Genomic DNA, 72,089 nt, shown 5'->3' on the forward strand with positions numbered 1-72,089 from the left:
TCTACATGTAGGTGAGATTGTGTGGTATTTGTATTTCCGTTCCTGACTTGTTTTACTGAACATAATGTCCTCCACATTCATCTGTGTTGTCTCAAGTGACAGAATGCTTTTTTTTTTTTTTTTTGGTAATAGCCATCCTGACAATTGTGAGGTATGATATCTTTATAATCAACAATAATGTATTGTATGCCTACAATTTTTTAAGAGGATAGGTCTCACGTTAAGTGCCCTTACGGCAATAAAAAAAAATTTCAAAGAAAAGTGTCATGTAAGTCAGCCCTTGCATGAGATTCTAAGCATCTTTAGGTGGTTTTCTCTGTGTTCTTTGCAGTGCTGAGCAGAATGCCTTTCACATACAAAGGCTCAGGAGGCATTGCCTTCCACCCGTTCCTTTAGAAGTCCTCCATGTGAATTACTCATGCCTCTTGGAGGCTGCAGTTAAGCAAAGTCTCCATCTAAAGAAACATTCAGGGAGAAAAAGTGGGTATATTGGAAAGAGCAAGGGTTGAAGTCACATGGATCTGGACCGAAATCCTGACTTCGTCATAGACAAGCTAGGTGACCTTGGCAGATAATAACCTCTCGGAGCCTCACCATTTTTAGAATAAAATTCAGGAAAATTGAGGGTTGTTGTAAGGATTAAAGGAGGGTAACATATGTAAAGCCTCTCGTATTAAATCAATGTTTGTGTCCTGTCTGCTTCCTTCTTTTTGGTCTGGGTATGATAAACTGATTTAGGTCTTCATGAGTGCCACTTCCCGTGCTTCCAGATTGGACACAATATCATTCAGTGTTCTGTGGATATCATTCAGATTGTGCATGCCTTTGCACGAGGTTGGCAGGGAGCTGATAACTTATTCCAAGGACAAACAAAAAGTGACCAAGGAATATATGGTGGTATCTTCTATGCCATTAATTCCTGCCCTTGTGATTTCAGCAGGTCGGGTGGTGGCTTTATACTTGTGAAAATCCCACCACTATAATCTACCTTCTCATTTGTCATCAAATTTAATCCTTGCATCCAGTACCTAAATGCCCATGAAATATGTAAGCCAAAACAGCCCAGACAGCTGCAGCCAGGGAGGATATTAGTGCAGTATAAACAATAAGCAAAGCATGAGTGATGGCAGGTAATACGCTACCTACAAATTGCCCTCTTCTTCTCATGTTCCAGTTTGGTAGGAAAAAAAGTACTTAGCCTATGCAATAAATGTCATTGGTTAACTGAAGAGTCTCCATTCACTGAGGTATAATCATGATTTTTTTTTCCCCCTATGAAATCTTCCAAACTATACTTTTGAAATCCCTCTTTCCCCAATGAGTTTCAGAAATGCTTAACACCACCTTAGCCCAGATTGCATAACCTTTCACTCACTTGCAGTTTTTAGTCTTCTTTAGCTTCTTAAGACATTCGTAAAATATCCCTCTTATGTGCTCTCCAAGTCCCCCTTTTTCCCTGCCCCAAGCTTGGGCAGAGGCTGGGGCTGTCTCTGGGACAGCATAAAGAAGGACGTCTGGTTAGTTTGCAGCCAGCCCTCAGCTTCCAGCTTCCCCAGACCATGTGAACTAGGGATGGGATGGGGCAGAGAGAAGGCACAACTGTGGAGCCTTGTCCTTTTCTCGTGGTTCCTACTGCTTCCCTAAGTATGCTGACCTTTTATTTCTTTTCTGAAGCAGGCCTTCGTGTATTATCCTGATTTTACATCTAGTACTGGTCTGCTCAGCCTGCCACAACAAAACTTCACAGACTTGGTGGCTTAAACAAGGTAAATTTACTTTCTCACAGTTCCAGATCCTGGAAGTTCCAGATGACAGAGTGGGCAGGGCTTTCCCTGAGACCTGCCTCCTTGACTTTTAGATAATCACCTTTTCTCTGTTTCTCTGCGTGCATTTTTCCCTGCGTGCACACCCCTGGTATCTCTCTTGTGTCCTGATCCCCTCCTCTTATAAGGATACCAGTCAGATTAATTAGGGTCCATCCTAATGGACTGATTTTAACTTAATCACCTATTTAAAGACCCAATCTGCAAATACTGTTACATTCCAAGGCACGAGGGGTTAGAACATCAACATATGAATTGTGAGGGGACACAGTTCAATCCATAACATATATATATTCATACGTATATAATCATATATATGATATTGGCAACACACATAACTAGTTTTTTGCATATTTTACAGCTTATTAGAAACTTACATTTTTTTGCTTCTTGATACAACTGTAGGGAGTACTTACATTTTTCATGATCAACAGCTGAGAGAAATATCTAATATGATTAACAACAAAGTAATATTCAAAATAATATTGACAAGTGAACAGTGAGCAGAGAAATCAACAGTTAGAAATAAAATTTAACCAGATCAAAGTAAAACCCTGCACTTAGGAGGGGAAATATTGCAAAATTCTACACACAGGATCCATTTTTCCAACCCATGATTCAGCACCTTTTATGTGTCAGGCACGCTTCTAGGGTTTGGAAGTACAGTGGCTAATGAGATTTTTTAAAAGGAAGGAGAGATAATAAATAAATAAATGTAAACTATAATTGCAGGTAGTACATATATGTTATTGCATATATATGCAATCGTAATGTAATTATAATTGCAGATAGTAACTTATATATGTAATGCAATTATAGTATAATGGTATTATAATTGCAAATAGTTACATGTATAATTGCAAGTCATAACATATATATGTAATGCAATTAGTATATGTATGTGTGTATTAACACAAATGGAATGAAATCATGGAGTGAGGTGGGACTGAGTTTAGATGAAGGGGACAGAAAGTGGTAGTTGAGTGGAGGTCTGAGAGTGTAGCGGGCAAGCCAGGCAAAAGCATCCCAGGAAGATGGATGGAAGGGCCAGGGCAGGCGGCAGAGACCAGCCTCTTATGTGGAACCAAAGGAAGGCTTCTACTGGAGAATGCAGTGAAGAAGGGAGGCTTCGTAAGGTAAGTGGGGCCAAATTACACAGGGCCTGGTAGATTACTTTAAGGAGTTTGTATTTTGAGTATAAAGGGAATATCTTGGAGGGCTTTGAGCAGATCAGTGACTTAATGTGACTCATATTTTTAAAGGACAATTATGGTAAGCCTGTGGGGACGTAATTGTGGATAGGCAAGAATAGAAATATTTAGGCAGGTTATTGTACGTTTTATTTCTTTATTCCTTTTAGAGACAGGGTCTTGCTCTGTCACCCAGGCTGGAGTGCAGTGGTGCCATCATAGCTCACTGGAGCCTCAAACTCCTGGGGTCAAGTTATCTTCTCACCTCAGTCTTTCAAGTAGCTGGGAATGCAGGTGCACGCCATTCTGCCCAGCAAACTTTTTAATTTTTTTGAGACACAGAGTCTTGCTATGTTGCCTAGGCTCGTCTCAAACCCCTGGCCTCAAGCAATCCTCTCACGGCCTTCCAAAGTGCTGGGATCACAGGCATGAGCCACCATGCCCTGCTAGACATGTAACTCTTGACTTGACAAAACTGTTGTGTACTGAAATGTGTCTCCCCCAAATTTATATCTTGCAGACCTAGCCCCCAATGTGGTGTTTGGAGACAGGGCCTTTAAGGAGATAATTAAGGTTAAATGAGGTCATAAGGGTGGGGCCTAAATCCGATACGACTGGTGTCCTTAGAAGAAGAAGAGAGACCAAAGCTCTTGCTCTCTGCAGGCACACAGAGGAAAGGCCATGTGAGGGCATAGTGAGAAGGCAGCTGTCTGTAAGCCAGGAAGAGAGCCCTCACCTGCAACCAAATCAGCCAGCATTTTGATCAGGGACTTCCAGCCTCCAGAATGTGAGGAAATAAATGTCCATTGTTTAAGTCACCCACTCTGTGGTATTTTTTCATGGCATCCCAAGCAGATGAATACAAAAACCTGACATAAAAAGCCCCTGGGAAAATTTGTTTTTATTAATATTTTTGTTTTCTTGGCCCACGTTGAATGCATGTGTCAGTGTGTGACGTGACAACCTGCATTGTTGGTGTTCATCCCATTCAGGAAGAGGGTAGTGACTCTGCATTCTGTACACATTAAACCATATGTGTACACATCTGGTACCACATTTCAAGAAAATGCATACAGATATGGCATGTGATAACTGTATCAGTAAGGAAGAGAGTTCTGGACATCGCATTGTGTGTAGAAAAGTTCAAGGAGCTGATAAAATAGGTAAAAAAGAGCTGGGGACAGATAGAAACGATGACCTCCAGAATTGAAAGGCCAATATCTTATCTAATTTCAAGATGAGGAATTTTTAGGTAGTCAGATTTTACCTGAATGTAAAAGACCACACTAGCAGTATTATTTAAACTGAAAAACATTAGAAAGCAGTAATCTCCCTTTTTCTGGAAGTAATAATCTCAGCCTAGAAAAATATTTGCATGGTACACAGTATAGTAGATTTCCTCTTCCTTGAGGGGACAGTCACCCCTCAACACATGTGTATGGAAAGACATTGACCAAAAAAGGGAAAAATAGATTGTTTCATGAGGCTGGGCACTAAGGTCAGATTATAGACATAACTGTAAATGTTTCAATATTATGTATGAAATCAAAGTACATCACCAGGCTCTGAATCTGCTGCATACTTCATTCATTTGTGCAGTTCTTGATTTGGTAAGTTGGCCCCAGGCAAACAAATATTCACATTATGGATTTTGATATTGCTTTTTATATTTGTGAAGTAATGAGTCAATTCCTTTTCCAATACTGAAATCATTTTAGAAACAGAATATAAATAAATGAACTTCAATAAACAAAATAACATTATTTTTATGGTTACAAATGTAATGCCTGTTCATGGTAGAAAATATAGAAAATTCTGTGTGGAATAACAGTATTCACCCAGATTCCTAGCTGTAAGAGATAATCAAGGTTAACATTTTAGCATATTTAATGCCAATCTTTTTACTATGTATAATCATGTGTACATATTTTTTATTTTTTATTGTTTTTATTTAAAAAATAGACATGAGGTCTTGCTATATTGCTCAGGCTAGTCTCAAACCCCTGAGGCTCAAGCAAGCCACCTGTCTTGGCCTCCCAAAGTGCTGGAATTACAGGTATGAGCCATCACGCCTGGCCAACCATGTATATGTAAAACTGCAACTATATACACACACACACACACACACACCCCTTTAAAATTGAAAGTGGGTCATTTTCTTTTCTATAATACATTGTCAGCAATGCTGTATGCCATTAATGAATTTGAAAATGTGATGTTTTAATATCTGTGCCATATTCCGTGCATAAATTTGCCATAATTTACAATATAGTTTCACATTTGACCACTGAATATTTACAGTGTTGCCAGTTGGTATGGTTTGGATGTGTGTCCCTGCCCAAATCTCATATTGAAATATAATCCCTGGTGGGAGGTGATCGGATCAGGGGGGTGGATTTCTCACAAATGCTTTAGCACCATCCTCTTGGTGGTGTTCTCATGATAGTTGAGTGAATTCTCACTCGATCTGGTCTTTTGAAAGTGTGTGGCATCTCCCCCCTCGCTCTCTCTCTTGCTCCTGCTCCAGCCATGTGACCTGCGTGCTCCCTGCCTTCACCTTCCGCCATGATTGGAAGCTTTCTGAGGCTGCCTTAGAAGCCAAGTAGATGCCAACATCAAGCCTCTAATACAGCCTGCAGAACCGTGAGCCAATGAGAGCCTTTTTCTTTATAAATTACCCCGTGTCAGGTTTTTCTTTATGGGAATGGGAGAACAGAATAATATACCAATGTTTCACTGTTAGCATTAATACTATGATGAACACCCTTATACAGATATCTTCGCATACATGTTTGATTATTTTCTTAAGATAATTACTAGAAATGGGACGGGCACGGTGGCTCACGCTTGTAATCCCAGCACTTTGAGAGGCCGAGGCAGGCAGATCACCTGATGTCAGGAGTTTGAGACCAGCCTGGCCAACATGGTGAAACCCCGTCTCTACTAAAAATACAAAAATTAGCCTGGCGTGGTGGCAGGGGGCTGTAATCCCAGGTACTGGGGAGGCTGAAGCAGGAGAATCGCTTGAACCTGGGAGGCAGAGGTTGCAGCGAGCTGAGATTGCGCCATTGTACTCTAGCCTGGGGGACAAGAGCGAGACTTTGTCTTAAAATAATAATAATAATAATAATAATTACTAGAAATGGAATTAATGGGTTAATGCCTGAATATTTGTAAAACTCTCAGTAGAAATTGTCTGTCAAACCGACCTCCAGAAAGATGATAGCACTTTCTACTCCCATGATTGGTATATAAGGCTGCCAGTTTCCAGTAGTTCATCAACTCTAAGCATGCTCTTTAAAAAGAAATGTTGTCTATTTGATAAGCAACAATGGACTTTCAGCTTCATTGTAATTTATTTGATTAGTAAGATTGATTTTGTCTTCTATATTTAAATAGCGATTAAATTTAAAGTGATTTAAGTAGTTCCTTTTAAGGATTGTTCATGTTCTTTGCTATTTTGTTAAATTCCCATTTGTATTTTCTTGTTAATTTGTAAGCGTGCTTCATAATGTAAAGGAATAAATTCTTTGTTATATATATATATATATATATATATATATATACACATTTTTAGTCTGCCACTTTTCTCTCGATCTATTTTTCATTACCACTAGCATGCAGAAGGTTTTACAAAAGTCATTTGGTTAAAACTGTACATCTTTTATTTTGCAATTATTTTTCTATTAAATTTATGCTTAGAAAATTCTTTCCAACTATAAAATTGGTTATCTAATTATCTACTTAGTTATCTAATATTCAGCTGTATTTTATTTTAATCTTTAACAGCATTTAAAGACTTTTTGCCTATTATGCCTTTTATATATAGTATGAGGTATGGATCTAACTTAATATTTTACCATATAGTTAACTAATTGTCTCACACTGTTCACTGGATGTCTTCCTCCTCAATTACCTGATATCAAAAGTATATTAATTCATATATTGTTACTGTTAAATCTAAAATGCTTAGATAAGTTTAACAGAGTTTGAACAAAGACCAATTTAAGAATTGGGCAGCTCTGAGAACCAGAACAGGTACTAAGAGCTCCAGTCTGTCATGTTGTCAGGAAGCGTTTATGGGCAGAAAACAGAATTGAAGTTCCGAGACAAAGCTCGGTATCTTGTCCTATTTGGATCAGCTGATCATCTATTTTTTTTCTTTTTTTGAGGCTGGTCTTGAACTCCTAGACTCAAGCAATCGTCCTGCCTTGGCCTCCCAAAGTACTGTGATTACCGGCATGAATAACCATGCCCAGTCAGCCACCTGTGATTGACTGAAGCTCAGCTGATGTGCTTGGCTGAGACTCAGTTATGTGGTATAAGAGTATATTCCTAGTTAGGCTTTCAGCTAGTTCACTTAGGTGGCAGTTTGTTACGTAAGAACTCGGTTATGGAGGTATCTTCAGGCCAAATTTAGTTTAGTGTGACGTTGCTGTACTTTTATAATGACTGGAGTTTTATAAATTAATTTTGAATGATATGTATACAAAATGGACAAGATGTTGATCCTTATGGAAGCTGGGCGATGGGTACATGGGAGTTTATCATACTACTCTCTTACCTTCCTTCTTCCTTGAAAATTTCTCGAATAAAATGATTTTACTATTCTAATTAAAAGAAGTCTTTACACTTGAACTCTTATTTCTTCCTCAAGTTCAGCGTGTAGTCAGTTATCACCAAATCCTGACTGCTGTTGCACATCATCGCTGTCACTGATTTAGCTCAGGCAGCTCTGTCTTCCCTGGACCTCTTGTCTGCGGGGTCCCTGTTCCAGCTATCCTCACACTGCCTACCTCAGCATGCCTTTCTGTTTGCACTGGGCTCCTTTCTAGGCAAGCTGCATCATGCACCATAAATTCTGGGCTTTACACACTAATTGCCCTTCCCTGAACGTGCTCTGCTGCATCTCACCTGAGTTCATTTGCATCTGGCTTTCTGCCTGGAAAGCACTCACCTTCCTTGTCCGTCTGGCAAACTCGTGTGGTCCCTTTGGTACTCAAATGGAGCACCAGCCTAAGAAAGCCTTCTTTGGACCTCCCTGGCAACTCCAGCCATGAGCACAGTTCTCTCCTTGGGGCTTCCATCATTGAACACACCCTAGCGTATTTGTTTATGTATCTCATATAAAAGGGAACCAATTCTTGTTTATTTGTATAACCTCAGTGCCTAGCAAAGGGTCAATGAATGGTTGATGCATAAATTAAAAGGAAAGGAAAATCTACCTTCTAAACCCACCTGAAAGAAACAATGATTCTAAATTAGAATTTAATTATGGCACTCTTTCTGTCTCTCATTTCTGAAGTATGGTTGTACCTCTAGGTTCTGTCCTAATGAGTCACAGATTTACCATGAAATGAATGGAGCCGGAGTCTCAGGGCTCCTCATCGCATACCCTCCTTCCCAGGCTGTGGGAGGAGGCCTGGTGATATGTTCACATGGTTACCTGATACTGCAATATTTGCAAGATACTTATCTCTTCCCTTCCACTTCTTTTCTTGTCAGAGAGTGGTGAAGTGAGCAAAAACACCTTTGGGATCCAGCTAAAGAAGGTTGAGCTGAGAATGTAGTCATATGAATTTAGTCAGTTCCATTTATATGGTTTACAGCCATTTCTGTGAATGGAGTTATTGTCAGCTGACCTGGTGTGGAGGAATCAGCACCACAGAGTGGAAGGTTACCTTTTCCCTTCTCTCTACTGGGTCAACTGACATCATGACACAAAGATGCAGGGCCAAAAGTCCTATGGTGATTTGAATGTGTCCCATGGCACCTGGTTCTGTAAGTATGTGACTACCAGAGAAGAAGCATGGCTTGTAATTTACAATGCTAAATTGCCTGTCCCTGGAAAACCCTCCCAGTCATCAGATGTGTACAATTCGACTACTCAAGACAGATAATCTTGCCTATCAGGGATACTTAAAGTACAATGTATACAATTATATTTTAAAAATTTTGATGGGAACTGAGACAAAGATTGTTTCTCAGAATACCTGTATTTGCAGAAATATATACACAACCACCCGTGAGTGTCTCTGTGGGTGAAGTTGCAGATTTTGCCTGAGCTAGGCATTACTAAGAACAATCATGAAGTTGAAGGAAATGTTTGTAAATTATCAATAGCTAAACAAATTTCGATCAACCATGCTATAAAACTGAATTCTCTTTCTATCAATAGAAAATACTATTATGAAATTCTTGTCCCGTGAAGAGGTTCCAGGAGTGTGTAGCCAAAAATATAGGAAAAAACGATTGTAAGTGATGTCAGGAAGTTTATCCTAAAAATATCATGCAATCTTTAAAAATCTTATGGTATAGATTGTACTTATCAACTGTTTGAAGATGTATAACTTGTTTCAATTTTAAGTAATTACTCACATGTGTACTTCATGTTGTATTTGCATGCATTCTTTTCTCCATTTATTTTAATTTTTTTTATTATTTATTATTTTTTGAGACAGAGTCTCCCTCTGTCGCCCAGGCTGGAGTGCAGTGGCATGATCTCAGCTCACTGCAACCTCCACCTCCTTGGTTCAAGCGATTCTCCTGCCTCAGCCTCTCGAGTAGCTGGGATTATAGGCATGTGCCACAATGCCTGGCAAATTTTTGTATTTTTAGTGGAGGCAGGATATCGCCATGTTGGTCAGGCTGGCCTCAAACTCCTGACCTCAGGTGGTCCACCTGCCTCAGCCTCCCAAAGTGCTGGGATTACAGGCTTGAGCCACCATGCCTGGCCTGCAGGCATTCTTTTCTTAAAGATGCCTTCCCAAATTTTAAAAGCTCCAGGCCCCATGAGCTCTGGATCCTCCTCTAGTCCTTCCCCTCTGAGTCCTCAACAATTTGTGCCTTTCCCATTGTAACACCTTCTTGATGATTCTGAGGCCTGTTTTCCTTTTCCAGACCTTTGGTTTTGAGCTTGTGTATGCTAGTTGGATGTTGTCTCCTGGTCATCCTCTCAGTTCCCTGCCCCATTAGAGCTTCTGGCTTCCCAGTTTGCCTCTTTGATATCATCACTCCCCTCTCTCTCCTCAACTTCTTTGACTGCATGGCTCACATCTAATCCATCATATCCTCTCAGATATTCTCCTCAGGGTTTCTTCCATTTCACACACCTTTACATTCTTGCTGTCACCGCTGAAGCAGAAATCTCTATTGAGCCATGTGTAGGCTACCGTAGCAGCCTGCTGAACTGGATCTCTGCCCCACCCTCCTTTAAATAGTTCATTTGATTGGATTTTCCTTTATTCTGATGCACTAAACTATTAGGATTGAATAAAATCCATTTCCCCCATCCATTCAAATCTGCTCTATGATGCTAATTCTTCCACAGCCCTTGGTTTAAATCTTAAGCAGACCCCACAGCCTGTCCTTGTATTCTTAGATGATTAAAAAAAAAATCTTCTGATCACAAAAGTGTTAGTTTTGTGGTTAATACACAGGCCACTATAATAATTGTAATAATCAGGGTTCTCTAGAGAAACAGAAAAAACAGGAAGACACACACACACACACACACACACACAGAGATTTATTAGGTTGGTGCAAAAATAATTGTGTTTCTTGCCATTACTTTCAATGGCAAAAACTGCAATTTTACTTTTGCACCAACCTAATATTTTAAGGAATCAACTCGCATAATTGTGGAGGCTGGCAAGCCTGAAATTCACAGGGCAGGCCAGCAGGCCTGAGACCCAGAGCCCACAGGCAGTCTGGAGGCAGAATTCCCTGTTTTTGGGAGACCTCAGCCTTTTTCTCCTAAGGCCTTCAATGGAGTGAATGAGGCCACCCCATATTATGGAGGGTAATCTGGTTTACTTAAAGTTTACTGATTTAAATGTTAATCTCGTCCAAAATATACCTTCATAGCCACATTTAGACTGGTGTCTGACCGAGGTGCCTAGCCAAGTTGACAGATAAAATTCACCACCACGATCACTAAAACTTTGATCCTCATGCAAAGCTAATTCCCCCTGTCTCCCACTGCATGGTGTCTACTTGCATTAGGAGGGGGCTGAGTTACTGCACCTTCTCCCCTGCTCACCAGGCTGCCTGTGATTCAGTGGGAGGGATGGGGGATTAGGGACAGAAATGCTTACTCAATTAGCACTTTCAGACTTGGCAGGTGGTTAAAACTGGCATGACAGCATGGTTCCCTCCTCAGCTCCTGGGCACCCAAGGCTTCGATAGCTCCCCCTCCACTGGGGGCAGCTCTCCTGGGTGGGAGGAAGAAGACCCAGGCAGATGTCTCTCCATGTGGCCCACGTCTAGCCACAGGCAAGACACATATACATTTTTGCCCTGACAACCTCACATCTCAACCCCATTATAAAGGCTGACAGCTTTCTCCTAAAAATAATCTTCTCTATGTCTGACCTGTTAGCACCTCAGCAGGGGTGAGGCATGAGGAGTCACAGCCAAATTTTTGGTGAATTTCTTTGTAAGTCATACAAGATGCTCTCACCCCGCACTTTGGTTTATGGCATCTGTTATCAGACCTCAGCTGAAACAGAGACTGTCATTCCTTGTTATGTTTTTAGAGGGTTCTAAGTAATATTTGGCTCGCTTCGCTCTCCTGCTCAAAGTCCTTCAAAAGCTCCCCACTGCCAGCAGAGTTCCATCTGAGTTCCCGTCCCTGATCTGAAATGTCCAGACATCCTCTTCCTTGACTCCCCTCAAACACCACTCACTCTGCTATTGTTCTTCCACTCCACCAATGAAAAGCCTTCTCTTTAAGATCCCTCTTCCTCTGTGTCCCAGAACACCCTCAATGGAAGCAATTTTTTTCCTATCTTCCTTCAGAGCATATATTCTCATTACCAGTCATTTGGCAGAGTGCCAGGGTGACAGGGAGGGCCTGGGGTTCAGGGGACCTGGTGCTGCCCCGCCTGGGTATGTGACTTTGAGCAATAACTTGCTGTCTCTGAACTTCCACTTCTCTCATCTTTATAATGACGGAAATGAGGCTATCAGAATAATGTCACGTAGTCATTGTGAAGATTAAACAAGCAGACATGTAAACTTTGCTGCACACTGCCTGGCCTTGTGTGGATATGTGTATGGCTGCTTTCTTGGGTCTCTCTCTCTCTGATGAAGAGTCTGCGTGTGGGAAGGTGAGGGGGAGACCCGCCCTGTGGCTGAGAGTTCCGCCTACTCCGTCCCTCCTATAGCACGATGGCAACGCTTGTACACACTCAAATGAGGAACAAACACACACAGCTGAGCAACTGCGGTAACCTGGCCTATTTCATCAACACCTTGGGTAACCTGCTAACCCTTCTGGGAATTATCTTTCTTTGTGAGTGGGCCTCTTTCTGAGAAATGTTCTGTGATATGTGGTCAGAGGTCCCTGAGGCAGGGGGCAGCTGTGCACAGGGCCCCACTGCACCTTGACAAGGGGAAGGCTAAGTGGTACCTACTTGTAGGTTTTCAAAAATAACTCAGTTTCTTTCTATTCTTCCTTTCACTCATAGCGTTTGGTGAAGAAAATGTTGAAATCTAACTATATCGTAATCTCCTTAAGGATTCAGTATATGGCATACCCCAGGCAGCCAACCATAGACTGGATGGTCACGCAGCCTCCAGTGACGTCCCCCAGTGTCATGTTTGCCCTGCTTACATGGTCACTGGACATTGCTGTTTGACCCAAGAATAAAGCCACATGGCTCATGGTGCCTTACGTAATCCCTCTCCCCAGGCAACTAATATCCAATACATCTCCATGTTCTGTTACTTTTACCTCGTGAATATTTCTCAAGTTTGTCTGCTTCTCTCTCTGTTGATTGACTTTTCAAGCCACCACCATCATCTCTCACCTGGGCTCCTGCAATCGCCTTTTAAGTGTCTCCTTGTAGACATTCCTGACCCATCCGTCTGTTTGCCAAACTATAGCTGGGATAGTCTTCTAAAAATAAATCTGGTCACCACGGAAAATGCTATGGAGGTTCCTCAAAAAATTAAATGTGGAGTTTCCCTATGATTCAGCCATTCCAATTCTGGGTAGATACCCCAAATAAATGAAGAAAGGACTCAAACAGGTATTTGTACACTCATGGTCATAGCAGCATGATTTACAATTGATAAAAAGTGGAAGCAACCCAAGTGTTCATTGATGGATGATAGACAAAATGTGATACACACAGACACACACACACAAATATTATTCAGTCATAAAATGGAAATTCTGACAACATGGATGAACCTTGAAGACATTACACTAAGTTAAATAAGCCAATCACAAAAGAAAAATAGGATTCTACTTCTATGAGGTACTTACTAGTCAAATTCTTAGAGACAGAAAGTAGAATGATGGTTGCCGGGGGTTGAGGGGGGAGAAAATTGAGAGCAATTGTTTAATAAGTAAGGACTTTCAGTGTGAGAGGAAGATAAAAAGCTCGAGAGATGGATGGTAGTGGTGGTTGCAGAAAAATGTGAATGTACTGAATGTCACTGAACCGAATGCTTAAAAATGGTAAATTTAATGCTCTGTATATTTTACCAAAAAAAAAACCCCCACAAAGATCTGATCATGTTACTGAAAATACTGTCAAAAAATTGCCTACTCTTCTTAGGATGAAATATGGACCGTTAGCTGAGTCAGCTAGCCCTTGTGCGATTGGACCTCTGCCCAGTCCTCCCACATCCTCTGGTATCATCTTGCCCCTCCATCTCGGGGCTCCAGCCCATTGCCTTTTTTGGTTTCCGAGGAATCTTGCCTACAGTCTTCCCTCTGCTTGGGATGTTCTTTACCTAGACACAGTGACTTGATAAACATGGTAATGTACTGCTGTACACAACTATGATCATGAAACTGTTCATCACCTAACTTCCTTTCCTTGAAAAGTTTGATCTGTCAAGCTTTTGTGTGGAGGACATTATTGTGTCTCTCTTCTACAGAAGAATAAATCTCAGAGTTTGACTTCTATCACATGAAATCACTGGCACTTTAATTTTATGTTTCTGCTGCTTCAGTAAGTACATTTTCAAGAAATAAATTTTATGTTTATCTAAATATCTAACACTAAAAGATAACACTGAATATTTCAGCAAAAAAGGTGAAAATAGCTGATTATTGATCAGGAAAATGTGAGTTAATCAGTGTTTTATGTTATGGATAGTTAATGACATAAAAGAACTGCTCCAAATTTTGGTTTTTGGACATTTATGTAGGTATATAGATGTGATCTATAAGTCTGTAAGTGTGATTTTTATAGATCTATAAATATAACCTATACAAATTTTTAAAATTGCTTTACAGTAAAATTGACTTTTTTAATGGATATAGAGTTCTATGAGTTTTAATATATCTATAGATGGGTGTAGTCACTACCACAATAGAATAGAGAACAGTTTTATCACTCCCCAAAATCTCACACTTCCCTTTTGTAGCTACATCCTCCCCCAACCCCTAACACCTGGCAACCACTGATCTGTTTCCTATCACCATACTTTTGACTATTCTAAGATGTTATATCAGTGGAATCAAAATCAAACAGTACGTAATCTTTTAAGACTGCCTTTGTTTACTCAGCGTAATGAAATACTTAACTAGGTTGTTCCATTTATCAATAGCCCTTTTCTCTGAAGGACATTTGAGTTCTTTCCAAGTTTGCAATTATGAATAGGGCCACAATAAACATCCATGTACAGGAGTGTGTGGAAATATAAGTTTCGTTTCTCTAGGGTAAGTCCCCATGGGTGAAATGGCTGGGTCATGTAGTCAGTGCATGTGTGGCTTTATAAGAAACTGCTATTTTTCTTCAGAGTGGTTGTACCATCTTGCATTCCCACCAGCAATATATGAGAGTTCATGTTCTGCACCCTCAGTAGCACTTGATATTGTCAGATTAAAAAAAAAATTTAGACATTTTAATAGGCATGATGTGATAGCCGATCATGGTTTTAATCTACATTATCCTACTGGTAAATGATGCTGAGCATTTTCTCATGTGCTTATTTATCATCCTTATCTCCCCTTGGATAAAGTGTCTGCTTAATTCTTTCATCTATGTTTTAAACTGTGTTGTTTTCTTGATATGGTTTAGCTGTGTTCCCACCCAGATCTCATCTTGAATTGTAATCCCCGTAATCCCCATGTGTCAAGGAAGAGACCCTGTGGGAGGTGATTAGGTCATGGGGGTGGTTTCCCCCATGTTGTTCTCATGATCCTGAGTGAATTCTCATGAGATCTGCTTGTTTTATAAATGGTAATTTTTCCTGTGTTCTCCCAGGCTTGCCCTCTCTCACCTGCTGCCATGTAAAATGTGCCTGCTTCACCTTCTGCCATGATTGTCTGTTTCCTGAGGCCTCCCCAGGCATGTGGAACTGTGAGTTCTAAATTACCCTTTATAAATTACCCAGTCTCGGGTAGTATCTTTATAGCAGTGTGAGAACAGACTAATACACTTAGTATTGAGTTTTTAGAGTTTTTCTTTTTTAATATATTCTGAATATGAGCACTTTGTTGGATGTGTGGTTTGGAAATATTTTCTTCCATTGTATAGGTAATCTTTTCATTCTTTTTTTTTTTTTTTTTTTTTTGACGGAGTCTCACTCTGTCACCCAGGCTGAAGTGCACTGGCGCGATCTTGGCTCACTGCAAGCTTCACCTCCTGGGTTCACGCCATTCTCCTGCCTCAGCCTCTGGAGTAGCTGGGACTACAGGCAGCCACCACCACGCCTGGCTAATTTTTTTGTATTTTAAGTAGAGACGGGGTTTCACCGTGTTAGCCAGGATGGTCTCGATCTCCTGACCTCGTGGTCCCCCCGCCTCGGCCTCCCAAAGTGCTGGATTACAGGCGTGAGCCACCACTCCCTGCTGGTAATCTTTTCATCCTTTTAATGGCATCTTAGAGAAAAAAATGTTTACCTTTGATAAAATCCAATCTGTTAATTATTTCTCTTCTATAGACTGTGCTTTTGGTATCATGTCTAAGAACTCTTTGCCTAACATCAGATCATGAAGCTTTCTCCTATGTTTTCTTCTAAATGTTTTGTTTTATATTTAGATTATAAACCACTTTCAATTCATTTTCGTTTAAGGTTTAAGGTTTTGGCAGAGGTTCAGTTTTTTGCCTAGGAATGTTTGATGATTTCAACATCGTTTGTTGGAAACACTATCCTTGATCCATTGAATTGCGTTTGCACATTCCTTAAAAATCTATTGGACATGTTTATATGGATCTGTTTCTGTACTGTTTATTATTTTCCATTGATGTATCAGTCTGTACTGTAGACACAAACATGTCACTATAGATTTATAGTTACTGTAGATTTATAGTAATTCTTGAAATAACATAGTGTGAGTTCTCCAATTCTGCTCTTTATTTTCAACATTGTTTTGGCTACTCTCCTTCCTTCTTTTGCCTTTCTGTGTAAATTATAGAATCAGCATATCTGTGTCTACAAAAATTTCTATTGGAACTCTGAGTGCAATTGCAATAAAACTGGAGGTTAATTTTTTAAATGACATTTCTACTATACTAAATCTTCCTATCTAGCAACACAGCATGTCTCTTCCTTTATTTATATCTTTGATTTCTTTCAGTTGGGTTTTATAGTTTTCCTGTAAGGATTCTGCACATCTTGTTATATTTACACAAAATATCAACATATTTTTATATTTTGTGCTGTTGTAAATGTTTTATTTTAAATTTCAGTTTCTAATTGTTCAGTGATAGTATATAGAAATACAATGAATTTTGTATGTTGATCTTACATCTTGCAAACTTCCTGAAATTTCTTATTAATTTAAGAAATTTTGGGTTCATTTCTCTTTCTTGCTTAATTGCACTAAGATTTCCAGTATGAGGTTAAATAGAAGTAGTAACAGTTGACATCCTTGCCTTGTTCCTCATCTTAGGGAGAAGCATTAAGACTTTCACTATTAAGTATGTTGTTAGCTGACATGCTCTTTACCAGGTTAAGGAAGTGCTGTTCTATTCCTAGTTTTTTGAGTAAAAAAAATTTGCGAACAGATGTTGAAGTTTGTAATTTTCCTTTTCTTTCTCTGCATCAATTGATATGATCATGTGTTTTATCTCCTATAGTCTCTTAATATGGTGAATAACATTAACTGATGTTTGAATATTGAACTATTAATACAATTGTAGTCACAGGACAAAGTCTATTTAGTTATGGTGTATTAGTATTTGTTATATATTTAATCATGTGTATTATATATTTAATTTGATATTTTATTGAAGATGTTTGCATTTATATTCATCAGGAATATTTGTCTGAAATTTTCTTATATTGCCTTTATTTGGTTTGGGTATCCAGGTATTGCTGACATTATAAAATGGATGGGGAGGAATGTTCTCATTTCTTCTCTTTTCTGGAGGTGATTATGTAGAATTGATGTCAATTCTTCAAATATTTGATAGAATTTAGCTGCAAAAGCACACAGGCCTGGAGATTTCTTCTTTGGAAAGCTTTTTATCTAAGAATTCACTTCATTTAATAGATTTGGGATAATTCAGTTTATTTGTTGCCTGTTGGGTGAGTTTTGGTAGTTTGTGGCTTTCAAAGAATCCATGCGTTTTATCTGAGTTATTGAATTTATGTGCATAGAGTTGTTTGTACTATACTCTTGTTATCCTTTTTAACGTATATGGAGTCTGCAGTGATAATCTCTTGTGTTTTCTCTCATTTTCTGTTTGTCAGTCTGGTTTGAGGTTTATCAGTCTTATTAATCTTTTCGAGAATTAGCTTTTGGTTTCATTAAATTTTTTAATTGATTTTGCATTTTTTATTACATTGATTACTGTTTTTATTTTTCTTATTTCCATTTGCTTTTAGCTTATTTTGTTATTTTTTTAGTTTATCAACTTAGAACATTTCTTTTTTAAAAACAATTAGCAGTTAATTCTATAAATTTTTCTCCAAGCATTGTTTTCTTTGAATCTCACAAATTTTAATATTTTGTATTTTTATTTCATTCAGTTCAAAATATTTTCTAATTTCCCTGGAGTCTTCTTTTTGGCCCATAGATTATTTAAGCATATTATTTAATTTCCAAGTGTTTGAACATTTTTCAGTTATATTTCTTTTAGTAATTTCTAGTTTAATTCTATCGTGTTCAATAGTCAAACGGTCAAATTCTTTTGTTAACATTTGTCTTATGACACAATAATAGTCCACCTTGGGAAATGTTTCATGTGTACTTGAAAACACTGTGTATTATGCTGTTGTTGGGTGGGATGTTCTATAAATTTTAGTTAGATGCAGTTAGTTTATGACAATGTTCAGTTCTCTGTATTCATGATGATTTTCACTACTTGTTTGACTTATGTCTGAAGAAGGAGTGTTGAAGTCTTCCATTTTAACTGTGGATTCATTCTTTTCCTTCAGGTCTATTGGTTTTTGCTTCACTTAGCTTGAGGCTTTGTTGTTAAGTGCATATACATTTAGGATTATTAGGAGTTCTTGATGAATTGACTCTTTTACCATTATGTTATGTTCTGTTTACCCCTGGTAATTTTCCTTGTTCTGAAATCTGCTTCATCTGATATTAATGTAGACACTCCAGTTTTCTTTTGATTAATGTACACATTGTATACTTAGTCCTTCCTTTCACTTTTAACCCACCTATATAAAAAGGGTTTCTTAAAGGGAGTACCTGTATATATTTGGGTTTATTTTTAATCATTCTGACATTTTAAATCTATTATTTGTTATGTTTAGACCATCTAATTTGGGGAACATGGTTGTAATAGCTGCTTTGAAGTCTGTTAACTCTAACTTTTATGTAACCTTAGAGTTGGTGTCTGTTAATTATATTTTTTATTGTGACGAGATATTCCTGATTATTTGTATGCCAATTAATTTTGGATTATATTCTGGACATGATGAGACCCTGGGTCTTATTTAAATGCTAAAGAGAATGTTAACTTTGTAATTCTTGTTGTTGCTGTTGTTTTGGCATGCAGTCACCCTGATTACATTTGGTCTGCAAATTCTGACCTGCCTTCTCTGAGTCTGGCATAATTCCATTTTCAAAGTATTTTCACTGGTGCTGAGAACAGTCCCAGTGGCTAGTCTGTGGCCCCGTAGCTCAATTCTCAAAGCCTGTGATATGCTGATAAGGTTCAGGTTGACAAATGCACAGGTAGGAGGGGCACTCAGGAGTTCATACACAACTTTATGGCGTCACACTCTTGATCCCTCTCCTCTCTGTGATTTCACCAATGTACACTTATTCCCTGCGTCCTCTCTTCTCAGTTCTCTGGCTAGAAATCTAGAGTTCTATTTTCCCCAATATCATGCAAACTTACTGCAACTGTGCCTACGTCCAGGACCAAGTGACAGGAGGAGACAGAGGCAAAACACATATAGCAATGTGTATCCACTGAAAATTCAAACGACCACAGTTCTTTTTGATAAGGGAGAAGAGTTCCCTTTCCTCAGAGTTTTAGGTGCACGACTGCTGTCATTGCTGTCAATGCTGCTGCCAGTGCCACTGGAGTGTTGCTTGGGCATCGCTGTGGGAGACAAGAGCAAGAGAAGTCTTCTCCCTGTGGCCTTTCTGTCCACACCTGGTGTGGATTGCTGGGCTTCAGGGTGCCTTTGATTTCAGGATGGATGATACTGAAGGGAAAAAATGGTAAACTCACCACTGGTTCAGGCAGACTTCAAAGTCTGTTCTCTTTCTCCATCCACCTGTTATCATCCATGTGTTACAGTCATCAGATAGTTCTTTCTTGCATTCTATTCAAGCATTATAGGTGCATTCAGTGAGAGAGACAGGGTGGTGTGTCTTGAATCCATCTTCTCTACAACCACAACCATAGCTTGCATTTTAAAGTTTTTTTGTAATAAGTACAAAATGAATGCCTTTTCATTGTAGATAATACAGAATATGCAGATAAGAAGAAAGTAAAAATCACCCATAATACTAACATTTCTGCATCACTTCTGTTGATTTGTGTTTTAAGCAAAATTAGATCATGTAGTGCATGTGGCTTTGTATTTTTTTTTTCTTTTCACTTAGTGGACTTATTTTCATGGTAATATAGATTCTTCTCCAAGATCACTTTTCAAAATTGCACAAAAAGGCAAACATCCCTTTATATGGATGTACCCTAATTTTTTATTTTATTTTTATTTTTTGAGACGGAGTCTCGCTTTGTTGCCCAGGTTGGAGTGCAGTGGCGCGATCTCGGCTCACTGCAGTCTCCGCCTCCTGGGTTCACGCCATTCTCCTGCCTCAGCCTCTGGAGTAGCTGGGACTACAGGCGCCCGCCACCACGCCCGGCTAATTTGTTTTGTATTTTTAGTAGAGACGGGGTTTCACTGTGTTAGCCAGGATGGTCTCGATCTCCTGACCACGTGATCCACCCACCTTGGCCTCCCAAAGTACTGGGATTACAGGCGTGAGCCACCGCGCCCGGCTGGGATGTACCCTAATTTTTTAACACCAAGTTCTTGTCATTGAACATCCAAGTTGCACAGCTTTTATACTGGTTGCAACCAAGGGGTAAGTAGCTGAAGAAGTCGCAACAGGTGTTAAACTCTCTTAAATACTCTTTAGGCCCCATTCGAATTTTTAAAACAAAAATATGCTATTTTACAACCCCACCCTAACCGCAGTTAGAAAAATGTATCCCCTGGAAACAGTACTATAAAGCGCAATGGCCATGATTCTCAGAAAACTGGTTAGATAGGACCCATGCTTCAACACAGCAACTGACATCTAAGCACAGAAGTTAGATGCCTGAAAGAAAAGCAGACAGTGTTGTGTCCTTAAAAATAAATGCATTGCCATTATTTTTATGTGTCTCTGTGCCTCAGCCCCTGCCGCACACGATAAAGATGCAACTGTGTCTGTGCTATAGCGATAAGACGCCATGGGGAAGTGCTTGCAGAGGCTGTGTTTTTTTTTTTTTTAAAAAAAAGCCACAAAGAACTCCTTAATTAAGTCTTCCTTTCACCCTTATTAAAATTCGGTGAAGATTACCATGGAATTTGTCCTCTATCTCACAAACAAATCATAACAATTTCATAAGACTTCCTCAGGCTGCCTGGAGTATAGCTTATTGTTTCACTAGTGTTTTATAAATAGAAAAATGTATATGAAATCCTCCAGCACACCCTTAGAAAGGACTTAGCTCAGCCTGTCTGTCATGATGACACTGTCAGAGAACTGGCTGGAAGCTGGTGACTTAAAATAATAATGTAAACTAAGGCTTAAAGAATACACACACACACACATATGTATCTAAGTGTTTGTGTGTGTGTGTGTGGATGTATGTGCTCATATGACAATAACCTCATATATGGTATTCCACTAGATGGCAACTTGAAATCATCTCCGTTGTTTTAAGGCTTATAGAAAACTCCAAGAATACATTGTAGAATAAGCTGTGATATCTAAGTATAAAACAATGGGGAAAAATAAGAAACTTTATAATAAGAATTGAAGGTCTCACAAAAAATATGAAACACTCTATAACATTAATGCATGCAAAACCTGATGTTCTGGAAATAAACAGGCCTAGAGTTGAGGTTTGACTATAATACACACGATCATCATAATAACTAACATTCAAGGAGCACTTAGTTTGGACTGAACTCTTTGCTAACCACTTTCTCTTTCATGCCTTTAAGAGTTTAAGATTAGTCTATTATTTTTACAGCAAAGACACAGAGGCTTTTAGCACTATTGCATGACAAGTCCCAAATCCCACCCATGTTAAGTTCTGGGTTCTGGATTTGAACCTGGGCCTCCCTGACCTCCGGGCCTTATTTTCAACCACCTTTTGTTTTCTTAGCTTCCTTGTTCTTGGCTCAGAATTCCCCCTGCCTCTATGTTTATTTGGTCTCACATCAGTTTTGGTGTTTGGATTTCATTACAGTTATGCCTTATTTGGAGAGCATCTTTTAAGGAGTGACAATATTTTTTTAAAAAGGTAATTTAAAAAAAAATTTTCTTCCAATAGATATTGGGACAGTTTCAGCAAGTAAAACAGCTCTGCATAGGTGATAGGGCTAAAGGAAAATGTTTTCTATGACAAGTGTTTGTTATCTTTACCTCTTCTCTGCACAATGAAGAGAATCCTGCTTGGACCTCAAGCCAGGGGCCCTCTGCAGCTGCCACCTTAGATGCTGGGCCTCACAGTCTGGTGTCTGGACTCTGGCTGCAGTAACTGGAGCAATGGGGAAGTAAAGACAAAACTGGAAATGTGAGGGTGAGCGTTGCTTTGGAAAGAACAGAAATTATCTGTGGGGAAAAACAATAAAGATGGGAAGAAAGCTGCAAGAGGCCAAAAACAAGGCACTGGTGGGCTGGGGGGGGATTTGGGGGGATCATGGGAAAAGGGGTGGGGAAACCTTGGGGTCACTGAGCCAGGAGACAAAGATGGGGAGGAAGAGGCAAGGGGAAGAGAGTAGTGAGAGGCACTGCCGTGGTTATTCATTGCATCCCCTTTCAGATTCACCTGAAGATGGGAGACAAGTCTGGCCATGTGTTGATTATTTTTCATGGCTGGTCTGTGAGAGTGACTCCAGTCCAAGCCTGGGCTGCACGGGCCCCTGTTCTAAATGGTCATTCAAGCTACTTTTTAAATGTGTGTTTTCATTTGTACAGTTTTTTAGTTTCATTTGAGATTGTTATCTCTTTTATTGGATTCTAAAATCTTAGTTGTCAGCATAAATTCTCCCACAGGGAGCCCTGTAGTCTTAATGAACGGAAATTTCTGTGTAAGCAGGAGATAGAAGGCATGGGTGAGATTAATACTATAGGGATCATGCTTTATGTTTTACATGCTTTTCTTGAAAGTAGAGTGGTTGCCTAAAATGATTTCTAGAACATTGCTGGTATACAGTATATTTAAAATTAATAAAAGTAAACAGCTGTACTGAAATGGAATAATTATCACATGCAACAGAATTGGCAAACTCCCTAATATATTTTATGCTAATTGTTGATCAGCTACTATGTACCAGGCATCAGGCTTCATGCCTACAATTCAATGATCAATTTATGAAACAGTTTCTGCTCTTAGGCTCACAGTCTGGTGGTGTAACAACCAGCATGCAGCTCGGCTTACTTTCTCCTAAAATAACTGTGCACAGCACAGTTTATCCTGCTCTATGATGAGGGTTCCACTCCTAATAAACTCCACAACTGTGACATTTATAACAAAAGTTTTGGTAAAGAACAAGGGTTGGGATGCAGTTGCAGACTTGCAAATACAAATGACTTTTCCCAAAGGAATTTCAGTATGAAAAGAGGTCTTGCAGCCATAACTCCAGCATTACAAACCTAAGCACCATCAAGCAAATCCAACCTTTGCAAATTTGCCATCAAGAAAATAAACCCTAAGGGCCTGAAAGAAGGCCCATCGCAATCTGGTCCTTTCTTACCATTGAAACAATGCCTTGTTTCTTACCATTCCTGTCAGACACCTCACCCTCCAGATGACTGAAGCATCTCATTCCTTGCGTAACTGATTGCATTATGACTTCACCTCCCCTAGAAGTGAACTGCATAAGGACAAAGTGTTTAATGTATATGTTTACTGCTATAATCTTACCACTCAGAACAGCACCAAGTGCATAGTAAACATTCAATGAATATGTAATAAATAGTCAATAAATCAATGAATTCAAGTCTCAGTTTAAATATTACCTCCTTGATGAAGCTACTTGTGGCCACCCCTGAGCAAGAAAGTTGTTCCTTACTTTGTTTTCCCATTGCCTCTACATATACCTGAGGTATAGCTATGTCCACCCAGTTGCAGTAATACACTACATTTTATGTAACTGCATGTTAAGTCTGCTCAGGCCGTGTAACAAAACACAGACTGGGTGGCTTAAGCATCAGACAAGTTATTTTCTCACAGTTATAGAGGCTGGAAGTCCAAGACCAAGGTGCTCATGTAGTTGGGTTCTTGGTGAGGGCCTTCCTTCTGGCTTGCAGAGCACCATCTCCTTGGCATGTGCTCACACGATATGGGAGAGAGAGAGCGTTGGTCTCTTCTTCCTCTCATAAGGACACTAACCTCATCACGCGGGCCCTACTCTCACGACATCATCTCAACCTAATCACCTCCCAAAGACCCCACATTCAAATATCATCACTTTGGGGGTTAGGGCTACAACAAATGAATTTTGGGAGGAGTCACATTCAGTTCATAACAACCTGTTTCCACCACCATCTGGCTAATTCCTCATTTGTGGTGAATGTTTCTCATTCATCTTTGAATCCTGAGCAGCTCCACCGAGATGCTGCCCAAATAATATTTGAATACTTACATAAGTATAACCTCATTGTTCCTTACAAATGTTCAAATAAATATGATCTCATTTTCATAACTGTTCAAATAGATGTGGTTTCATCTATCCCATAGATCAAATGCTGTGAGAAAATTTAAAAGGAAGAAATATTTAATTTTTTAGGTTTTTTATTTCAATAACTTTAGGGGTACAAGTGATTTTTGGTTATGTGGGTGAATTGTTTAGTGGTGAAATCTGGGGTTTTAGTGTACCCATCATGTGAGTAGTGTACATTGTACTCAATAGGTAGTTTTTCATTCCTCGCCTCCCTCCCATCCTCCCCACTTCTGAGTCTCCAATGTCCATTATACTACTCTGTGTGCCTTTGTGTACCCATGGCTTAGCACCCACTTATAAGTGAGAACATATGGTATTTGGTTTTCCATTCCTGGGTTAATTCACTTAGAATAATGGCCTCCATCATGTAACAAACCTATATGTCCTGCACTTGTATTCCAGACTTAAAGTAAAATAAATTTTAAAAATGCCACATAGAAACAACACCAGACTTAGATAAGGAGAGACTTTATTTGGAAAGATGACTGCAATAAGGAGAATGCTTTGACTTCAGGATGGACAAGTGTCTTAAAATCAAACAGAAAAAAGGTGTTTTTTTTTTTTTTTGTATATAGGGAAGAGTAAGCAGAGATGACAGGGACTATGTGGTGGAGGAGGGCAAGCAGGCAGGTGAACAGGTGGCGAAATCAGGTACTTCAACAAGAAATGTTTCTTTTGTGGTTAGCCAGGTCTCAGAAGGAGCTTTTAAGGGAGGATGTTTCACAACTTAGTGCTTTAGGGCTTGCTGAAACTTAGGGGCAAGCCAAAGTTTAGGGGCCCATGGGGAGGAGAGAAGCCTGATTAAAATTTGGTCAATGAAAGTTCTGTGGATAAGTAATAGGTAATTGTGAGCACTTGGTCAAAAACCATAGTTATTTTTCATGAAGACAATTGTGTGTTTATATGCAATGAGTTTGTTATTTTGTGGATTAAATATTTTTTAAATGTCAAAAAAATGAATAAATGCCTCCAGTTCTATCCTAGTTGTTGCAAAAGATATTATTTCATTCTTTTTATGGCTGAGTAGTATTTCACAGTCTATGTATCTACCTTTATACCAGTACCATACTCTTTTGATTACTATAGCCTTACAATATAATTTGAAGTCAGCTAATATAATGCCTCCAGATTTCTTCTTTTTGCTTAGGATTGCTTTGGCTATTTGGGCTCTTTTTGGTTTCACATGAATTTTATGATTACTTTTTCTAATTCTGTGAAAATCGACATTGGTATTTTGATAGGAATTGCACAGAATCTGTAAATCGTTTTGGGAAGTATGGTCATTTTCATGATATTAATCCTTTCAGTCCATGAGCATGGGACATATTTCCATTTGCTTGTGTCATCTGTTATTTCTCTCAGCAGTATTTTATAGTTCTTTCACCTACTTGATTAAGTATATTCTTAGGAATTTTATTTTCTTGTAGGTATTGTAAAAGGGATTGAGTTCTTGATTTGATTCTCAGCTGGGTCATTGTTGGTGTATAGCAGTGCTACTGATTTGTGTACATTGATTTTGTAACTTGAGACTTTGCTAAATTCATTTATCAAATCTAGGAGTCATGTGGAGGAGTCACTAGGGTTTTTAGGTATAAGATCATATCATTGGCAGAGATAGTTTGACTCCCTCTTTTCCAATTTGGATGCCCTTTATTTCTTTGGCCTGATTGCTCTGGCTAGGACTTCCAGGAAGAAATGTTCAGATTTTGATTTGAGGCTGAAAACATGTAATGTTTTGCTGTACACATAAAATGCTCAAGAAGTGAGTTTCAATTTGGCATGCTACAAATTCCACTGGCCAGATTTCTGCAGTCCTCCTAAGGCCCTTGTCATCTTACATGCTCTACATTTTATAAGTTCAACTTTACAAAGTCCTGAGAATGTTCACTGGTGACATTATCTCTAATCAGTTTTGAGACCTGAAGCCCAGAGAAGCTGAGTCAGTGGCCCAAGAGGCACAGAGGGATTTAATGGACAGGTGGAGATTAGAAGGGATAATTCTAAGTGTTTAATCCTCTCTTCTGTTCTCTGAGGCTCCAGAGAGCTAAGGACAGCTTGGAGAAGGGCAGAGAAGCAGGGAGAGGCAGTGGAAGCCTCACTGTCATGCCATCTTCTAGGTGGCAATCCCCCAGTGAACAGGCAATGCAGGGGACGCTGCTGGAGTCCTGGGCTGCAAGGTGGAGTGAAAGTAAATGTGTTCTTAGCCAAGAGACTCAAATGAGCGAGGAGACGGCAACCAATTCAGGAACAAGCATCACGGAAACAATTTGAACATTGACCTTTCACATAAGAGTACCAGTCTCCCAGGGAAGCGGCTACGCTGTCTGGGGTATATACCCTGGGGTTCACTGTCGCACACTGAGAAAGAATTCAGGACACAGACACATGTGGGTGGATTAAGGAGTGGAGAGTTTAATAGAAGAAAGGAGAGAGGAGAGCATCTCCTTGAGAGAGAGACAGAGAGACATCTGAAAAAGGGGGGAGGCAGTGAACCACAGCAGATTTTGTAGGCAGGCTGGAGAAGGTGTGTCTGATTTACATAGGGCTCACAGATTGGTTCGGTCAGGTATGACGTCTAGTCAGGAAGGCTTGTTGCCTCACCCTAATCTTATGCAAATGGGCTTTCCAGTTGATGGGGACATCTTGTCTGCTCCTTTACAGTACACGTGGCTGGGAGAGAAGGGACGGTGGAGCCGCCATTTTGAAAATGTCTGGTCCTCAGTTCCTGCCGGCATTCACCCGTGCAAGCTCCCAGCTTGCAGGCTGCTCTTTGTTAGAAAATGATTTGGGGCTGCTTTTCATTAAAAAGAAAAGCCTTACTGAGGACTCCCATTCCCTTGCTATCTGCCTGAGTAATTTCTTCTTAACTCCTATATCATCACCAGGAGGCCAAATCACAAGAGGATCTTTAATGGATGTGAACAATACGGGGCTTGGGACCTCTGACCATGACCAGTCAAGACACGATAGACAGCATGCTCTTTGATCTTGAGGAGTAATGATCAATTCTTACATATATACAGCACCTCAGTACTCACCAAGACATTCTTCCACATCGTTCATTTATCCTCACCATTGCCCAGCCACAGAGGCATCACCACTCTCAATAAATGAGGAAGCAGAGTGAGAAAGGTTGAGTGATTTGAGGAAGAGAACACAAGTAGAGAGGTAGGTGTTGAACCCAGACTTTCTGGCTCATGGTTCCGTGGACTGGACTTAGCACGGGGATGTGCTAAGCTTCAACGTGCTGGGCCGTGCAAGATGCTATTATATTCGTCTGACTTGAAACAGGAGAGGGCTGGGGCCTGTGGCTCACAAAATCATTCACTGAAATTATAATGTGGTATGTGCTGATCACCAGGGAAGCTCCTGAAAGCACTACTCCCCTAGATGGGTGCTTTAGTGACCTCAGTTTACCCAGGATGTCAGAGGCTCCCCATGGCTTTTTGCCATGAAAAACAGAGGCCACCTGCTGTGATGTCACTTTGTCTTTACAGCAGAGTGATGATGAGCAATGAGAGGTGAGCCCACAGTTCATATGCAGCCCTTCTGGCTTTGAGATGGGTTGTGCTCTAATTTCAGAATTTCAGTATGAAATCAGAAAGCTGCTTCCGTGTTGCTGCTTCTCAAACAACACCAGATAGTAACGTTGTAGTGGCCAGAAAGCAGTGCCAATTTTTTTATTGACATTTTTCTAAGTTGTAAGAAAAAAAATAGTTTAAAATGTGTACATACATTTTCAGAGAAATTCAGAGAATTTTCCAGCCTGGGAGTCACTTGTCTGGGAGAGAAATTCAGGATGGACCTTGGGGTTCAAGTTGGGATACTGAATCTATTCTTCAGATGATGAGGTTGACAGAGAGGGGAGTTCTAGGCACAGCCTGTGTTTTTTTTTTGTTGTTGTTGTTGTTGTTTTTTTTTTGTGTGTGTGTGTGTGTGTTTTTAAGACAAAACTGGCCAGGCAAGGTGGCTTACACCTGTAATCCCAACACTCTGGGAAGCTGAGGCAGGCGAACCACCTGAGCCCAGGAGTTCGAGAGCAGACTGACCAACAGGGTAAAACCTCATCTCTACAAAAAATACAAAAAAGCTAGCTGGGTGTGGTGGCACACACTTGTAGTCCCAGCTACTTGGGAGGCTGAGGTCGGAGGATCACCTGAGCCCAGGAGGTGGAGGCTATAGTGAGCTGTGATTACACCACTGCACTCCAGCGTGGGTGACAGATTGAGACCTTGTCTCAAATAAAACAACAAACCCTCTGGATCCCTTGATCTTAATGGCATTTTTTGGGGGAAGTTACTCCGTGTGTGTGTGTGTGTGTGTGTGTGTGTGTGTGTGTGTGTGTAACAAAAGAACCATATGGCAAGAGCAAGCCTACCATGATGTGCAGCTACCATAGTTAAACTTGATTTTGAAGGAGAGACCAGTTTTCTCTTTTATTTCCATAGCCAGAGAGTGCAGTGGCAGACCAGCAGTGCGGGGGAAGCCCTGGCCCCTGAAGGCGTTTGTTTCAGGCCTGACCTTTGGGTCCTTAATGTTTTGTATGTGCCTGTGTCCAGGTCACCAGAGTTCAGTGGTTCTTCGACTGTAGCATGGTGTGCATCAGAATTACCTGGGGGCCTTGATGAAACAGGTGACTGGGCTCTACCAGGTAGTTTCTGACTCAGTAGGTCTTGGAATGGGGCTCAGGAAATTGTATTTGGAAGAAGCTTGCAGGTGGTGATGCTGCTGGCCAGGGGGCTGCTTGTGGAGAACCACTGACTTAGACTGTTAACCAGGGAACAAGAATGGCACCAGAGTGGTTGTATTACCTGTTTCAAGAAGGGCACTAGTTGACAGTGACAGCAACCAGAGCTGAAAATCAGTCAACTCCTGGGCAGGTGGCACAGGTGTCTAGTTTCCTCTTTTAAAGGTCCTAGGACCTAGGATGGACAAAGGCTGCAGGACTGAGAGGTATTAGGTTGGTGCAAAAGTAATTGTACTTTTGGACTGTGAATTTTAAATCATTATAACTAGGCTCAAACACATCTTTATTAATCAAAATAGGAACCATTACAGTCAACACATTTTTGCCAAAGAGAAGTATGTTTGTTTATTCCTGTAGCATAAAAATCTATGCTTTGGGATTTGACCAACTCTTGGAAAGCATTTTCTGCATCCTGCTGGTTGTGGAAGCATTTTCCCTGCAAAAAGTTGTTGAGATGCTTGAAGAAGTGGTGGTTGGTTGGCGAGAGGTCAGGTGATATGGTGGATGAGGCAAAACTTTGTAGCCCAATTCATTCAAGTTTTGAAGCATTGGTTGTGTGATGTATGGTCAGGTGTTGTCATGGAAAAGAACTGGGCCCTCTCTGTTGACCAATGCCTACTGTAGGCGTTGCAATTTTTGGTGCATCTCATTGATTTGCTGAGCATACTTCTCAGATGTAATGGTTTTACCAGGATTCAGAAAGTTGTAGTGGATCAGACAGGCAGCAGACCACCAAACAGGGAGCATGACCTATTTTTCCTGCAAGTTTGGCTTTGGGAAGTGCTTTGGAGCCTCTTCTCAGTCCAACTACTGAGGTGGTCTTCGCCAGTTGTGTTAAAGCCACATTTTTTCACATGTCACAATCCAATCAAGAAATGGTTCGTGTCGCTGTGTAGCATAAGAGAAGATGACACTTCAAAATGCCAATTTTTAAATTTTTGCTCAGCTCATGAGGCATCCACTTGTCAAGCTTTTTCACCTTTCCAATTTGCTTCAAATGCCAAATGACCATAGAATGGTTGACGTTGATTGCTTCAGCAACTTCTCGTGTAATTGTAAGAGGATCAGCTTCAATGATTACTCTCAATTGGTCCTTTTCAACTTCCAATGGCTGGCCACTAGCTCTTCATCTTCAAGGCTCTTGTCTCCTTTGCAAAACCTCTTAAACCACCACTCCACTGTACGTTTGTTAGCAGTTGCTAGACCAAATGCGTCGTTGATCCTATGAGTTGTCTCCACTGCTTTATGACCCATTTCAAACTCGAATAAGAAAATTGCTCGAGTTTGCTTTTTGCCTAACATCATTTCCATAGTCTAAAATAAATATAAAATAAACAGCAATTAATAAGTCATTGGCAAAAAAAAAATAGAGAAATGCCCATTAAAATGACTTATAACATAACCACACTTATTTAAGAATGTATCCTAATATCAAATGGCAAATTTCAACAATGCAAAACCCGCAAATATGTTTTCACCAACCTAATATCACACCCAGAAGGATCCCAGAGAGGCAAGAAAAACCTTCTTTCAACAAGAAATGGGGCCAACAGGCTGCAAAGAATGAGTCATTTCATTTGAATTTTAAAATAGCTTTAACCTCATTGTTTCCTAGCCTGGTTGAATGGGACACATTGATTACAGAAATAATGTAACATATTTGTCAACATACGCAAGTTACAACACATCCCAAATTTTTATTTTCAGAGCACTTGATTATTTTATTCCCTTAATCTACAAGAAAAAAATCAGACTATTTTAAGTTCTCTAGATTTGTACACTTTTGAAGTAAACTGATATAAGAATTAGTGAAGAGTATTACTCTTTTCATACGAAACAATTTTCTGGTTCTAGAATAAATATCCATGTTCCTATGTTTACTTTTATTTCATTTTTCAAAAGATAGATACTTTATTCCTTATTTCTTCCTGTTATTTAAATAGATCATGAATCACGATGAGTTCTTAAAAACTGGCAATTAATGCTTTAATGCTCTGTAAATTTTAAGGTATAAGTTAGTTAAGCTAGCTATCTTTTGAGTTTCTCATTCTACAATTCAGTCTGTTATGTGAAAAAAAAATTCTTCTATTTTATTTCTCATCAGTTACAGAGCTAAGACTTACTGTTTGCTTTCAAACTTGTTTTAAAAAATCAATTTTAGATTTACCAAAGAATCGCAAAGGTAGTTCAGAGAGTTCTGTATACCCATGACCCAGCTTCTGCTAATGTTAATAGTTTAATCTTCCTGAAAATTTCCTTGTGTGGCCATTTGTAGTCAATCCTCCCTCCCCCATCCACTGATCTGTTTTTTTTTAAATTTTTTTTTCATATCTATAGCTCTGTCTTTTCCAGAATATCATATAAATGTAATCACACAATAGGTAGCCTTTTGGATCTGGCTTCTTTGACTTAGCAAAATGCATTCAAGGTTTTTTCACTTCATATACTTGCTAGACAATTGTGTATCAATTGTTCCTTTATTACTGAGTAGATGTACTAGAGTTTGTTTATCCATTAATCCATTGAATGACATCTGGGTTGTTTTCAGTTTTTGGTGATTATGAATAAACCTACTATAAACATTTGAGTGCAAGTGGTAGTACGGATATACATTTTTGATTCACTTTAGTAAATGAAGTAAATACCTAAGGGTGGCATTGCTGGGTTGTATGGCAAGAGTATGCTGAAAAAGTTAAACTGTCAAACTTCCAGTGTGGCTGTATAATTGTTCATTCTCCCAGCAATGAATGGGAGTTCCTGTAGCTCTGCATCCTCCTTAGTGCTCAGTATCATCAGTTTTCTTTATTTTAGTGATTCTAATATGTATATAATAGTATCTCATGGTTTCAGATTGCTTTTTCCTAATACCTGTGATGTTGAGCACATATTCATATGCCTATTTTGTCATCTGCATATCTTTGTAGAGCAACGTATTTAATTTTAATAAAGTCTAATTTGTAATTTTTTCTTTACGAATCATGCTTTAGTGTCCTACCTAAACGCTCACTGCCAAAACAAAGGACATACATTTTTTTTTTGCCTGTGTTTTCCTATGAGAAGTTTTATTTTCTTACCATTTTATATTTAGGTCTACAATCTATTTTGAGTTCATTTCTTTAAAGTTGTGAGGTATGTATCAAGGTTCACATTTTGCATATAGATCCCCACTGGTCCCAGTCCTGTTTATTGAAAAACCTATCCTTTCTCCATTAAATTACCTTTGCACCTTGTCAAAAATCAATTGACCTGGCTTCTGGTTTTTGTCTGGAGATGTAGACAGCTTGAAAAAAAAGTCACTTCAATCCTACAAGAAGAAAAAGCTAGGAAAATGGAAAATTAACTTTTCTTAAAAACATCAGAGATGACAGAGCGGGCAACTAAATTGAATTCTGGAGAGATAAAGGGGCCTACGGAGTGAAATAGGACCCAAGCCTGTGTGTGCCTGGGGCACACAACCATGGATGCCATATAAACAGATTAGGAGACTAAACTATGTTGTGGTCAGAATGTGTCCCCTTAAAATTCATACATTAAAACTTCATGACCAATGTGATCCATTAGGAGGTGGCGCCGTTAGGAGGTCATTAGTGCCTTTAAGAAAAGCCTCAAGGAAACTAGTAAGGCTCTCTTGCCCTCTGTTTCTTCTGCCATGTGAGGACAGTGTTGTCTCCTCCAGAGGATGCAGCAACAGGGGTCATCTTGGAAGCAGAGATGGCCCTCACGAGACACCCAACCTGCAGGTACTTTGATCTTAGACTTCCAGCCTCCAGAACTGTGAGAGATACATTTCTGTTCTTTATAAATTACCCAGTCTCAGGTATTCTGTTATAGAAGGAGCAATGGATTAAGAATAACAGAAATTTTTAATAAACTGCTAAAACCTGAGTGTGGGCTAGAGGAAGAGGGTAAAGCCCTTGAGGGCAGCAGATATAGGCAGATACAGAAGGTTTTTACCCTGTGTAGGCCTTTTCTCCAATAACTCACAGGGAGGATGGGGTAGGATTCAGGGAAAGCTCCCTGTCGCCTTTCCAACTCTGGTGCTTGTTGTTAGGGGATGAAAACAGCAGTGGCCAATGTGAAATTCAGACAGGCCCGTCTCCCATCTCTCCTATATAACAAAAGGTTTAGTCTGCAGGGAAAGGTTATCGAGGCTTGTAGCCAAGTCTGTGGTGGAATCTCATTGCAGCTTGGGTGGGGGCAGGATAGAGACAATCACCAAACCTCTGCCCAGACACATCTCTTTATTGCCCTTAAGCTAAAAAATAAAAGCCACATTCTGCAGGGGACAGGGTGTTAAAACCATAGCCTGAGGATGCTGGCAGATACCAACTGCAGCTGAGGAGTGGGGACAGGAGCAAAAGAGGTTCTACTTTTGGAGGAAGGACAGAAACTCTTGTGAAGGCCACCCCCCTGAAACTAGGTTCCCAGTAGCTGCTCAAGTCTGATGCTGAGTCAGAGGCTGTTCTCCTCCCCAACACGACATGACCAGCATGCTAACCAGCTCATGTAAAAATATAATAGGGAAGTTTGCCTGGACAGCTGTAAGAGGCAAATTATTTCTGGTGAGCAGTACAAAGCAAATACCCAAAGCCAATCAGAGAGACAAAAATAAAGTATCACTGGAAGGACTTGGAGTCTCTGGTGTCCATTATCAACAATAAACTCCAAGTCTGGTAACTATAGCAACAATGAACTTCAAACACAGCTCAGCTCCTGACTAGGTTAACACGAACCCTCATACTAGAGCCTAATTTAAGCAAATGCATGCTCATCTCTAAAAAGTGCTTATCTCAGTATTTGCTGTCATATATAATATGTCTAGCTTCCAACAATTTATAAGCCTTATCAAATGGCAATAAAAATACACTGTGACAAGATAAACTATCATCAGAACGAAGCTCAGGTATGACACAGATAATAGGATTAATGGATGGGGAATTTAATAGAACTATAATTAATATGTTAAAGTCTCTGTTAAAAAGATAGACAATATACAAGATCAGACAGGTAATTTCAGTGGAGAGATGAAAGCTGTAAGAGAGCATTAATGACAGCACTAGAAATGGATGAAGAGAGAGTGATTAATGGGTACAAAGATACAGTTAGATAGAAGGAATACATTCTAGTATTTGATAGTACAGTAGGGACACTGCAGTTAATAATAATATATTATGCATTTCAAAGTAGCTAGAAGAGAAGAATTGTAATGTTCCCCACACAAAGAAAAGATAAATGTTTGAAGTGACGAATATCCCAATTGTGCTAATTTGATCATTATGCATCATATACATATATCAAAATATCATATGTACCCCCAAAATATGTCCAACTGTGATATATCATTAAAAACCAAACACAATAACAGAAGTAAAGAATGCTTTCGACATGGCCAAAGCAAAGATCAGTCAACTTTAAGATAGGTCAATAGAAATTACCCTAACTAAAATGCCAAAAGGAAAAAGTTAGGAAATAACACAGTAACAACAACAAAAAAAGCATCGAAAAGTCGTGGGACAATTACAACTTTCTCACATGTTCCTATTGGGAATACCAGATGGAAAGTAAAAAAGAATGAGGCAGAATAAATATTTGAAGAAATAATGGCTGAGAGTTGTTCCAAGTTAGTGGCAGATACCAAACTACAGATCCAGGAATCTCAGAGAACACTAAATAAGATAATGCAAGAACAAAACCAAACAACACACATAGGCATATTTAAACTGCTTAAAACCAAAAACAAAATAAAACTCTTGAATGGAACCAGAGGAAAACACACATTAATGTAGTCCCCCTTTTTCTGTGAGGGATACATTCAAAGACCCTCAGTGGATCTCTGAACCTGTAGCTAGCACCAAACCCCATATATAGTATATGTATTATGATTTTTTCCTATGCATGCATTTCTACAGTAAAGCTTAATTTATAAATTATGCACAGTAAGAGGTTAATAACAATAACTAATAATAAAATAGAACAATTATAACAATATACTATAATAAAATTTATGTAAATGTGATTTCTTTCCCCAAATATATATATATTTTTTAGGTTGTCAAATGTTATTTTCTCAAGTAAGGATATGAAAAAACAAAACAAAATAACAAATAAATTCTAACATTTTATATCATCCCAATTTAATTTTTAAAAGGATGTGAGAAGAAGAAAGGAGGGGGGAGAGGAGGAGAAAAGGACGTGCACCATCTCAAAATGAAGGGTGTTCTTTAAAACAGCTAAGTTAGCTCAACAAAACTTATTGTGCTTTATCGTGGGGAACTGACATAGCAGAAAGTGGAACCAACGATAAGGGGGGACTACTGTAACTATGGAGGAATAAGGACAAGAATTACAGCAGACGTCTCAACAGAAACCATGCAAGGCAGAGACAATGGAGTGAGATTTTTAAAGTGTTGAAAGAAAAAAACTGTCAAAACAGATTTCTACATCCAGGAGAAATATCTTTCAAATGTGAAAAATAAATAAATACTTTTGTGTACCAACATAAACTGAGGAACTTCAGTAATATTTCCTACTTTACTGGAAATATTAAAGGAAGTTCTTCAAACAAAGAATTTGTTTGGAACTTAGATCTGCATACAGGACATAAATGAAGGGAAATATGCTTTATCATATTTCTTGCTGTAAAATATACTTTATCATCTTTTCTTGCTATAACAAGTAACTTGACTGTTTAAAGTAATAATAACCATATATATATGGTTATGGTGTATGTAAGAGTAAGATGAGTTACAATGATAGTGCAAAAGATGAGAAGAAAGAATTGGGAAACACTGTTGTAAGATCTTACATTACATGTGTGGCAACACTCTTATTTGAAGGTGGACTTAGGTTATTTAAAATTGTATATTATAAAACCTAGGGCAATCACTACAAGTGTTAACAACACAAAATGTGTAAAAATCAATTGACTATATTTATGTAGGTCTAGTTCGGGGCTTTCTCTTCTATTTCATTGATCTATGTGTCTATCCTTTTGCTACTGTCTTTATTCCTATATCTTTATAATAATCCCAGCACTTTGGGAGACCAAGGTGGGCAGATCATGAGGTCAAGAGATCGAGACCATCCTGGCCAACATGGTGAAACCCCATCCCTACTAAAAATACAAAAATTAGCTGGGCATGGTGGCACATGCCTGTAGTCCCAGCTACTCAGGAGGCTGAGGCAGGAGAATTGCTTGAACCCAGGAGGTGGAGGTTGCAGTGAGCCAAGATCACACCACTGCTCTCCAGTCTGGCAATAGAGTGAGACTTTGTCTCAAAAAAATAAAAATAAAAATAAAAAATAAAAAATAAAAAATTTTTAAATAAAAGTCTTGAAATTGGGTAGTGTAAATCCTTCCATTTTTAAAATCTCTTTCAGAATCATTTTGCTATTCTAGTATGTTTTGCTTTTTGGAATCAGTTTGTTGATATCTACCCAATGCTTGCTGGAATTTTGGTTAGGACTGTACTGGGGAGAATTGGTATATTTGCCACATTGAACCTTTCAATCCAAGAATATGTTATATCTCTATACTTAATTAGATCTTCCATGATTTATTTGAGCAGTGTTTTGCAGTTTATAGTATATAATTCCTGAGCACGTTTTGTTAGAATTTAAGTATTTCAATGGGGCAGGAGATGCTATTATCAATGATACTGTCTTTAAATTTTGAAATCCAGTTGTTCATTGCCACTATCTAGAAAAATGGTTGACTTTTGTAATTCTGCAACCTCAGTAAAGTAATTTATTAATTCTAGGAGCATTTTGGTGGGTTTCTTTGGGAAGATAAATATGTCTTTTTGGATAACACAGAGCTATTTTTTTCTAATCTGTTCTCCATTTCTTACTCTTGCTTTATTGCGATGGATTTTGTTTAACAGGAGTGATAACAGAACACATCCTTGTCTTATTTCTGATCTTAGTGTGAAATGATGAATCACTATCAAGTAAGAAAATATTTTTGGAAAAAGGTAAATCATTTTTATATAATACAATAATTGATATTAATTTTAAAGCAGTCTTGTAGGAGAAACCATACAATTTCCCCATATAAATGTAGTATATAATAACCTAGGATCCAGTAAAAAAAATTGCAAGTTGTAAATATTCAACTTACAACTTTCTGTATTAATTAGAATTAATATTCTAATCCTGAAAAAAGTACAAAACAATGTCGTCATGAAGAAACATATGGAGTCAGGAAGGGGAACATCACATACCAGGGACTGCTGTGGGGTGGGGGGAGGGGGGAAGGGATAGCATTAGGAGATATACCTAATGCTAAATGACGAGTTAATGGGTGTAGCACACCAACCTGGCACATGTATACATATGTAATAAACCTGCATGTTGTGCACATGTACCCTAAAACTTAAAGTATTATAATAATAATAATAATAATAATAATAATAATAATAATAAAAAGAAACATATGGAGTCAGTGAATATGGTTGCATAGCGGTCAATAAAAGTAATTATAACTCAGGGCACTTAGACCAGCACTCAACAGTGTTTTTGAGCTGACCGGGAAGGCTGCTCCCTTGAATAACTCAGGAATAACCTTCAATGCTTTTCTGCCTATGTAAGAGCTTTTACCTTCCATTGGAGCCTGTGCCTTGTGAAGTATTTCTGGTGTTGGTGACCTCCTACCTGGGCGGTATACTGGGCCTCCAGGAAGGTAGGAAGAAGTAATGGAATCTGGTGCTCAAGAAAAGACGTGGAGCTATTTTTTACCAGAGTGGTCAAAAATGTGTTGGCGTCTGGCATTAGCTTTCCATTGGTAAAAACATATTTGTATTCAAGTGTGAGTTGGAGGGTAGGTGGCTCTCTATGCAGATAAATAGAGGAGTAAAGAAAGAGGTAGCTATTATTTGAATTTTGTCCTCCTTTGGGGCAAAAATTCAGGTCATTTTGACTTCTTCCTTATTCTTTTTGGCATTTTTTGAATGATTACAACTGGGCTCTTTTCCTCCCTCCTTCCCTCCCTCCGTCTCTCCATCCCTGCCTCCCTCCCTCCCTCCCTTCCTTCCATCTGTCCTACCTTGCTTTTTCCCTCCCTTCTTTCCATTAATCTGTCATTTATTTTTTTCTTTTCGGAGATGTAGAGTCTTGCTATGTTGCCCAGGCCAGTCTCAAACTCCTGGCCTCAAGGAATCCTCCTGCCTTGGCCTCCGAAAGTACTGGGATTATAGACAAGAGCCACCATGCCCGGTGGTGTGCTTCATTTCTATAATTAAAGAACCAAACAAGACAAAAAAGCAATTTCACTTTGAAAAAGTTGTGGCTACCAATCAGATTTTTTTTTCCTCGAATAGTCCCAGATACAAAAAATGCAGCTCCTGACTACCCTGGAGGTTTAGAAAATCTCATTGCGTTTTTGTGTTTCTCCTCCAGTTTACTGAACTTAAATTGGAGGCCCTAGCTCTATATGGGAAGAATGGAGGGAATATCCAGTCTTAGCTTAGACTTACACTGATTCAAACTAGAGCCAAACGGGTGTTTTTCTGGGCAGATATAACTGTCTTTTAGTAATTTCTGACTCTTGACAGAATCTAGAACTTTTTTCCTCCTGTGTTGAGATAATCTGCTATTTCTGTTAATAAACATGTAAACTTGCAGCTCTGGAGAGCTGTCTGACCTGTTCAGATTCTCAAGAATTCTTATAATAGATTTCCAACATCAACTCCTATGTTTATTCTATCATATGGATCCTGAAATTCATATTCTATTATTAGTTAACAAGCCTTTAAAATAAATATAGCATTTATATTCCTGTAATATCTTCCACTGTCAATATTTACTTTAAGTTCAAATAGAGCTTTTTCCTTCCACTGAACATTTAAGTTAAATGATTTATAAGCTCATCATTTCTCCATTGTCTCCCCAGAAACACTTATACTTGAGTCACTCTCGTCTGTGAACTTTTACTGTCATCTCCACTTTACCTCTTTCCCCAAAGATTTCTCCTGGTTCAGTTGAGCCAAGTGAATGGTCCCCTTGTAGGGAGCTTTTGTCATTTTTCAGGCTGTTGCTAGAGATCTTATGTTTTGGGAATTCTCCAGTTGAAATCTTTTTGGGAGGCTGAATTTCCCTCCACTCTAAATGTCCAAAGGCCAGACACTCCCTTATTTACCCCCTGGCAAGCAGTAGGGCATTGCACAAGACCCAGGCTTCATTAGTCAAATGTATTCACCCTAGACTTTGAATAGGGACCTAGGTAGTGGTGCACAGAAGCTGCGATCAGGAAGGATCTGTTAGGATAATTGCAGCAGTGCCACTGGGGCCAGTATCCAGCATGCAGGGTCAGTAGAGGCAGCAGGACAAGTTTTGCCATCCAGAGTGTAATGATAGTTGTGGTGAGCTCACGGGGTGGGCCCTGTCTGCTGCGTAATCCCCCGCTTTGCCATGATCAGTTTTCTAAACCTGCTTCTCTTAGCTTCCTGGCAGCCAATGTGCTATACACAGGGCACAGAGAAAAGATACTTCCCTAGGTAGACAGAGCAGCTCGATAGAATCCCTTCTATGAAGAGTTTTATACGTATCTCCAGGCTAGGTCTAGGTTAACCCAAGTGGAGGCTCTTCCTCTGTCCTCTCCCTCTCCACCACATTTCCTTCCAGCAGGCCTCCAGTCCTGAGACTGGGGTCTTTGTGTAGGTCCTCACCAGCCTGCATTTTCCTTTTTTTGATTCAGCCGTGAGACACTTTTCAGATGATGTTTGTAGTTTGTGTTTGTAATCTTGCCAATTAAGATACCCAAAGAAGTTAGGTGAAAATGAACTAATTTAACAATTTTTCTTGTTCTAGCGTTGATGCCACTGCAATGGCTGTCTTCCTGTGTTTTAAGGGAAAAGTTGCTGTACGAGTCTTTTCTGCGTGAAAGCATCTGTCTATCTTTCTCTAGCCATTTGAACCACATCACTCAGAGCCAGTGGGCAATATATAAAAGTTTTCCACAAATCTCCTGTTTTCCCCCTCCAAATAAATAAACAGAATATATGGCATTTTCACCAAAGGCAGCAGGACAAGACATCCCATTTCACGCTTCAGCAATCTGACTAAGGAAACAAATATAGATTTTTCTTCCAAATGCCTTTAGGTTATAAGGCAAGTTGATTAAGGCCTCCCTTTAAGCCCCACCAGAGAAATAAATGGATAATGGAGTGTGCCTGCCTACCCTTAAAGAGAAAGAGGTTATGTCTAATATTGACTCTCCTAATCAGTTTGACATAAAACATATTTCTCACAGATGTGGCTCTCCAACCCTTCTTGCATGCAGGAGAGAGGAAAGCCGTATGGATTTCAGTTTCCTGTTAGCTGAGAATAAATTAAATTATGTTCTTTTCTCCTCTTTACCACTCCTTTGTGGATTCAATTTCTATGTAGACATGTCAGATTTTTTTTTAAGGGAGGAGTTGATAAAATGCCTTTTTCCTTTTATCGTGCAGGTATAATTCTTGCCTTTTCTTCCTTCCCCTCACTGCCAATGAAATACTGCAGAGGAAAAAAAAAAAAGAAAAGAGTCATGGGTTGTGACATTACTGTGACCTTTGAGAAGTTGCAGGAGAGCTGATCATAAATCCTGATGGTCCAAGGATTAGAACTGTTCCCAGAAACCCCCAGAGCATAGTGATGTTCTTCACGAAGACACTCATTTTTCCAGATTTTGAGTAGGATATTATATTAGTTAAGGTAAAGCTAACCATTATAGCAAATTAAAATCCAATCGCCCCCAGTGGCTTAGCAGAAAAAGATACTTCATTCATTTTTTATGCTTCAGTCATGTAAAATGTTCCTCCAACAGTGGGGAATACAGGTGGGGTGGGGTGGATCATGCTTCCTGCAGTCAACTAGCAATCCAGAGGATGGCCCTGCTGTCTTCATCTGGGGACTTCCAAAGCTGCCTTGGGTATTCACTTCCAGCCTGGGGATGGGGAAGAAAGAGAAGAGAATTGCAAGGTAGGCTTTATGGGCAGGCCTAGAAGTGGAATTCATATCTCTGTAGTGATTTTCTTTGTTGAACACTATCCCGTGGCCTGGAGAATTGGGAAATATCTCATAGTTGTGGGCCCCAGAGGAAAGGGCTAGTTGTTCTCTGGCTTCTTTGAGGGATTAGAATTTTCATCTAAGGCCATTTGGGAACTTGGAACCCAGGTGATCATTATGACATTATAATGTTCATGTTATATGCTTTATCTTTCATGAATATTTCTGTTGGCTTCATTTTGTAGTCATATTTGTAATTATATGATTTAGAGTTATTTAAATTTGTTATGATGCTAACTACCAATCCTTTTCCACTAGACTATAAAATTTTGTGCTCCTAATTTAGATTAATCTTCCAATCAGATTTACAGTGCCTCAAAATAAGTTGTTTTTTTTTTTTCCAGGATGATACTCCTAGAGAATGTAGTGTCTGTATGTTTGTGTGTTTTAAGCCCTTACACATTTGAGAACATTTTTCTGTTGTCTTAACAACTTAACTTGACTGTGTCAAGGGTTGTAAAACAGTAATGATAGCTGATTATCATATATGGGCAATCTAAAACATGTGCAGAGGTTGAGGAAAAGCTTCCTCTTCACCTACTGAAGTTTGCTGAAATGACTGACAATAGACAGATTAATAGAATAAAAAGGCACACAAATTATTAACAGGGATATGGACATGGGATTCCCCAAAATATGACTCTCAAAGAATGGCTAGAAGGTTGAGGCTTAAGTCCTCTCTTCGTAGGGGAGAGGAAAGTTGGGGGATGTAGGTAATTTTAGATAAATAGTGAATGATTTTTAGGGCAAATGAATGAGCCCAAAGAACAATAGTCTGGGACAAATTTCCTCTGAGCTCTGGGCAAGGTGAGGGGCAAAACTTCACTGTGAACAATGGTTGTTTTATTATGCAGATAAAGCCTCCCAGGCAGTCTATCTGAGTTGCTCTCAGAGGAATAGGTGAAAAGCCTATCTGGGTGTGGTGAAGAATTTTAGTCTCCTCTTTTCTCCACTGGTTAATCTTTCCTGGTTATTTGATGAGATTCTTAGGACAACTGCATTTCTTTTGGAAAGAAGTTTCCATAGTCAGAAAATTCCCAAGAGTCCCTCCCTGCGCTTGAGGAAAGAAAGCAGATCAGAGACACGGGGCCGGGAGGTGGGGGCGTGGGCAAGAAAAGGTCTGAGAGAGACCTTTGTTCTCAGGTGTCTTTCTGAAGCCTTCCTATTTTAGTTCAAAGGGCTTGGCATCCCAAAGAGCCAAACTTTTGGAGTATATTTTCTAAGGCCCACATATACATTAATTCTGTTTTTCTTGAACTTATAAGAATTAAAATTTTTGGCCGGGTGTGGTGGCTCATGCCTGTAATCCCAGCACTTTGGGAGGCCGAGGTGGATGGATCACAAGGTCAGGAGTTTGAGGCCAGCCTGGCCAACATAGTGAAACTCCGTCTCTACTAAAAATGCAAAAAATTAGCTGAGTGTGGTGGCAGGCGCCTGTAATCCCAGCTACTTGGGAGGCTGAGGCAGGAGAACTGCTTGAACCTAGGAGGTGGAGGTTGCAGTGAGCAGAGATCAGACCACTGCACTCCAGCCCAGGCGACAGTGCGAGAGTGTCTCGAAAGAAAAAAAAAAAAATTTGTCCCAGCGTGAGCGACGCAGAAGACGGGTGATTTCTGCATTTCCATCTGAGGTACCGGGTTCATCTCACTAGGGAGTGCCAGACAGTGGGCGCAGGTCAGTGGGTGCCCGCACCTTGCGCGAGCCAAAGCAGGGCGAGGCATTGCCTCACTTGGGAAGCGCAAGGGGTCAGGGAGTTCCCTTTCCGAGTCAAAGAAAGGGGTGACGGACGGCACCTGGAAAATCGGGTCACTCCCACCCGAATACTGTGCTTTTCCGACGGGCTTAAAAAACGGTGCACCACGAGATTATATCCCGCACCTGGCTCGGAGGGTCCTACGCCCACGGAGTCTGGCTGATTGCTAGCACAGCAGTCTGAGATCAAACTGCAAGGCGGCAGCGAGTCTGGGGGAGGGGCGCCCGCCATTGCCCAGGCTTGCTTAGGTAAACAAAGCAGTCCGGAAGCTCGAACTGGGTGGAGCCCACCACAGCTCAAGGAGGCCTGCCTGCCTCTGTAGGCTCCACCTCTGGGGGCAGGGCACAGACAAACAAAAAGACAGCAGTAATCTCTGCAGACTTAAATGTCCCTGTCTGACAGCTTTGAAGAGAGCAGTGGTTCTCCCAGCATGCAGCTGGAGATCTGAGAACGGGCAGACTGCCTCCTCAAGTGGGTCCCTGACCCCTGACCCCCGAGCAGCTTAACTGGGAGGCACCCCCCAGCAGGGGCACACTGACACCTCACATGGCAGGGTACTCCAACAGACCTGCAGCTGAGGGTCCTGTCTGTTAGAAGGAAAACTAACAAACAGAAAGGACATCCACACCAAAAACCCATCTGTACATCACCATCATCAAAGACCAAAAGTAGATAAAACCACAAAGATGGGGAAAAAACAGAACAGAAAAACTGGAAACTCTAAAAAGCAGAGCGCCTCTCCTCCTCCAAAGGAACGCAGTTCCTCACCAGCAATGGAACAAAGCTAGATGGAGAATGACTTTGACGAGCTGAGAGAAGAAGGCTTCAGACGATCAAATTACACTGAGCTACGGGAGGACATTCAAACCAAAGGCAAAGAAGTTGAAAACTTTGAAAAAAATTTAGAAGAATGTATAACTAGAATAACCAATACAGAGAAGTGCTTAAAGGAGCTGATGGAGCTGAAAACCAAGGCTCGAGAACTACGTGAAGAATGCAGAAGCCTCAGGAGCCGATGCGATCAACTGGAAGAAAGGGTATCAGCAATGGAAGATGAAATGAATGAAATGAAGCAAGAAGGAAAGTTTAGAGAAAAAAGAATAAAAAGAAACGAGCAAAGCCTCCAAGAAATATGGGACTATGTGAAAAGACCAAATCTACTTCTGACTGGTGTTCCTGAAAGTGATGGGGAGAATGGAACCAAGTTGGAAAACACGCTGCAGGATATTATCCAGGAGAACTTCCCCAATCTAGCAAGGCAGGCCAACGTTCAGATTCAGGAAATACAGAGAATGCCACAAAGATACTCCTCAAGAAGAGCAACTCCAAGACACATAATTGTCAGATTCACCAAAGTTGAAATGAAGGAAAAAATGTTAAGGGCAGCCAGAGAGAAAGGTCGGGTTACCCTCAAAGGGAAGCCCATCACACTAACAGCGGATCTCTCGGCAGAAACCCTACAAGCCAGAAGAGAGTGGGGGTCAATATTCAACATTCTTAAAGGAAAGAATTTTCAACCCAGAATTTCATATCCAGCCAAACTAAGCTTCATAAGCGAAGGAAAAATAAAATACTTTACAGACAAGCAAATACTGAGAGATTTTGTCACCACCAGGCCTGCCCTAAAAGAGCTCCTGAAGGAAGCGCTAAATATGGAAAGGAACAACCGGTACCAGCCGCTGCAAAATCATGCCAAAATGTAAAGACCATCGAGACTAGGAAGAAACTGCATCAACTAACGAGCAAAATAACCAGCTAACATCATAATGACAGGATCAAATTCACACATAACAATATTAACTTTAAACGTAAATGGACTAAATGCTCCAATTAAAAGACACAGACTGGCAAATTGGATACAGAGTCAAGACCCATCAGTGTGCTGTATTCAGGAAACCCATCTCATGTGCAGAGACACACATAGGCTCAAAATAAAAGGATGGAGGAAGATCTACCAAGCAAATGGAAAACAAAAAAAGACAGGGGTTGCAATCCTAGTCTCTGATAAAACAGACTTTAAACCAACAAAGATCAAAAGAGACAAAGAAGGCCATTACATAATGGTAAAGGGATCAATTCAACAAGAAGAGCTAACTATCCTAAATATATATGCATGCAATACAGGAGCACCAAGATTCATAAAGCAAGTCCTGAGTGACCTACAGAGAGACTTAGACTCCCACACATTAATAATGGGAGACTTGTAACACCCCACTGTCAACATTAGACAGATCAACGAGACAGAAAGTCAACAAGGATACCCAGGAATTGAACTCAGCTCTGCACCAAACGGACCTAATAGACATCCACAGAACTCTCCACCCCAAATCAACAGAATATACATTTTTTTCAGCACCACACCACACCTATTCCAAAATTGACCACCTACTTGGAAGTAAAGCTCTCCTCAGCAAATGTAAAAGAACAGAAATTATAACAAACTATCTCTCAGACCACAGTGCAATCAAACTAGAACTCAGGATTAAGAATCTCACTCAAAACTGCTCAGCTACATGGAAACTGTACAACCTGCTCCTGAATGACTACTGGGTACATAATGAAATGAAGGCAGAAATAAAGATGTTCTTTGAAACCAACGAGAACAAAGACACAACATACCAGAATCTCTGGGACACATTCAAAGCAGTGTGTAGAGGGAAATTTATAGCCCACAGGAGAAAGCAGGAAAGATCCAAAATTGACACCCTAACATCACAATTAAAAGAACTACAAAAGCAAGAGCAAACACATTCAAAAGCTAGCAGAAGGCAAGAAATAACTAAAATCAGAGCAGAACTGAAGGAAATAGAGACACAAAAAGCCCTTCAAAAAATTAATGAATCCAGGAGCTGGTTTTTTGAACGGATCAACAAAATTGATAGACCGCTAGCAAGACTAATAAAGAAAAAAAGAGAGAAGAATCAAATAGATGCAATAAAAAATGATAAAGGGGATATCACCACCGATCCCACAGAAATACAAACTACCATCAGAGAATACTACAAACACCTCTACGCAAATAAACTAGAAAATCTAGAAGAAATGGATAAATTCCTCGACACATACACTCTCCCAAGACTAAACCAGGAAGAAGTTGAATCTCAGAATAGACCAATAACAGGATCTGAAATTGTGGCAATAATCAATAGCTTACCAACCAAAAAGAGTCCAGGACCAGATGGATTCACAGCCGAATTCTACCAGAGGTACAAGGAGGAACTGGTACCATTCCTTCTGAAACTATTCCAATCAATAGAAAAAGAGGGAATCCTCCCTAACTCATTTTATGAGGCCAGCATCATTCTGATACCAAAGCCAGGCAGAGACACAACAAAAAAAAAAGAGAATTTTAGACCAATATCCTTGATGAATATTGATGCAAAAATCCTCAATAAAATACTGGCAAACAAAATCCAGCAGCACATCAAAAAGCTTATCCACCATGATCGAGTGGGCTTCATCCCTGGGTTGCAAGGCTGGTTCAATATACGCAAATCAATAAATGTAATCCAGCATATAAACAGAACCAAAGACAAAAACCACATGATTATCTCAATAGATGCAGAAAAGGCCTTTGACAAAATTCAACAACCTTCATGCTAAAAACTCTCAATAAATTAGGTATTGATGGGACATATTTCAAAATTATAAGAGCTATCTATGACAAACCCACAGCCAATATCATACTGAATGGGCAAAAACTGGAAGCATTCCCTTTGAAAACTGGCACAAGACAGGGATGCCCTCTCACCACTCCCATTCAACATAGTGTTGGAAGTTCTGGCCAGGGCAATTAGGCAGGAGAAGGAAATAAAGGGTATTCAATTAGGAAAAGAGGAAGTCAAATTGTCCCTGTTTGCAGACGACATGATTGTATATCTAGAAAACCCCATTGTCTCAGCCCCAAATCTCCTTAAGCTGATAAGCAACTTCAGCAAAGTCTCAGGATACAAAATCAATGTACAAAAGTCACAAGCATTCTTATACACCAACAACAGACAGAGAGCCAAATCGTGAGTGAACTCCCATTCACAATTGCTTCAAAGAGAATAAAATACCTAGGAATCCAACTTACAAGGGATGTGAAGGACCTCTTCAAGGAGAACTACAAACCACTGCTCAAGGAAATAAAAGAGGATACAAACAAATGGAAGAACATTCCATGCTCATGGGTAGGAAGAATCAATATCGTGAAAATGGCCATACTGCCAAAGGTAATTTATAGATTCAATGCCATCCCCATCAAAAAAGGTCAAGGGGACTGTTGTGGGGTTGGGGGAGGGGGGAGGGATAGCATTGGGAGATATACCTAATGCTAGATGACGAGTTAGTGGGTGCAGTGCACCAGCATGGCACATGTATACATATGTAACTAACCTGCACAATGTGCACATGTACCCTAAAACTTAAAGTATAATAATAAATACATAAATAAATTGTCATATGAACAAAAAAAAAAGAAAAAAAATTAAATTTTTTCCATATTTCCTCCTTTAAGTGTCCACTAGCATAGGGGAAAATTTTTCAGATAAATAACTGAGAAAGAAGGAAAATATTCACCAGGGAGGGAATATTTACAGAAGACAGGCCTGATTTCTTTACTTTGAAAATTATAGAAAAATCCTCCAATTTATAGTAATGTTAAAACTTTGACACTACTTATTAAGAAATTGTTATTACTATTCTAAGAATCTAGCAGTTACCTATATACTTTGTGAGAATTTCTGAACACAAGACTTCTTTTTGCTAAAAATATTAAGGCAAAAAGAGCTTTGCTCACACTTGAGGGAAAAAACCTCTTTTAAAATGTTTAAATCTCTTCATGCTATATTCACATTGCTCTTGCAATCCCACATTATATATCATATTTTTTAAGGAGCTTATTTTGTTTTGGAGGCTAGGAAGGTTAACTTGCAGTGATTTTCAAGTCTCGGATTTAGTGAAAAATTTTTTTAAAAGCCAGGCTCACCTGATTCTTAAAACATTCTTTTCCACTTAAGCAGAAGCCTTACCCATGCCAGACATTGAAAAGTGTATAGGTGAGGAACAATTTTTTCTTTCTTTGGAAGTTACTTTTTGTTGCATTTCTTGGTCATGTTTTAGCAGTTGTCTCTATAATATCTACATCTGCATCTTCAGTCATACTTTAATGGAATAATTTTGAGTTTTTTATTTGATGATGTGAGATCAAGCTTTTTAACTGTGTGCTTTTCAATCTCTTGGTGTCTTATCTAGAACCACTAATAGGAATTCCACAGAGCTCAGATTGTTCTGGGGTACCTAACTTCAAAGATAAACAAAAATTCTCATGTCTCTGAAAATGTCTAGTATATAGTGTTAATTTTCTATGACTCTCTCTGACTCCGGTTAATGAGGTCAACAGAGGTCTTAGAGGAATCATGGACTTGAATTCAACTCTGGAGTCGGTGACAGCAACCTGTTGAAGACACAGACCTCTTGGCTTAGCTAGAGCACTTCTGTCCCTGTCTCCTGCTGTCTCTCCTTTGACTAATTTCTCCTAATCCTTTTCACTGGCTCCTCTTTCTTTATCAGTCCCTTTTATTGAAGGATTTCTCAGAGGTTAGTCCTAGGTGCGCTTTCCTTCTCACGCTACACATTCACCCTGGACAATCTAACTCACCCCCATGCTTCAAATACCACCTGGAAGGCAAGTACTCCTCCAGTCACCACCCACGTCTGAATCTTTCTCCAGAATTACAAGTCTCTTTAAGATCAGCCCTTAGCTTACCTGTTTTTTCTCTTTCTTTAAATTTTATTTTTAATCAAATAATAATTATATTTATGGGGTGCAATGTGATGTTTTGAAACATGTATACATTGTAGAACATAGATGAAACTGGAAGATATTATGTTAAGTGAAACAATCCAGACACAGGAAGATAAATATGGCACCGTCTCACTTTGATGTGGAATCTAAAATAGTCAAACTCAGAAACAGAGAGTAGAATGGGAACTGGAAGCTGAAAGGGGTGGATGGGAAAAGGGGAGATGTTGATCAAAATACACAACACTTCAGTTACGAGAAATAAGTTCTGGTGATTGATTGCATGGCATGTTGACTATAGTTAATAATGTATTGTATATTTCAAAATTGCTGAAAGAGTGAATTTTAAATGTTCACAGCACACAGAAATGATAAGTATGCTAAACTTCCTTACTAAAAACTGATGTTTCAAAGCTGACGTTGATGATAGTGACAGACTAGGGCTGAGGACTGGGATTCTTTTGTATTGTTTTTGGTAAGGTAAATTAGTAAATACTTTTGGACGACAATTTGGCATGCTGTCCAATTTTAAGTGAGCATTTCCTTTAAACCAGAAATTTCATTTCTAGGAATTTACCCTAGGACATTATCCTAAGGAAACAGCCGGACATGTGAATCATTATATATTTCCAAGGGTCTCGCTGTATTGGTTGTAATATCAAGAAAGAGGGGACTCCCTTTTTATGGGGTATCTGTAAAATGGGATATGGGTGCAATTATGGGACATATGTACAGTGATATACAAGGCAGCTGCTGAAACAGTCATATTTATTTATAGAGTCATAGATAGTTATCTCTAAGTTGCTAATAGAAAAGTCAGGGTACAAAACATTATAGATACTATGACTAAATCTTATAAAAATGTGTGTATATAAATTTCATCATAGAAGTCTGAAAAGTTATAAAACAGAATATGAGTCATTATGGGTAATGGGATTGGGTTACTGGTGATTTTTCTCATTGTTCTTTAAATTTTACTGTATTTTCTCATATTTTCTCACTGTAATTTACTATCTGAATGTGTATTGCTTTTATAATTAGCAAAAACAATAGTTATTTTTATTTTGAAAAATCAGTGAGTTCTTTTTTTAAAGAATGTTCACAGATACTTGTAAAACAATAAAAATAATCTGTGCATGCATTTACATTGTTGAGATGAAGTCTGTCTCCAGCTTAGATCTTTCTCTCGTGTGCTATGGTTTATTTAGCAAATGTTCACTGAGCCCGTATGATGTGCCACCACTTCATACGACTGCTATTGGTCATTTCCATCTGAATGTTCCACATGGTCCTAAAATCACTACGACTAAAACTAAATTTACCGTCATGTCTTGAAATCTGCCTCCTTCTGTATTCCCAGTCTTAGTTAACAGGATCCCCACCTACCTACGTGGGAAATTTGAGAGGGAGTCGTCATGAGGCCTCCACTGACCTTACCCACCATAGCTAGGGTGCACAAGACCTGTGACTTTACTGTTCTTTACAGTACATTCCCTCGTCTTCATTCCCTGTTCAGTGGCCCTAGCTAAGCCCCTCACCCTTATCCCCTTGGACTGTTGCAGTTCTCCCCTATATTCCTAGACCATTCAACACATAATGTCCTAAAACACACCTCCCAGCTGTTGCTTACATTGCTGCTGCTTCTTCCCACTGCCCTTCTTCCTCTTACTTTGTTCTCTGGAAGACTGTTTGGTTAACTTTCAAGGCTTGGTTCAAATGCCACTCTCTAACCTTTCTGTTGGAATTGGCAGGTCTTCCTCTATGGTCTCAGTGGGTATCCTAATAAGGATCGTAAAAGCTAACATTGACTGAGCTCTTGTTGTAGGTCAAGCACCATCCTAAGAGTTTCACGTGTTTTACATCATTTAATAGTTAAAACAACCTGTGAGATAGGCTACTATTATTATTTACAGGTTATAACCTTAGGTAAAGAACTTGAGATTTAGAAAGTTTAAATAATTTGCCAAAGGTCACAGAGTCAGTAAGAATTTGAACCTAGTCTGGTTCCAGAGCCTGAATCTTTACTTCCAAGAGTGGTTATATACACGTGTCTATAATCCATACTTTATTATAGAATAGCATCTTTACTTCTTTTTCTATCAATATCTATGACTGTGCAAAGGCCACATAGGCAACCTCAATAAAGGTATGCTGACTTACTGATTAATTACTTAATCTTTCTAGGATAGAAAGTCTAAGCCAATGAGAATTAGCATTATTTAAAACTTTTTGTTGCTCATTTTTGTTGCTTACTTTGTTTCTATATGGATGGACTCTGATGTCCTTTTTATTGTTGGAATACAATGGTGTTTGGTTCTCTTTTGCTTCTTGCTAAATGGGCTAGATCCTGCCTGGTGATAAAGAAAAAACACCTAGAGGAGAATCGTCTGATTCAGCTCATGTGCGTTGAATGTAATGGAACTGAACCAAGAAATAATGGGGATGATCTTTGCGAAAAATATAATCCTCTTATAAAACTGGTAAAAATTGACTCTGAATTTATTTGAGAAAGACTGTAAAACTTCCTTCGAGGCAGTGTGTGCACATGGCATAAATGAATTTCTTTGTGAGTATTTGGAGGATGTAAAAACTCTAAAGCCATTTATTGAATATCCATCACTTCAGAGTTCTATAGGTATTAAAGATACCCTGGTTAAATGGACCTCAGAGGTCAAAAATCACACCCAATCAATCCTGTCCTCCACTGGTCTTTTAAATCCTTCCTAGCTCCTAAATACACGCCTGGCAACAGCGTACTCACTGGTAGCTTCCTCATCTTTTGTGGCCTGCATACACTGCACACGTTTCTGAAAGAGAATTGTGATAAAGTCAAGCCCCTTCTTCAAAACTCTGATTTCTCCTCATTGTTCCAAGGACAAAGTTCATACTCCATTGCCAGGTCCCTGCAGTGGTTGCTATCCTGCCTTACTCGCCCATCACAGCCTCTTGGTTCAAATTATTACCAGTCCACTCTATGAAAAGGGCTGCCATTCCCTAACCTGTCACATGCCCTCTCTGCTGGGAATGCTTTTCACTCTACTTGGTCTTCAAGATCCAACTCTGATTTCTCTACCTCTTAAATCATTGCCTCCATTAAAGTACACACTTTCTCCTCTGTGTCCCCAAAGTGCTTTGTACGTACTTTGATACTTGTTCCATAATTACCTGTTCACTTGACCTACTATGACTTATTCAAGGTCAGGAATCTCTCTTACTTTTAATTTTTGTTTTAGTGCCCTGTAGAATAGTGCTTCTCAAAGTTTAATGTGCATACACCTCACCTGAAGATGTAAAATCAGATTCCGATTCAGCTGTCGGGGCAGAGTTGGCGGGGCTTTGGTGGGGTGGTGTCAGCATTTCTAACAAGCTCTGAGTGGAATATCAATGCTGTTGAACTCTGGATCACCCTTAGAAAAGCAGGCAGGTGTTTTTTTTTGGAATTAAAAATGTTTGGAATGAATAAACCAGAAATCAAAAAGAAAAAGCAAGAGTAAAACATCAAACCATGCTTCACTTTATTTTTAATTTTTTTAAAACAAGTGACATCTTCACTGGGTCTCTACATCTCCCTAGTGGTCATTATATTTTTATAGCTTTAACGTTTTCCCACATTTTAATATTATTAAAATTTGTCTTTAATTTTTCCCTTTGAAAAAATGTTAAATTTAGGTTTGTTTCAACCAGGACCAATACTGCACAAATCTGTTATTACAATGGGGCAACATTTATTTCTTGAAATATAATTTTAAAAACATTTTTGTTATATTATAGGACCTGTCTTAATCACAGACAATACAACATATAATTGCAGTACAATGAGGCAAAATGTGTCTTCTAAAGTTAATTTATGTGTATGTATATATATGCGATATGTTCTTAGTTACATTTTTGAATAAAATATTGTTTTAAAGGGTTCAGCTGAACTTTAAAGATGGATCCTTGCTTTTTCACAGTCACTTCCTGTTCTGATTAATATTCATTTACAGGCGTACTTCGCAAGGGAATTAGCTCACTACAATTTGGCTTATTTTGTGCCCGAACTTAGCTTTTCCACACTATTTTCTTCTATGAATATGAAAAGATGAAATTTAAGACTCTATAGCTGGAAAGGGCCCAGGGACACTTTTCACAAATGCTGAATATTTCACTCACTGTCACCTCTCTACCTTGGAAACCAAATTAAATGCAACAATGAATCAACTACATCAAAAAATCAGGTCAATTGCCAACCAATTAACGGGAACATCTGGTTATTTTGACATCTGGTCAAAACAGTTGACCGTTACAACCCAATCAGCATCAAAAATCTGATTCCATAATAAAAGCAGCAAGAGATAGGTTCAAGGTAATGCATAGGTATCACCTTCATTAGGTTGGTTAAGAACACTGACAGCTAGGCTTTGTAAATTTCATTGGGAAACCGGTAGTCATAAGAACCCTTCTGGTTCTGATCCTCAATGATCCAATGAATAATGTTATTGTCTCCACTACAAGGTTGCAGTCCTCTATTTAGATGCCATAGTCTGCCTTTGCTGCAATTTATGGGTACTTTTAATTTCAAACGTGAAATATTTCATCCGTGTGAAATATTTCATCTTAAGGAGACAAGTGTTAAATATTTGTTTTAGTGCACCTCAGGGAGTGAAGCCAATATGCATTGAAGATTCAATTAGCAATAGTGATGCTGGTGATTAAAGAGCTGGAATCATCTGGCTGATTCATTTGGTTTCTTTTCATCTCATTTCTTAGGGAATAAATGTGGCTTGAAATAGTTTTATTTTGAATTAATGTTTAATGCTATCCAGCCAAGAAAAACTTTTTTTCCAAATATGTTCTCCTTCATATATAGAGAAATTCTTGATGAGCTCTCCACTATGTGCAAACTGCTCAAGTCATTTGAAAGAATTGGTAAGCTGGAATGTAGGAAGATGAACATTAGTTGTTATTACTAGAAAATTACGTTTCACCTTTTCGCTATAGAGTAGAACTCACAAACCAATGCCATGTGGATTAGAACATTGTTAAGAAACCTGTGAATTAGTTGACAGTATTAATGATTTGAGAGGCTCCACATAATCTGGATTTTTGGCTTCCAGTGGCAAAGGTTGAGTTGTGTATGCCTCTCTTTCAGTGGGCATCTGTTCTCTGGTTTACACAGTTCCCACCTGATCAGTGGTGATCATTTATGTGACCTGTCTGGCATCTAAAGGCAAATCCTGCTCTGAAGTTTCAGGCTGTGCATATCTTCACGACTCCACAACAGCAATGTGGAGGTAGAGGCGGAGAATAGAGTGTGTGCCAATTATGGGACTTACCCACCCAGATTTAGACATAGGTCAGTGGAACTGACCCTAAGAAGAGGCAGCAATATAGGTAAGAATGAAAGCTAAGGCGCATCTAACAGCCATCCATGGGTGGGGAGGCTACAAAAATGATATGGCAGAGCCCGCTGGAGGTGAGGAGATTGCAGAGAAGGGGATTTGCAGTGGAGAGTCATCACTTGAGAGGATTTTTAAGGAGTAGGAAGGCTCCTTCCTGCAAGCAGCTCAAAGCCTCATTCTCAGCGATGGTGGAAGGAATGAAGCAGAAACCCAGTCCCAAGAATCAAGGCTCATCATCACAGCAACCAAAACACAGGGCCATGAGTTTGTTGAGAAACCGACGTAGCAGCTCAATGTTAAACAAGATATGCCAGATTGCCAATGCTGAGTTTCAGTGATTGGCAGGCAGAGGCTGTGGGCTCCTTCTTTATTTCAAGAATAGGGCCAGAACTAGAGGTAGACACAACAAAACATGGAGATGTCCTTGAATCTGACTTTGAGGACCTGGGGGAAGATATGCAGAACAATTGCTGAAAGGAGGGTAAAAAATATCTCCACTTCATTCTTCAATGAGTCATTATTTAATATTGCAACTCTTCTGTTAGCATAAACTTTGGTGGCATATTTATTTTTAAAAAGGCTAAAGGAAGAAAGCTCTGAAAACATAGCAGGACTGTGAGATGATACAGAATCATCATCCATCAATGTCTATTAAGCCAGTATTAGCAGAAACCTGTATGGAACAACCACTCTTACATAGAAAAGGGTATTATAATTTGAAAGCTACAGCTCTTGCCCTAGCACCCAGTTTGACCTGTCCCTATGAGAGAAATGGCCTCTTGAACACCTGAGGGTTAACTAGCCAAGAAAGGGGTTGCTGCTGAGATGGAGGGAGAGATTAGATGGGGAATAATAAACACATAGCTCTGGCTGCTGTACCTCTGGTCACCTCCCAGGATAGGCATCCCTAATTGATTACAGTACTCTTTCCTGCTGAGCTGGGATGAGGCCTCAGAATTGTTCCCAATACCATGTATCAGGAGCCAGTCAATTAGGGCTGACATAGCAATGAAATGCATCTGCCTTCCTTTGATTCGATTTTTACTGCCAAATGGGCTGTGGATGAGGCCGCTGAGTGGGGGCAGAACATTCATGTCCAGGTTGGAAGCAGGCAAATTGTCAGCCAGGGAAGCTTATAACAGAATATATTTTTAAGGTATTTATTTGTATTGATTCTTCCTTCCCTCCCCACCTCGTCTAAGTAGAGAGCAAGGCCCTTATAATTCCCTGCCTGTAGGATTTTGTTGAGCAAAAAGCATAAGATAGAGTAGTACCTCCTTTCTCTTACAAGAGATTAAACTGAATAGAAAGATTCCTTGCTATGTGCTCCAAAAGAAAGAAGGGAGAAGGGAATCATTTAGGATCATTGGAGTCATTGTTTTGCAGGCATGTGGGTGGAAGGAGAAAGGAGAATATAGATAAACGACCTCTAGCAGTCAGGGTCCCAGCAGGAAGAAGATGCCCTCAAATTAGAATAGGAGAGGCTACAAGGAAGACGGAAGTACCCTGTGTCTAGTAACAGCAGAGCTGTTATCACCAGTTGGCCCAAAGGGATGAGGGGAGGGTTTGGTCCATGGAGTATAAAGGAGAGGGTGGTGTAGAGAGGCTGATCTAGAAAGAAGCAGCTATGCAGGGAGGGAGTCTACCTCGTTCTCTTCTATCCTTCTCTCTCCTGCTGGGGCTCCCTGTGGCCAAAACAAATCAGGAACCAAAGGCCAATGAAGTTTCTGTAAGATGGAAGTAGTAGCTCATCCAGGTCAGCAGGGAGCAGAGTGGCAAGGCGTGGGGGCATGGATGGAAGGCAAATGGAATATGTCTGTCACTACTCACACCATTTCCTTCAACATCTACTCTTGCCTTAACCTGGCTGAAAAGATTTTGTATTCATCACAGGGGACAAGTGAAGTCCTGCCAGCTACCATAGCATCAAGGGATGCTATAAACTCAGTTTTACTTTCACCTGAAACTTTAAACATTAGCCACTATCAGGTTCTACTATAGGATAGTGAAGGAAAATGGGGAAATGAAATAAGTAATAAACATAGCTGCCATAGTCCCCAGTTTGGTTGTTGATTTTATGGTCTAACTTGAGGATCATGTATTTGTCATCTTCTACTGTCTGTTCCATTTCCCCTTTCTCTTGCCAGCACCTCAGCTGGATGGGCCCCAGTGAATACTCTGAGTCATAGATACAGATTTCCTGACCTCCGACGAGTAGCAGCAGCTCAATTTTTCCCCTTTAATAAGTCCACTGTGTACACTGTGCTCTTCCCTGATGGTTCAGTACCATGAAATCTCCAATTTGGCATTTTTTTTTTAGTGAATTACAACTATCACCATGTTGCCTGGTGGAAGCATTCCCTTCTTTGGTACTAGGATTTCCAAACCCACTGAGCTCAAGCTTGCAGGAACAGGAAGCAAAAATTCTTCAAGTTAGTTATGAGATCTCACTCCTACCTCTGTCCTTTGATTCGCAAACATGTGCCTTTTTGCTGTGGGGGGAGACAGTGCCATATATTGGCCATTGGTTTAAGGCATATACCATATTCTGCAGGACAGCATTCCAACCTTGAAAGCTGGTGTCTCCAGGCTAGCACTATAACAGAACCTTCAGCAGGGCATTCCACTATTCTGTTGAGCAAGCAGCTTCTGCGTGTGAGTGCACATAAGACAGAGCATCCTGTAGGCATGAGCCTATCCCTGCATTTATTTTGTTATAAAATATGTTTTCTGGGCCAAGGTGCAGTGGCTCACGGCTGTAATCCCAGTGCTTTGGGAGGCCAAGGCAAGTGGATCACCTGAGGCCAGGAGTTTGAGATCAGCCTGGCCAACCTGGTGAAACCCCATCTCTACTAAAAATACAAAAATTAGCTGGGCATGGTCGTGGGCGCCTATAATCCCAGCTACTCGGGAGGTTGAGGCAGGAGAATCACTTGAACCTGGGAGGCAGACGTTGCAGTGAGCCAAGATCACGCCACTGCACTCCAGCCTGGGCGACAGAGTGAGACTCGTCTCAAAAAAAAAAAAAGAAAAAGAAAAACATATGTTTTCTGGATGGAAGTGATGTGGAGTGGCAATCCATGGCAATGGGTAAGGCATTCTATTAACCCACAAATGGTGGTATTGATACAAGGATTTTATGGAGTATCTAGTGAAACATAACAAAAGATAGCATATGTGACCTCCAAAAGCCAACGCATTGGTTCTTTTTTTGTAATCATGGGTGGAGCAAGTTTCAGCACCTTTTCTAACTTTAAGAGGAAAATGTCAACTTTCTATAGATCAATAGACTGTTGTCTATATAGTCAATATAGAAATAGACTTTTATCATTATGGCAGGCCCCTAAACTTTCTAAAAGTCTGTTTCCTATCCTCTGGCTTCACAAGTTTTGCTGAGGCATCTAGAGTGCTTTATACTTTTTGGTCACCAGATCCAATTCGCATCATTTGATCTATATAACAAACAATCGTCATATTCTGTGAGCTATTGGGGTGAAAAAGCTTCCTCTGGATCCTCTTGGGAGAGAGAATGAGAGAACTTACCCAGCCATGAGACAATATAGTAAAGTTTTACACAGCCATGAATACCGTAAAGGTAAATTGTCCCTGCCATATAAATACAAACTCCTTTTGTTTGGAGTGGGGAATAACGCACTTGTCAGGTCATTAACTGCATACCAGGTAGCAGGAGAAGTGTGGATTTCCTTCAGTAAAGACACCGCATCTGAAACTGTTGCTATGATCAGCCTTAGCACCTGAATTAGCTTGTAATAATCTGCTGTCATTTGCTACAGCCCATCTGGCTTTTATACCAGTAATGTAGACAAATCAAAACATTCATGGTAAGAATCCTCCTAACCCTGCGCATCCCTCAAGTCTTTGATAGCTGTGCTAATCTAGTCTCTGCCTCTCCCCAGGGATGAATCTCTGCTTTTGGTTTCCTATTTTAGCAAGAGGGGTAGACCCAGTTTCGTCCTTCCTACCAGAACGGCCCCCACTCCTCATGTCAGAAAACCGATGTGGATGTTGCATCCAATGCTAAGTACATCTATTTTCATTATTTGTTCTGGGTCTTCAGTCCCATTAGGATAGTGCTAAAACCCCATCTATCACCTGATGTCTATCAACCCCTATCTGACTGGTGGACACCATATCATTCATGTCTCTGAACATGAGCAGCAGTTCAGAATCCATTTCTAACAGCCCCTAGAAGGTCTTTGTAGTTCCCTTTCTTGGTGCATAGCAACTGTGTAAAAGGCCCTTGGGTTCCTCTGGGAAGGAACTGTTAACAGGCTGTGAATCTCTACCGAAGTGACTCATGTTAGGTTTCTTCCTACCAGACCTCAAAATTTCTCTCTCTGTCTCTGTCAATCTCTCTGTCTCTCTCTCTCTGTCTCTCTCTCTCACACACACACACAAACACACACACACACACTCTCTCTCTCTGTCTATATATATATATAAAATGTATATGTGTGTGTATATATATGTGTGTGTATATATATGTATATGTGTATATATATGTATATGTGTGTGTATGTATATATGCATCTCTTTTATTTCTTGTGATTTCACAATCAATACACTCTTACTGCCTATCCATGAGAATCCAAACACTCTGATTTCCAGATAGTGTCACTGGTGAGTTTGATGAAATAATTATGAAATACATAGTGCCAATCATATGTAAGTCCTTCGAGAGGATTGAGAAAGAGTATAGACTCTCCTCCAATTCATTTTATGAAGCTAGAATGACCTTGATACTAAACCAAAAAGATCAATATGAGAAAGAAACATTACAGGCTATTATTATAGGGATATTTGCAAAATTCCTAAGCAAAATATTAGTAAACCAAATCCAGCAGTGTATAAATGGGTTAATGTACTATGACTAAGTTTAGTTTATCCTAAGAATTTAAGTGTAACATAATTAAAAATATAGTTACAGATATAGACAGAGAGATAGATAGTCTCTGCCCTCTGTTCTTGGCACAGAACTCCTAAAACCCTTGTAATTTCCTGATCAATAGGGATGCTAGGTTCATCTTTTGTTCTAATATTTGGTCTTTGACCCTGGTTCCTGACATGGAGCTCTTAATTCCTTGGAATTTCCTGCATAATAGAAGAACTTTTGTTCTAATGAGGGGACCCTTCGTGGGATCCTGGCTGGGGCTACTCATAATTAGAGACTTGGAATGTTCATCCCCACTCCTCAACCTCTGGGAAGGGGAGAAGGGCTGGAGATTGAGTTAATTGCGCCTGCCTACATAATGAAGCCTCTGTAAAAATCCCTAAACTATAACTTTCAATGAGCTTCTGGGTTGGTGAGTTCATCCATGTGCCCAGAGGAAGGTGCACCCCAGCTCCACGGGACAGAAGCTCCCGCGCTCAGGAGTTATCCAGACCTTCCCCTGTGTATCACTTCATCTGGCCGTTCATTGCTATCCTTTGAAATATCATTTGTAATATACTGGCAATAGTAAGTAAATGGTTTTCCTGGGTTCTGTGGACTGCTCTGGCAAATTAGTAAAGCAGAGAAAGGGGGTTATGGGAACCTCTGATTTGTAGCGAATTAGACAGAAATTGTGAGTAAGCTGATGATGAAAGAAAAACTTCAGCTGAATTAAAATTAAAAGCGATTAATTGAGCAATGCATGATTTGCGAATTGGATAGCCTCCCAAGCCAGAGTAGGCCCAGGGACTCCAGCTCAGCCACATGGTGGAAGAAGATTTATAGACAGAAAAGGGAAAGTGATGGACAGAAAACAGAAGAGAGGTACAGAAACGGGATTGGGTATAGCTCTGTGTTTGCCTTATTTGAACATGGTTCAAACAGTTGGGCACATTTGATTGGCCAAAACGTGGTGATTAGCACAAGAGTAGGCTACAATCTGTTTACACCTCCACTTGTTATAGGTCACAATGTACAGAGAAACCTTTAGGCCAAACTTAGAATATGTAAGGAGGCAGCTTTGGGCTAAACTTGATTTAACACTGGAAACCTACTACTGGCAATTGACACCCAAAGCTGGTGACAGTCTTGCGGGACTGAGCCCCAAACCTCTAGGTTGTCTACTAACTTTGGTTAGTGTTATAATTGAACTGAGTTGCAGGGCACCCCGCTGGCATTGGAAAATTGGTCAGTGTGGGAGAAAACCCACACACCTGGTCACAGAAGTATTGAATGTTGGTATAGAGAAAAAGAGTATTGGTATAGATTTTTCCTGTATCACAGTAAGCTTGCTTTAGTATTTGAAAATCAAAAAATATAATTTATTATAACAATAAAAATTAAAACCACATGACTATGTAAATAGATATAGAAAAAGTACTTTATAAAATTCAAAATCAATTCATGATTAAAAAGAGTAGAAGCTTTAAAATAAAACTAAAAATATATTTTGGACTAAATGGCTCACCATACTAGGCTTAGTGAGGAACACAGAATCTTCTCAATGGTTTATGCTAAGTTGATGTTGATTTGATACCTGTATTTAAAAAGTGAACTTTGATTGTTACATTTACCACAAAGAAAAATATTTTAAGGTGGAGTATAGATTGTGACCTAAAGCAATTACACTTCAGAAGCAAACAAGGAAAATAGTTTCATGATACTGGAATAAGCAAAAAAGTTTTAAACAGGGCATGAGATGTGCTAACCATAAAAGAAAATATTGATAGAGATTTCTTTAAAATTTATTAAAAGGCACTATTAATGGAGTGAATTGGCAATTCCCAGAGAAGATGCTTGTAATACATCCAAAACAGGACCCATATCCAGAATATATTTTTTAAAACTCCTACAAATCAATTATAAAAAGATATCCCCTAAAATGGGTAAAAGGTTTGAATAGACTTCTCAAGGTAACATATCTGAATCCCACCCCCTCAATACATAGAGAGATGTTCAACATTGTTAGTGATTAGTAAAAACAGATACTAAAACCACAGTGTGATAACATCACATTATCAGAAATGTTAGCGTTTCTACTAGAAAGGCTAACATCAAAAAGCTGTTGATACCTGGTGTTGGTGAGACTGTAAACAACTGGACCTCACTCATACTATCAGAGGGAGTGTTTAATTGCTACAACCACTTTACAAAACTGTTTTTCAGCACCTATCAAAGCTGAATACATTTCTACCCTATGACCCAACAGTCCTACTCAACAGAAACGAATACTTAATGTTCACTAAAAGACATGTTCAAGGATGATGAGAGAAGCTTTATTCATAACTGTCTAAAAACATTTTGAGACAGGGTCTCACTGTGTCTCTGAGGCTGGAGTGCAGTGGTATGATCATGGCTCACTGCGGCCTTGGCCTCCTGGGTTTAAGTGACCCTCCCACCTCAGCCTCCCAATCATGCCCAGCTAATTTTTATATTTTTCATAGGGACAGGGTTTCACGATATCGCCCAGGCTGGTCTCAAACTCCTGGGCTCTAGTGATCTGCCTGCATTGGCTTCCTAAAACATTGGGATCACAGACATGAGCCACTGCCCCCAGGCCATAATTGTCTAAATATGGAAGTAACCCAACTTTCCATCAAAACTGTAATAGAGAAATAAGTTGTGTTGTATTTATACAGTACAACTACACACAGCAATGAAAAAAACCTACTGATAAACGTAATAACATGGATGAATCTCACAACTATGTGGAGTGAAATGAGTCAGAGAGAAAACATCACATAGTGTATGATTCCGTGTATGATTCTCAAATAGAGTCAAAACTATGGTGATAGACGTCAGAATGGTCGTTAACTTCAGGGGCAGGATGCTGACTAGGTGTGGAGTGTAGGGAGCCTGTGTCTGTAAAGATATAGAAGAGAACTATTCTAGTCTTTATCTGTCTGGTGGTCACACGACTGGACATTTTACTTAAAAATTCATCAGGCTCCTAAGATTTGGTAATTTTATGATACATTTTATTTATTAACTTTCCTAAAATTATAACTCAATTTTGAAAGTTACTTTCAAACATAGAGGGAGAAGATGGTTGGGAGACCTGGTAGCTGTGAAGCGGCTACATTGTCTGGGGTATATGCCCTGGGGTTCATTGTCAGGTGCCAGGAAAATTTAGAGCACAGACACACACGATTTTAGGAGTGGAGGTTTAATAGGCAGAAGATAAGAGAAGGAGAAATAGCTTTCTCTATAGACAATGGGGTCTCCGAGCAGAAAGGACCAGTGGGTGGTGGATATGCTGAATTTTATAGTCAGGTTTGAGGAGGCGGTGTCTGAGTTACGTAGGCCTCACAGATTGGTTCAATGATGTTTACATAGTGCACGGGGAAGCCTGGTCACCCCACCCTAATCTTATTACACAAATGGGCTTTCCAGTTGATCGGGGACATCTTGTCTGCCTCTTACTGTACACGTGGTTGACAAAGGGAAGATGGAGCCACCATCTCGAACATGTCTAGTTCTTAGTTCCTGCTGGCATTCACCCATGCAAGCTCTCAGCTTGCTTGTCTATGTCTGCAGCTCGACTTTACAGGCTGCTCTTTGTTAGAAAATGATTTGGGGCTGCTTTTCATGAAAAAGAATAGCCTTACTGAGGATTCCCATACCCTTACTGTCTGCCTAAGTGATTTCTTCTTCACTCCTAAATCAGCTGGAGCCTCGATTCGATCTGTAGATATTAACACAGGGGCAGCTTACCTTAATACTGCAAATTCACTGCCTGTTACTTCTGCTCCTATCCTATGTGGGAAACAGAAAAATGTTACAGCTCAATTCCTCCTCACCTCCTTTTGTTAGTTATTTAGCAACTAATTGATGAGGAATCATTGAACTAAGATTGTTTTCCAGACCACTGCATACTGAGGTTATATTAGTGTATTGCAATTTTCTGAATATATGATCTGTTACTGTACTTCTGTCAACTCCTTCTAAATACAGTTACATAGTATGAGTCAACTCTTTGAGTTTTCTATTTAAAACTGTATGTTAATAGAGTCACTTTAGGTATTAGTAAAAAAGGTCATTTGAATTTTGACGCTTGGTCCAGTGTTTCCAATTTTATGGTCCAGATTTGGCAGACCAAATCGGCCACCATTTCTCTTTTTGGAAAAGCAGGTAGTCTTTTGCCAGGAGGTAAAATGCCAGCCACTCTTCATGAAGATAAAGTTCTCTGGGCTACAAACTATTCAGTTACACTGCTTCTGAAATATTTGTTTTTCCTGGAGAGGTGTGCTCTTTCTCTCTGTCTCAAGCACCACTGCAATATTCCCAAGAGTCTTTCCCCAAGTTGAAAAAAGAAATAACAAAAAATGCAACTTACAGATAGCCTATTCATGTAAATTTCTGGATACCAAAATACATTCCCACTCTGATTCACTCAGGGCAACTCTTTCTCCCTTCTTACCAGATTCTAAGTTTGGATGCTCTGGGTCAATGGTACCATCTGGTGCTTGAAGTGGGGAATTGTTCTCATCACTGTATTTTCTCCACAACTTTTTTCTTTTTTTACCCTCCAACAAGATGATGCCCAGATGAGGGTGCTCTCATTTCGTTGGTCTTTCACCATTTTCAACTGTGCCAATTCAGTGACTCCTTCCCTCAGACTTGCCCCTTGGCTGCTGGGTCTCAGGAATATGTTAGGCAGTGGCATGAATGTTGAACAACACACTTTGTTTCTGCCTTTACCTTGCTCTCTTTCTTTCAAATTTCACAAAGTAACCCTTTAAAATGGTCGCATCTTAACCTTGAGGTCAGGAGACTGAGGATGAGAGAAGTCAATAGGCTTTCCTTCCTGTCACACACAGGCAGAACCTGGGCTGACACAGGAGCCTGGGTTGTTCACAACTGTCTTGGTTAGACAACTTGGAGAATCTGGGGACACACAGAAACCGAGAAAAATCTATGGCATTCATTTTCAATCATCTAAACTTTCCTAGAGAATTTGGTAATACTTCTAAATGCAAGTAAGTGAAGGCACTTTTGTTTTGTTTTGTTTTGTTTTGAGATAGAGTTTCGCTCTGGTCACCCAGGCTGGAGTGCAATGGCATGATCTCAGCTCACTGCAACCTCTGCCTCCTGGGTTCAAGCGATTCTCCTGCCTCAGTCTCCCGAGTAGCTGGAATTACAGGTGCCTGCCACCATGCCTGGCTAATTTTTTTTTGTATTTTTTTAGTAGAGATGGGGTTTCACCATGTTGACTAGGCTGGTCTCGAACTCCTGACCTCAGGCGATCCACCCGCCTCGGCCTCCCAAAGTTCTGCGATTACAGGCTTGAGCCACTGCACCTGGCCAGCACTTTTGTTTCATAAATTTATATTAGTTTGGGTTTCCTAATGTGTGGGCTGATTTGATGTGTCTGCCATATCTTTCTTCCTTTTTGTGTTTCTGTATTGGACCCTCTCTGTTGGTCTGGGAAGCAGATGGTCTTTGTCAATTGACTCATACCAGACATTTGAATTTCCCCTACAAGTATATCTATGCTCAGTGACTTTTCTCTGCAGACCAGAATAATATTTCAGCATCTCTATGCTTACAAATGATGCACCAGATGGATGCTTGAGTAGAAATGATATATAGATTCTTATTACATAAATGACATGCAAGATACAGAGTCAACTGAAGTTAGGTCTACTGTGATTGTGCTTGATTTATCAAATTAAAAGGGCTCTCTGGTTGGTTTGTCTATAATTCTCTTTTTTTCCCTTCACTTGATCATAATTTGGTGAGTTTAGAGAAAATAAATTTCTGGATTGCTTGAGTTTTGGCCTGCATGCATGAACCCGTTCAGTAACCGCTTGATGACTACCTACTATTGCTAGGTATTGGGAACATAAAGTTAATGGCATGCAGTTTTTCCATGAGCTCAGTTGGTGATAGAGCAGGAGCATCCTCATCTTCGACAAACACCACCACTTTTAAGTTCCAGCTCCCTTTCTAGCCTCATGCATTTCAAGGAAATCACTTCTCTTCAAGCAGCCAGAAAGAGCAGACAGGAAAACACAGATAAGACAGCTTGGGCACACAGGGAGGTTGGGGGAAAGTCTTTTGGGTAACTGCCAAACTTCACCTTCATACAATGGGCCCCAGTAAAACAGTGGGCCTTAATAAGCACATTCCTTTCCCTTCAGGTGCACTAAGATAGGGAAGCTAAAAGCAGACTCAGGTGGGGTATGCCTGCATCTGCAGAAAGATGTATGGGAACAGACACACAACTCTCCCTCCCAGATAAGCACAACAAAGACACACAGAAGCAGTCCAAGCTTCTGATAAACTCTCCCACCCTGAATCCCTAAAAACTCAGTCTGTAAGAGAGCATGCCTCTCACCTAACTCGGCCAGAAGCCCCTCTCAGGTTTGTTTTTTCTAAAATAAATCTGTCCTGACTGGCGAGCCACCTTTTTGTGCTTCTTTCCTCTTTCTTTAATTCTTATAGTTTGAAAGAGAGACTTGTGAATAAATAATTAAAGAAACATGATTAGTTAAAAAACATAGGTATGAATAAATAAAGTTTTATGAGATATAGAACAAAAAAGAGTTTAATTTTACCCAGTAAGGTCAGGGAAGACTTTGTAGGACCTGATAGCCTATATATATATATATATATATATATATATACATGCATACATATATATATGTATATCATTAGTTGAAACTATGCAGACAGAGAAGGCAACAAGCATTAAGATGAGAAGGTGCCCCAAGTAAAGACCACTAAATCCTTGATCAACTAAGGTCCTTTTTTAGCATATCAAATGTACTACCTATTTGTATACTACAAATATATGGACTGTTATTGATGAAAATGGAAATATGGAAAGAACCATTTAAAATAAATGATGGTTTTTACTTTACTAAGATCAAGTATTTAATGATTTAGTGCTTCACTTAAGGAATCAGAATTGTGCTTTGGGGAAAGCTTAGCATTTAAAATGAAGAAGAGAAATAGGCGTGGATAGCAGGGTCAGTGAGAGATTTTTCAAGACTGAAAATCTCTGGGAAAGAAAGAACAAATCCAGAGATACACTTTAGTGTGCATTGCTCCATTCTATTTGCCTCCTTGGTGGGAATGTCACTTGTGGTTTATTTTCTAGGCCCATGATATATGGTCCCTTTGCTCACAGCCAGTTAAAGGGAGGTGGGTGCTGAGCAGGTAAAATTCCATGTATGCCAAAGTCCCTCAGGGTTGGGAATTGGTTCTATCCATCCTGTGTGGGGGCACATAGATTTTAGCATACCTTGTATGTTATATTGCATCAACAGCTGTTTCTGGATATGTTGCAGGTTTCCTCCCAGGCTCTGGACTACTAGATTTTTTGCATTTCTTCCTGACACCAAAACTGGTATCCCAGATAACATCCCCTGTAGATTGTGGGAGCTACTTCCCACTATATTCCTTTTTTCTGTTTATTCTCTATGGATGATTTTTTTCCGTGAACCTATTTGAGGCAATCATGGAATTTGATGGGGAATACTTTGCCCCTGCTCCCTGATACTGTGCAGATGAATTAAGGCTTCCAACTTATCGCTATAACACCAAGCCTGCACTGCAGAGAAGCCACTCACACCCTACCCCTCCCAACACTCTGGCATTATTCTTAGCTCCAGTCCCAATCTGCTGGCCTCAAAGCTTTTGAAAAACACTTTCCATGTGCTCCCATTCCTCCTGGCTTCCTGCTTACGGCCCTGCTGCTCTGTCAGGCTCTGTTTCTTTGCTTCTTCGTACCACCACATGCTGCTCTTTAGCCATCCTTTTAAGCAACTCATCCAACTGAGCCATCCCTGGGACTATTTCTCTAGACTGGAGGCCACTGTGGGGGCACCCTCATAAGATTTTCTCTGGTCCTTGCTGCAAAGACTACTGTATATATCAAATGATGGCCATAATAACGAGGGCTGTCTGTGAGGGGCTTTATGTACATTATCACATTTAATATACACGATGTATTTTAGGTTATTCATAACCATTCTCACTTTTTACACAAAGAACTTACAGGTCAGAGAGGTAAAATGCTCTGTTCAAGGTCAAGTAATTGGAAAATGGAAGCTCAAGTTTGTCTGACTCTAAAGCCCCTGTGCTATTGTTTGAATATTTGTTCCCCAAACTTCATGTTGAAACTTGATTCCAAAGTTGGAGGTGGGCCTAATGGAAGGTGTTTGGGTCATGTGGGTGGATCCCTCATGAGTGGGTTGGTTGTATCTTCATGGCAATGAGTGAGTTCTTGCTCTGTCAGTTTCCAAGACAGCTGGTTGTTCAAAAGAGCCTGGCACTTCCCCTCAGCCCTGTGTCTCCTCTCTCACCATGTGATCTGCACACAGCAGTTCCCCTTCACCTTCCACCATGAGTGGAAGCTTCCCGAGCCCCTTACCAGAAGCAGATGTTGGTGCCTTGCCTCTTGTACAGCCTGCAGAACTGTGAGCCAAATAATCCTCTTTTCTTTATAAATTACCCAGCCTTAGGTATTTCTTTCTAACAACACAAATGGACACAGACCTCCCTGCTGTTAAATACCCTGCATTCCTGCCTACATAAACAGATGAGATTTTGAATGATTGTCCTCAATTCTAAGGACCACAGACATATCCCCCACTTTTCTAGTGTTTCTTAGTTCTCATCAACCACACTTCATGTTTTGGTAGGTCTTCAGCTCACCTCAGCACACTGCTTAGACATGTGGCTGGTGGCTTGTGTCAACCCCTCTGGGGACTAATTTTGCAAAATGGGTCTCAATGCAGCAAGTGACTGTACAGCTTAGTGGAAAGTACTCTATGTAGAGAAAGAAGCAGAAAAAAGAATAACATTCCAGGGGAAAATCCTTTTGTTGCCATTACAAAGATACTTAATTAAGTGAAAAATTCAAGGTTGGGCATGGTAGCTCCCCACACTTTGGGAGACTGAGGCTGGAGGATCACTTGAGCCCAGGAGTTTAAAACCAGCCTGGGCAACATAGCAAGAACCTGTCTCTACAAATTTATTTTAAAATTAGCCAGACATAGTGGAACACACTGTAGTCCCAGCTATTCAGTAGGCTAAGGTGGGAGGATTGCTTGAGCCCAGGAGTTTGAGGCTGCAGTGAGCTATGATTGCACCACTGCACTGTCTCAAAAACAAACAAACACACACAAAAAGAAAAGAAAAGAAAAAAAAAACAAGGTGCAGAACAAATGTGCGTTCGCTTTTTGGCGTATATAAAAGTATACCTATTTGCTTGTTTTTAACAATAAGAAAAGAACAAAGAAAAGATAAATTAAAACCTAGTAAAAATACCCTTTATGGGTGTAGAAAAAACAATAAAGAAGAATGTGCTTTGTTTTATAGTTTTGACTTTGAAGTCATGAAAATGCTCTAGATAAACAAAAGGAAAATATTTCATAATCCCAAAAATTAGGGAACAAAATTAAATATGACGTATGAAATTGATGGCATAACAATGCAGAGAAAAATTTGTACAAGTGACTTTTAAACACAGAATTGGAGTAACTTGACTGTACATTGCTAGTAAGATAATTCTCAGAATGAAAGGAACCACTGAGAAATCTTGAACTACTTTCAGTAACAGTATTAGCATTTTGAATATATTAGTTATATATTTAAGAATAAAAACAAACAGTTAATGCAGTTAGGGGTAAAGGTTCTCAAGAGTAAGACAAAAGACATGTAAAATCAAAGAAGTTAAGTAAAATGCTGCAATCTTTCATTTGAATTGGAAATGTCAATATGAATTTAAGATTTTTTTCTATATAAACATGCATTTTCTATTTCTGGCTATGAAAAAAGATGTAGAAATAATACAACTCAGTACTGTTGCAACGTTAGCATCCAGATTGTATCTCTAAATATCATTTCTTGATTTCTAGGAAATCAAGTTCCTTAGAAAAATGACTAACTTCATGTCTGGGGAAGAAATTATACAAGACCTGGGAATGCTTTGTATGTGAGATGGTGCTAGAAAGCTACAGGAGCCCATGTGAATGTAGTCTTAATGGCCAAAGATGGCACAATTTAATCATCAAAAAGAGTAATTACCTCAATGGATTAAAATGTATCAAATATGTAACAATCTAAGAATTCTTCAAGAATTTTTCTATAAAAATACTCCTTTAATTGGTCACCTCTGAAGGTTGCTAGGATACCAAATCATTGTTCCAAAAGTCTGCAAATAGAAGAATCAAGGACTTCTTATACAAATTATATTTCAGGGTTACCAAATAGTGAGAGAATGTTCTTTAGAGGTGAATTCCAGCTACCAAATGCAGAAGCAATAGAATTGGAATTCACTATTTGGCAACATGTAACAAAACGATATTGGTGGTTAACACTCACCATTGGCTGCTAAAGCCTCCAGGTGAAAGATTGATAGTGAATTTTATAATGACTGGATTAGCCTGGCAAAACCTGAACTTGACATTATGGGCCTTCCGATGTAAGGCGAAGCACAGATTCCCAATTATGAGATATTTTTTGAGAACAAGGAAAAAAGAGCTGAATTCAATGAAACTTCGATATCTAATTACCAATGTACAAAACTGACAAGGGATAAGCGTCCCACTAAACCATAAAGATGCAATTTGTCAAAGCTGTAGCATGGAGAGCTCTTACAGCCAAGACCTCTTTTGCTTGCCAAATATTTGTTGAAGAAATCAGATGGCTTGGCATATGTTACACCTCAGAGCAGCTTTGCCCTGAAACAAGGGAGCTGGGCTCTCACACTTCCATGTGCACCCGTCACTGGCTAAAAATCACCTTGGAAGGCATAAACTCTCAGGTACTTCCCAAGCAAAGCAGCTCTGGAGTCTAAGGACAAGGCTCAGAAGAGGAGTTGCAGGTGCAGATCTTTGGAGATAGAAGCACGCCGAAGCCTGAAGAGGGGTGTGCAGAAATGGTCAAAGGATCCAAGTGAATCTGGGTGGAGGACCAGCAGTGCCCATTAAGAATCCTCTAGGAGAAAGGAGAGCATGTATAGTGGAAGAAGAGCAAGAGGGTCATGATGTTGAGAAATGGTACAGGTGCTCATTAAATGATTCTACTTTTCTGTATGTTTGCAGATTTCCATAAAAACTTGGGAACAGTAAACAAATCATGATGATCTTACCTGTTAGACACACTGTATAATATAAGTAGTTCTAATCAAAAGAGATTCATTTGATCAGCAAGTTTGTTTCTAATTCAGTTGGTGAAAACTTGGAAACAATTCACCTGTGGAAACAATGTCGTATCGTGGTTAAGTTCTTCAATAACGCACAAAAGACACTTGCGCCCATGACAGGAAGGAATACCATATGCTAACAATGAAACACCATAGAAAACATGGAGTCAACACAAGTAATTAGATCACACCATGCTTCTGAGAAAGCAACTGCTTTTGTTTTGTCTTTGATGCTCTGGGGAAAGCAGCTGTTCTCAGAACTCCTTTGATTTCAGTTTATTCTCTGCCAAAGGTCCCTTTACAACTTAACCATGGGTTAGAGACTTGCTGCAGGTGTGTGTAGGAGGAGGGTGTTTGCCTTTTAATGATCAAGGGGTCACTATTGCTGCTGCTGTTACAAGTGGTGTGGCATCAGCACTCAAAGCACAGGTTCCCCAGTGCAACCTTTCCCCTCTCAGTCAGGGTCAGGATTTCAATTAGGAAGGAAAGTAGTAAGGGAGACTCCCACACAGTGGACCTGTTTTTCTCGACAATACTTTAGTACCTAAGCATGAAGCTTTAGTGAAATTATTTCTCACACAATCCAGTCTCTTCACCTCATGAATTCATCTTTGATCTGCCACGCAAACTCCTTCCAGCCCTTCCCCAGGATAAGCTGGCTTTGCCATGCATTTCTCTGCCTCCAGTTCTAATCCACATCCTTGTCACATGTAGGTTTTCTCGTTATGTCTTTATCATAAGGGAAAGCTCCATTACCAAGATGCACACCCAGTCACTCTACCAAAAGAAACTGTCCTACTTGGTCCACTCCAAGTGTACTTTCAGACAATTCACTTTGGGGGATTCAAGATTTCAAAATAATTTGTAAGTTTGCTCTCTCCTCAAGTTCTCATTAACCTGGATGCTCTTCCATGAATGTGCTTCTGATTCATATTATTAATGAACTTTGGTCCCTTTCTCTATTCCAATAAATACTTATCATTTGAGCAGTATGACGTAATCATGCACATTATTTAATTTGGTGCTCAAAATAACATGGACTCCTTATATAAATAAGGTCAGAAAGATAGTGTGGCTTTCCCAAAGTCATGGTGCTGGTAAGAAATAGAGCCAGGATGTACCCCAAGTCTGTCCGACTGTACCGTTCACATTCTTCTCTGTCTACCACAAGAAGAGCTGGGGAGATGTATCATATCCCTGCTTCCTTCTTCCAATCATTTTCCAGATGTCCCGTGGAAAGGCTATCACTATTTCACCAAGAACCAGGATAATTTTCTCACCATTAAAATAAGTGACAAATGTAATGAGTAATAAACACAAGAGTTAACTCACTTTCTATGTGTTAGGTACACTCATAAGGTTCTTCACAACAGCCCAATGGAGTATATACTATTATTGTTTCTATTTTATAGACTAAAACCAAGGAGTTAAATTATTTCCTTAAGGCCACCTGGGTAAGAGGCAGAGTTGGCCTTTGAATATGAGCAGTCTGACTCCAGAGCCTTAGCCAGTATGCGACCCAACGGAAAGACATCACTGTGTCTGGTGCTGCCCCATCATTAAGTACAGAACACCAGTCCAGACCATTGCTAGTTCAGACAAGTGCTTCTGTGGCAGATCATGTTTCCAAAGATAGTGGCAAAAATATTTCCCATCCGGCATGCTCTTAGAATCTGATCTTGGCTTTCCTCCTGTTGAGTGGCGGAACCTGTCTTCCAACCCTTGGACCTGAGCCGACCTTTGCAACTGCCTTCACTTATAGAGTCCAAAACAAGTGATATGATGTGTCTTCCAAGGCTGAGTTATAAAAATAGCTAATACTACTGCCATATTCTCTTAGAATGCGTGTTCTCGCGGCCCCACTACCATGCTATAACGGAGCTTGAGCAGGCCAGGGAGAGCCCCATGTGGAAAGAAACCAGCACC

At 39.7% G+C, this 72,089-nt stretch overlaps 1 long non-coding RNA gene across 1 annotated transcript; it reads left to right on the plus strand.

The window, feature by feature from the left end:
* Positions 1-5,376: 5,376 nt before the first annotated feature.
* LOC130540835 (uncharacterized) lies at positions 5,377-36,900 on the plus strand. The gene is made up of 4 exons (XR_008954834.1): positions 5,377-5,656; positions 15,241-15,336; positions 31,428-31,518; positions 35,239-36,900. It is a non-coding gene; the product is annotated as an uncharacterized LOC130540835 (long non-coding RNA).
* The last annotated feature ends 35,189 nt before the right edge of the window (positions 36,901-72,089 follow it).

This window comes from Pan paniscus, chromosome 16 (assembly GCF_029289425.2).
Source record: "Pan paniscus chromosome 16, NHGRI_mPanPan1-v2.0_pri, whole genome shotgun sequence".
NCBI classification, from domain to species: Eukaryota; Metazoa; Chordata; class Mammalia; order Primates; family Hominidae; genus Pan; species Pan paniscus.